Source organism: Cannabis sativa, chromosome 9 (assembly GCF_029168945.1).
Source record: "Cannabis sativa cultivar Pink pepper isolate KNU-18-1 chromosome 9, ASM2916894v1, whole genome shotgun sequence".
NCBI classification, from domain to species: Eukaryota; Viridiplantae; Streptophyta; class Magnoliopsida; order Rosales; family Cannabaceae; genus Cannabis; species Cannabis sativa.
The window spans coordinates 36,215,858-36,287,946 of NC_083609.1; the positions used below are offsets into that span (position 1 = coordinate 36,215,858).

The following is a 72,089-nucleotide window of genomic DNA, read 5'->3' on the forward strand; positions in this document are numbered from 1 at the left end:
GAGTTGAAGGTGGAGTATTAGTAGATATGAATTTCTGAGTTTGATTAAACATGATTTCCTGATCGGAGGGCTGAGAAACAGCCTTACTAGGATTTTCACGAACTTCATGGATAGTGTATTCCAATATTCTCGTAGAGGGATTAACAGCTCGGCGAACGATCTGATTTCCCACAATGACATTGTTAAGAGATTTTAGTACGTAGTCAAGTAAACCAGTGTCGCCTATATGTAACCTAGCAGCATCGCGCACGTCTTGCCTGGTCATCCCGCCACTACCAAAATTGCTCTCTTTCTTCTCCTTGAGGGCTTTCACAATCACATCGGCTGCGAATTCTAGTCGTCTAGGAGGCCACCGGCTGTCCATGTTAGCCACTACAGTGCTGAACTTTTTGTACTTTACAGGCTTAATATTGTCTCTCCCATGCGACTTGTTATTATTGCTCTGTAAGGATGTTCTGGTGAAAGGTTTTGAGATCGAAAAGGACGAGACAACAGGAGTACTAGAAGATGCTATGATCACTTTTCCATGTGCCGAGGCTCTGGACTTTACTGTGAGCATGAATTTCAACAGATCTTTGAGCGTTATCAATTGAGTTTCGCTCAAATCTCTGTAAAGACGAATAATTTGCCTGATGTCTTGGAATCTTTCCGTGTCGCTGAAATCGTTTATTATCGTTTCTAGCTCCAATGTACAGAGAATCTCAATAGCTCGGTCGTAGTTGTAATCCTTCACCCCAAAACTCCCATGGCAGAAGCGGTAACCCCATCTTCCAAACCAGGGATGTCCATAAGCGACCCCGTGGAGAAGGCGAAGATCCATTGATCGTTTCTTCGACGTATCTGCCACCGTAATCTTCCTGTAAATTAACTAACAAAATTAACCCTAAAAACTTGAATTTGATAGAAAACTTAATTACGCAATTATCTTATTTTTCTTACCTTGCTTGAAGACTAGTGCATAATCGATCCCAGAGGTCCATTATTTCCCTTCCAAACAGGTACTTTGAACCTCCCTCAAGTCCATTTATACTAAGCAAGTGGCCGAAGCCATTAGAGTGTATCAATCCGTACAAAAGATGCGACTCATGGGTATCAAGAACACCATCGTCCAAGGGCTTGTTCCACGAATCGTCTATTGGGATCAAAAAGTGGTATTTCCTCTTAGCAACGAAGTGCTTGCTCCAGCCTTAATTGAAACACAAGACGCCATGAAAGTTGATAAAAAAGCTATGAAAGAATCAAAAAAAACAAACGATACCGCGTAGGAAACTAAAATGATGAGCAGACGAATTACCGGTTGATCTGCAGTGATCGCAATATGGTAGTGGAGAGGTTTTAACGTCTTCTTCAATGGTGTAGAGAGGGAGTACGAGGCTTCTGTTTTCAAGGACGAGAAGCGTACACCACACGGGCATACCTTCAAGATTATAGTCTTCGATTTCTGCACATTCTTGAAGAAACAATCGAATGCTCTCTCTGAAAGGACCTCTTGCTTGAATGGAATCTCCGAACGTATGGAACCCAAACAGCTTTGGTCTTCTTTTTCTCTTCTTGCAAGCTTCGAGTATTGGAACCGACATTGTCAGATCACCTCTCTTCTTTCATCAAGATCGGACCTTATATGATAGACGGAGAGAAAGAGAGTTTTGAAGCTCACTTGTTACTACTTTTTTGGTTTTAACTGTTTTTCAATTCTGTTGGAGGGTGGAGGTTGTTCGTTAGAACCAAGTGGGCTCTGTTTCAGTGTTCCTAAGCTCTTTCCCGCCTACTAGCCCCAGCAGAAGTGGATTTACCTGAATACCCTTCTTTCTCCTAAACTATATCTATTTTCCCTATGGTCATTACTGGGACTAAGATTTTGAAAAAGAAAAAAAAAATTACCAAACCGGCAAATCCATAGCCGTTATATGCTGAATATTCATCTATGAAGCAGAAAAGAGTTTTTTTTTTTTCAATTTTTGTGGCGACCGAGATAAATTTGGCAACATTTTCTTTAAAAATGGTGAAATGCTAAAAGTTACTACATTATTCTAAAAGTTACTCGCAGGGTTTCTCGTCAATACATGAGTTAGTAGTTTGTACGTTCCAGTCTCGCGGAAGACTGTTCAGACAGCTGAGTTATAAACATACTCTGCTAATCATGTTTCTAACGAGTTGTTCCATGCCAAGTGTACTTACGATTGCGTGTTTGAGTTCTTCCCAGCTCAACGCGTGTCTTCCTTTGATGTGCTAACCAAATTTTAGGTATAACAATTGCCCCTTAAAAAAAAACTTTTTAATAAAACGAGCTTTTTAATGATTACAAAGGGTATTTCCGTCATGTTCCTCTTTTTCGAAAAGACGCATATCCTCTAATTTTGGCAGTTGTGCGGTTTTGAGGCACATCAGAATTAAATATCCATCTTTTCCACTTCCGCTTTGAATCATGTCCGTAGGATCAAATCTTTCTCTGATCTAACGAAGACACTATCATGAGTATAAAGTAAGAAAAAAGGAACCACATTTGCATCATTTTCTCTATTTTAGAAAATCTGAAAAAACCCTTAAACTTCTTTGACAAGGATCACCATTAAGTTTATCCGAGGATTTGCATGCCATCTCTGTCCTTGACCTTTTTTCTGCGAGTTTCTTCTGACCTCATCCTCTCAAAGCGATTCTTCCTTCGTTCGAAGAGTTGCAGACGGAGTAACCAGGCATTGCCCCAAGCCCCAACTTCAAATAGTAAGTTGCTTTCTTCCTTCTCATGTTTGTTACACTGTGTGGGTGTGTTACTTAGTTTGCTTGTATCTTTGTCATCTCATCAGGTTTGGGTAGTTTTTAGGGTTTAAACTGTTTCTAGGTTCATACTAGGGTTCAGGCAATATGTAGGTTGCTTTAAGATCTCCAACTCATTATAAAATTCTTTCCAGGGATTGGGACTGCTTTTTGCTTGCAGCAATGTCCCACTCTGGTTCAGGAATTTATCGTCCAGAAGTTTTAGAGTTGGAGTTCCCTACAGAATCAGCCATCCTGTATAAACCCAACCCTTCAAAACCCACCTCCAAATTAGAGTTGAACGATGCTAGGGTTAGGGAACACGTAGTGAGAACCCAACAGTAAGATATTGGTAGTCGCTATAGGTGCTTCTTGCAAGAAATCTCCAAAGGAAAATGCCAATTCTTGCGAGAAGCAGCCTGGCTAGAATCATCCAGTGTGTCCTTTATTCCTGTGGCAAAGCCTTTATTTTTATCCGTCACAATTGCTTTTGAACCAGGTGACTTGGATTTTGAAATTATGCCTCCCAAGCCACGTACATCTAAAACTCCTCAGGACCCCAACGTCACCTTCGAGGCTGAGCTGATAGAATTGAAGGTGCGATCTATCTCAGGCTACACAGGCGAGATGTTGAAGACCTGTGGAATTGAGCTTGGACAATCATGCCAAGTAAGATCAGTACGAGAGGGTGAGTTTAGTTGCTACCCCTGCACGTTTTGCAAGCAGCAACTTGAGGACCAGTGGTGAGACTAGTACTAGTGGTTCAACTAGTATGGGCGCTTGGAGCCTTGAGCATATCAGTGCAGGGGCCACCCTTCCTCTTTAGGACTACTTCAAAGACTGTATAAACCACATTGGAGCTGCCTCATTCCAGCTGACTCCCATCTCCTACAGGATTCTCGCTAGTTTGAAAGTCTTGTACAAAATTCTAAACTGGGGTGTCCCACACTGGTAGAGATTGAGTATCTTTACTCAATTAAGGTCGTTCCATCGAGGAAGAACGCTACAGGGGGCTTTTTCTATCTCGGTACTCAGCCCAGCGAACCTAAAATTATTGTAGACTTGCCAAATAAAGTGTCTTTTAAGAACAACTTCTTCTGGATGTCTGGTCTTTCCCCCATCGGCACAACCGCATTTCGCAAACTTTGTAAGTGATTGTTCCCTTCTTGCTTATTTACATCAGTCTTCCTTTTTCAAGTTTTTGACTAATGTTTTGTTTGTTCTGAGAACTCTTTTGACGAGACCTACTCCTACACCCGAGATGGTTAGTAGGCACAGGCGCCTGTTAACTCTTCCCTACGGTCTTCGGTCATGCAATTTCCTTTTGAGGGAGGTTAACCTACGATCGGTGGGCCTTCTCGCTGATAAGGAATATACTTGTGATTATAAAATTCCTAAGTATTCCTCTTGGTAACAAATTACTATTCTGCCCGAGGATCAGGCCTGGGATCGCTTGGCTCAAGCACAATACCTTCAAAGTACTACCCCTCAGGAATTCGATGAAGGAGCATCCTGAGGTAATCAATGTGGTTGGTCTCCTACTGTACTTAGAGTTGAGCGTAGTCCATTAGTCACCTTTGAAGACTCCCGCCTTAATTTTTATATTTGGAATTCTCTTCTCGTGGACCGCATTTCTCATAAGTTTAACAGCTGGTATCCTAGATTCCACGTCCAGGTTAATTGTCACGAGTCATTTTATGATATAGCCGAGCAATACGGTACTATAGAAGATAGGGCAAGTCACATAGATGCGAGTTGGGATTTAGAACTAATCGAGCCTTTTGATATATTCAAAATTACAGGCTGTAGGGATTTTAGAAAATATTATGGTCCTTCTACCCCTTCATCTAGTGATAGCTCGCCTTCTAGTGATTTTGGTAAATCCCTTAGGTGGAAAACTATATTCCTCCCCTTTTTAATCTGCCTTTTTTATAATTGTAACGCCTCGTCTTGTTTTGCAACATGGGTTATGAAGATATCATGGACCGAAAAGGGAAGAAAAGGGCAACCAACCCTGGGGCCCCTATAACTGCCAAAGTGGTTCCCCCCAAGAGACAAAGGAAAACTACTGCCCATAAGAAGAAATCACAGGCCGAGCCCATCGATCTCGAGGTTTCAGACAATGAGATCCAAGAACAAGTTCCTCCTCCAGTCATTTTTTACGCTAATGCTCCTCGTATCGAGGCAACCCCCGCTACTGCCTCTTTGAGCTAGGCCATTGAGACCTTGTCGGTTGCAGCAGGAGAGGCCGAGTCTGAATTTGCCCAAGCATATGGAGTCGCCTGTTGGCGCAAACTTCAAACTCTTCTTCCCCCTGATTGGGATTTTCTCAATCTTAGGAGTCCAAACGAGATGCTTTCAAGGAGCTTGGACTGTCACTTCATGGTACGTTGGCTTTGTTATTATAATTATATTATTCTTTTTACACCTCTTTCACATTCATCTGTTTGCAATTCTCCAAGCTTCTTTTGCTTTTTTTGCTTCCAATTGATTACTCTCTGAGCAGCTTGAATACTTGGAGGGCGAGGTCCACTAGTTATTATCACAATGCAAGGTTGTGAGTAAGCACCGGGATGACTCCCAACACGAAAATACACGCCTCAAGCAAGAAGCCAAGAAAGCGAAGGAGGAAGCCGAGAAGGCAAAGAACAAAGTCGATAGGGCAAAAGAGGAAGCCGAGAAGGCGAAAGAGGAGGCCGAGAAGGAAAAAGAAGAGGCCAAGAAGGCCATCAAAGCCAAGGCCGATGAGTTTGAGAAGAAGCTTGCTACAAAAAAATCGAGACCGTAGAACGATGCGACAAAGTTGGTTTTCGCACTATATATCAGACTTGGATTTGGAACCCTAATATGGACACCAGCTTCTTGGAGGAGAAGGAAGAGGAGACTTTAGCTCTTTGTGAGAAGACTAGGATGGACGAAGAAGATGGTGAGGTCGAGGAAGAAGAAGAAGAAGATTTGTCCAAGTCTCCCAGCATGTAGACTTGGTTTTTATTTATCTCCCTTTTTTCTTTTAGAAAATGGCCCTTTGGCCGAAACAATGGTTTGGCCCTGGTGGCACTCTTTCTTTTTTTTTTTTTGTAAAGACAGATTTGCGAGGTTGGACAGCCAACTTTGCTTTTTAATGCCTCGTACTTTTAAGTTTAAACTTATATGCGGATGTTTGCTTGCGTTTTATTCACAATATAAACAATCATATGCATAAAGTTTATTAGGGGTTTCCATTGCTTGTATTTTCCTCCAACGTTAAGTAGTTATTTTTCTACTTTACGTGCGAGCAGCTTATTTGCCTGTCCCTCAATCTGCAAGCCATCATTGATTCGACCTCGCGATCATCAAAAATGATCTTATTTTAAGAAAATTCAAATATATTTTCAATGAACTTGTAATTTTGTATATATTTTCATGGCTTGCATGAGTAGTTTAATTTTCTACCCATGTGTTTGGTTTAAGTATGTTTTCAAGACACTTTGATGTCTCGTTAAATATTTTCCCTTAGCGCGAACCGTTAGTATTCAGCTTTATACGCTAGTTATAACCTTTGATTTTCCTTTCTCGTCAGATAGGTTATAAATCAAAAATTACAGTTGTTTGTGTTGGGTTTTGTGCCCTAAATAAAACTCATTTCATATAATCAGATTTACTTATTAATAAAGATCAAAAATAATATTTTATGTTGCATGGTTCACATGATTTATTTTATGATTATATGTATATAATGTATGAATTCTTTTTAAGTCCAGAACATATGAGTTTGTTAAAGATTATAGTGTTGTCAGCACAGTGGAATATAATCTTAAGTATATGTTCAAAAGTTTATTCCCTGATTTGTCAGAACACTGGATTTAGACTGACATGGTATAATCAGCGATATGTATTCTTACACCTTGGAAAAGTGTTATGTCCTTTCCAGGACATTGGCAAAGTTTACCAGTATCGGATGTATGGAGTATACATCGGAAGGGACCGATATTGAACTTTGATTAGATATATTAAAACTTACCGTAATATCTATTCAATTCAATATCACATGTTGATCCTAGATCAAATGATCTTAATCCTGATATGGTTAGGTTCAATCTCAAGAGTGTTATCCGTGTTCTTTGATTTGTTAGTTAAGCCTACTTTTGGGTCAGGGTGATACGTACATTTTGGGAACACGGTAATGCAATTGAGTGGGAGCGCGAACATAAATATGGAATCTATAGCTTCTATTTAGCAAATAGAAAGTAAAGGATGATTTCCTTCGAGCTTAACCAAACGAAGATAAATGGTGGAGATCTCATTTCACTTAGCTGAAATATCATTTATACAGGGTTAAGTGTTTTAAGGATAAAATACATTGTAGGGTGTTACGGTAATTTAATCCCTTTACAGTGTAAATCATCTATATAGAGGATCATTGATCACATTAGGATTATAACAATGGATAACTAATGACGTGTCTATATCGTGGAACATATAGAGCGTTCTATATGACTGAGAGTGCAATTCCAAGTTCCAAGTGTGGATTTAATGAGGAATTAATAAGTTAGGGAATTTACTTGATAAATTCGGTTCGACTTATTGGAAGCTCGGTTATATAGACCCATGGTCCCCATACTAGTTGAGACCATACTGCTTGTAAGACTCAGTTAATTGATTTTAATTAATGAATTATAATTCTAAAAGTTAGACTATGTCTACTTTATGAATTCTCACTTAGTAAGGATGAAATCGTAAATAAAAGGGTTTCTAGGTTTAATTATTAATTAAGAGACTTTGTATGTCTAATTAATAATTATTTTAAATGACAATATTATTTAATAATCTATTTTAGTTATTAAATAATTAGTTTTGGTATTTAAATGATTAGAATTGGAAAACTGGCATTTTTGGAGAAATAGAAATAAAATTGAGGAAACTGCAAAATCCAAGTGAGACCCATTTCACCCTATGGCCGGCCACCTCTTTGTGTGTTTCCCAATTATTATTTTCAATTTTAATTGCCATGTAATTGCTAATCAAAGCCTAGCAATAATAGTAAAGTGGTGGATCACACTAAATAAGGCAGTTAATCAATTACACAGTAAAAGAGGAAACTCCTTATTTGGAAAGTTGTGCTCTCTCTTTTCCCTATATATAGCAGCCCTTGTTCTCTTCTCTTCATGCTTCAAACCCACGAAATTAAGAGAGAAAAAGAGAGAAAAATTTTGAAATCCTTGTGAGATGAGTAGTGCCCACACACATCAAGTGGTACCTCAATCATAGTATGTAAGACTATGGAAATTCTGCATCAAAGAAGGAGAAAAGAAGATCCAGGTTTAGATCTTGGTGATGCTCTGCTACAGAAAGGAATCAAGGGCTAGAGATCTGAATGGAAGGAGTCATAATATTCCGCTGCACCCACTGTAAGGTTTTCTAACTTTATATGTGTTTATTTTCATTGTTTTAGAATTCATATTAGGTTGTTAATCCAACATACTTGTTAGTAAATCTAGATCTTGGTAAAATAATTTCCAACAATTTGATCCCTTTCTCGTCAGAAAGGTTTGATCAAAATGTTATAACGATTCGACCCCTTTTCCGTCAAAAAGGTTTGGTCAGGGAGTTATAACACTTCGACCCTTTTTCCGTCAAATAGGTTTGGTTGAGGCCCTTAAAAAGTTTTCAAAAAAGAAATTATTTTTTGAAACGATGGGCTTGCATTGTACTATGTATTTCTAGATTAATTCCAGTTAATCATACATATATGCCCCTCAAATAATTTTAAAGGGTTTACGCTTTATAATTACTTGTTTGGAAGAAATGATTATTTTATTCACAACTGAAGTTCAAAATATTTCATCAACAATGTTATTTACAACCATTAATCTCATAAGGACTTCCCCAGCTCAATCGTTTATTTTATCAATCTTCCAGAAGCATCTGGTTTCGATAAAACGGGTTTTGATGTTTAGGGTCAATCCCTCACATACTCCCTCAATTGTTTCAATATCCAGGGTCAATCCCTGACATATCCCGGGGTTCCAGGTGCAGTAATCCTGGTTTTGTCTTTGGCTGCTACTGGTCTTATCTCATCTTTCAGCTGACGACATTCTTCCGTGGTATGACCAATATCCCCATGATATTCACACCGCTTGATTGGATCCCTCTTACGCCTCGCATGTTTGATAGGTCTTGGCTCACTAAAAATGGCTTCTTGTACATGTGCGAGGTAGATATTTCTCCGAGTTTCATTGAGGTTGGTATATTTAGCATAAAGAGGGATATACTTGTTAGGTTTCTTATCCTTGGGTAGCCTTTTGGAATTATCTTTTCTCTTTGATCCTGAGGCTTTCGAATCAAGTTCTCCAACAATATCATGCCCCAGTTGTCTTCTGGGTTTTGTGACTTGATGCCTTCTGAACTTATTCTCCAACTCGTTCATTCACAAATGGAGTGAATCCTTTTGCTTTGAACTGAGTCCTTGACGAAGGTCAGGCTTCTTCAAGTTTAGATGCTCTCGTAGGTCACCCTTGTCGTGACTGCGGTCGGACCTTGCCCTTCCTCTTAAGGTTTGATTCACCTTATTCTCCCTATAAGGGTTTGAGCGAATTTCTTTCTGATGAGCCTAAAAAGAGGGTTGGCGACTTTCGTTCGATGTTCCACGTATCTCAGGTTATATATCCAAATTTTCCTCACTTTCCTCAGGTTGCATCTCCTAAGAGTTCTGAGTATATCTCAGAGTTGTCCCCTGCCCCTTGGTTTATGAGCCGCGAGGTTTGCCTCGTGAATCTCTTCTCCCAATGTCAGGTTGATTTTGGGTACCATTCTCCTGCGCTACCTTTACTGCGGCTATTTCATGCTCTAACTTGGCATTACGCTGGTTTGCTTCCTCCAATCGATGCCTAAGATGGCGATTTTCTAATTCCACAATTGGTATGTATCTAGTTGGGTCGTAGGTGCCATCCTCATCAACCTAGTTAGGAAGTGGCCAATTGTTGTTTATCCAAGGTTTGTCAAGCCAGGGGCCCCAATTCTGGGTTTTCCTGGGGCTTGCAGTCTGTTCATGCGATGACTCAATAGATCCCAGAGGACTCAATGGTTCTTTTTCAGGACGATGATTGATTCCTTCTTGAGGATTATTATCTTCGGTGTCATCCATCACTTTTATGTCAGGAGGATTTATTTTAGCTTTTTCACAGAGGCTCTCAATGAAAGCACCAAACTGTTAATGCAGATTTTCGCTAAATTTGAGCCTCACAGTAATGATCTCACACAGAAAAAATAAAAGCTATCAAAATAAAGAATATGAACACAGGGCTTTTTACGAGGTTTTGCAGTTAAAATTCTACATAGTCCACGAGTCAATCTTATTCAGATTTCTGAGTATTTTTCAGGGCCTCTTTCATATGAGTTTTTTCATCCCCCTTCTTGATCTTTTTAGGCACTATTTATAATTACAGAGTGGGCAGTAAATTACAAAAGTTGACCGTAATCTTTACAGCCATTATTCCCTCAAATCATGGAGTTGGATTACAAATTACACTAAGTAAATACGGTTTTCATTTAGAATTCACACAGCTGTGAGTATCCCGCTTTTATTGGGCCGAGATGAACACATAATTAAGGATATACGGTAAGCCTTATCTCATGCCTCGTTGGGAATGGAGTTGAGTTAACTTTGATGGCTAGCAGTTGCTTATCATCTTCCAGGGAGATAGACGCCTCGCTGTCTGTTATCTTTATTCACCAAATTGTTTTTACTTAGTTTGTATATCATGTGATATACGCTAAGTGTTTTTATTGTTTCTCTTTCACGCAGCGAGGTTGAAGCCTCGTCGTGCACACTTGTACTCAGTTTCTCGTCGATACATGAGTTAGTAGTTTGTACGTTCCTGTCTCGCAGAAGACTGTTCAGCCAGCCGAGTTATAAACATACTCTGCTAATCATGTTTCTAACTAGTTGTTCCATGCCAAGTGTACTTATGATTGCGTGTTTGAGTTCTTTCCAGTTCGACACGTGTCTTCCTCTGATGTGCTCACTGAATTTTGGGTATAACAATTATTATTATTATTATTATTATTATTATTATTATTATTATTATTATTATTATTATTATTATTATTTTATTAAAATATATAATAATTTTAATTATAATAATAAAACAGTAATAATTTAATTCAAATTTTGGTTTAGAATTTATTAAAGATATCAATATTTAGTTAAATTAATTGAAACAAAATATCACCAAAGTGATTTCTTTTGTGTAGATTAATTTAGCTAAAAATATTAAGATAATTGTGTGTATGTAATTCATAAATCTATTAACTAACCCAAAGGTGAGTTAATATTTGGATGAACTTCATGCATGTTTGTGGTGATAAATGTGTGACAATTATAAGGTATTTTGTGTGAACAATGTGTTAGTTTAAAGATTGCATATTGTTTTACATAATTTATTGTCAAAGTTTGATCACTACAACAAGAGTACCGCTTACAATTAATATTATTGTCCAAAGACTTAATATTAATGTTGTGCTTGGTATCTTGAGATGGGATTAACCATTATTTGAATTTATTGTTTTATTTGGATTCTTATATGAGCATGTTATTTATGTAATTGTATTATTCTTTTAAGTTGTTGCTAGTGTATCTGCTAACCTTAATTCGATACCGATCCTTAATGGTAATAACTTTAAGGACTGGCAGGAGAACATTTTTATTGTTCTTGGCTGCATGGATCTTGACCTTGCATTAAGGATGGATCGTCCGGCTCCTCTTACGGATACCAGTACCTCCGAGCAAAGGAGGATTTATGAGAAGTGGGACCATTTAAACCGCATGAGTCTTATGATCATTAACCGCGGCATACCTGAGGCTTTTAGGGGTGTGGTGTCCGAGGAGGTCACCGATGCCACAACTTTCCTTACTGAAATTGAGAAACGCTTTGCAAAAAACGATAAGGCGGAAACAAGTACTCTTTTCAAGAAACTTATTTCCATGAAGTTTAAGGGAAAGGAAAACATAAGGGAGTACATTATGGAAATGTCTCACCTTGCTTCAAAGTTGACGGCACTAAAGCTTGAGCTTTCTGATGGTTTGCTTGTGCATTTAGTGCTTATCTCTCTTCCTCCACAATTCAGTCAATTCAAGGTCAGTTACAACTGCCAAAGGGAGAAGTGGACACTTAATGAGCTCATTTCATTTTGTGTTCAAGAAGAAGAAAGATTAAAGCAAGAGAAGACTGAAAGTGCTCATTTGGCAAGCACCTCTAAAGATAAGGGCAAGAAAAGAAAGAATGAGGCTGCTAAGGATAAAGGTCCTGCACATAAGAAACAAACTCAAGCCAACAATGATGATGGTTGTTTCTTTTGCAACATGAAAGGACACATGAAGAAAGAATGTGCTAAGTACATTGCATGGCGAGCAAAGAAAGGTACATTTCTTACTTTGGTCTGTTTTGAGGTAAATTTAGCTTCAGTACCAAGAAACACTTGATGGTTAGATTCTGGTGCTACTACTAACATTTCTGTTTCAATGAAGGGTTGCTTGAGTTACCAAAAGCCAAATGATGCTGAAAGAAGCATTTATGTGGGAGACGGCAAGTCGGTGAATGTGGAAGCAATAGGACATTTTAGGTTGTTATTAAGTACTGGTTACTATTTGGACTTAATAGATACTTTTGTTGTATTGTCATTTAGACGGGATTTGGTTTCTGTTTCTTGTTTGGACAAATTGGGTTATTGTTGTTCATTTGGAAACAATTGTTTTAGTTTATCTATTAATTCAAATACTGTTAGAACTGGTTCTCTTATGGTTTATGACAACTTATATTTGCTCGACACTGTTGCTTCTTATAATGAAACCTTGAATGTAGAATCACGTGGTACTAAGCGTAGAATGGATAATGAAAAATCAAGTTCCTTATGGCACAAACGGTGAGGTCACATCTCTAGAAATAGAGTTGAGCGACTTGTGTCTGATGGAATTTTAGATTCAATTGATTTTTCAGACTTTGATGTTTGCATTGAATGCATCAAAGGCAAACAGACCAAAATAAAGAAATTGGGTGCGAAAAGAGCTATAGATGTCTTAGAGTTGATACATACGGATATTTGTGGGCCATTTCCTACACCTTCTTGGAATGGTCAACAATATTTTGTATCATTCATAGATGATTACTCAAGATATGCGTACCTATTTCTACTTCATGAAAAGTCCCAAGTATTGGACGTGTTCAAATCTTTTAAGGCTGAAGTTGAGAATCAACTTAGCAAAAGAATAAAGAAAGTCAGGTCTGACCGTGGTGGTGAGTACTATGGCAGATATGACAGATCAGGTGAACAACGTCCAGGACCTTTTGCCAGATATTTAGAGGAGTGTGGAGTTGTCCCACAGTACACTATGCTAGGGTCTCCTAGCATGAATGGTGTTGCTGAAAGACGAAACCATACTCTTAGAGATATGGTAAGGAGTATGATCAGTCATTCAACCTTACCAGAATCACTCTGGGGAGAGGCACTTAAGATAGCATCCTACATTTTGAATAGGGTACCAACTAAAGCAGCTACAAAAACACCCTATGAGCTTTGGACGAGGCGAAAGGCTAATCTTAAGCACTTTCATATTTGGGGATGTCCAGGTGAGGCTAGGCCTTATAGGCCAAATGAAAAGAAGTTGGAACCCAAAACTGTGAGCAGCTACTTTATGGATATTCTGAACGATCTAGGGGTTTCAAGTTTTATGATCCCAAAGTAAGGAATATATTTGAAACGGGAACTGCAAAGTTGTCTGAGGATATTGAGTTTGGGGGGAGAAATAGGGTTAAGCACTTTGTTTTTGAGGAGGATTTAGAATCAACCACTCCTCTTGAAGAGGAGTTGATTCCTATTCCAATATTTGCTTTTGACAATGTTCAGGATTCTATTCCTAATATTGATCAAGTTTTAGATCAAGAGCAACCAAACATAGTCAATCAAACCCCAGAGGTACAAACTCAACAACCTCAAGAACAAGTGCCTTTGCGACGATCCACTAGAGAAAGAAGAAATGTTATTAATCCAGATGAATACATAGTGTATCTTCAAGAACATGAGGATGACATTGGGATGATGGAAGATAATCCAATCAACTTTCATCAGACCATGAAAAGTTCTAACTCTCAAAAGTAGAATGATGCCATGAATGAAGAGAATAAGTCTATGCAAGACAATAAAGTTTGGGAAGTTGTCCCATTACCAGAAGGTGTAAAACCAATTGGTTGTAAATGGATATTTAAAACTAAGAGGGATGAAAATGGTAATGTGGTGAGGTTTAAGGCACGTCTTGTAGCAAAAGGCTATACTCAGAAACAAGGTATTGATTATAAAGAGACTTTCTCTCCAGTTTCATCGAAATCTTTTAGAATAATAATGGCACTTGTTGCTCACTTTGATCTTGAGTTACATCAGATGGATGTTAAAATAGTATTTCTCAATGGTGACATTGATGAGACAATTTATATGGAGCAACCAGAAAACTTTGTGTGTGGTGACCCAAAGAAAATTGTTTGCAAATTAAAAAAATCCATCTATGGACTCAAGCAAGCTTCCCGTCAATGGTACCACAAATTTCATCAAGTGGTTCTCTTATTTAGTTTTGAGATGAATGTTGTTGATGATTGTGTGTATCATAAGTTTAGTGGGAGTAAGTGCATATTTCTGGTTCTATATGTCGATGACATATTACTTGTCACTAATGATATTGGCTTATTGCACGAAACCAAGAGATTTCTATCTAAGCATTTTGAGATGAAAGATCTTGGTGACGCCTCTTTTGTGTTGGGAATTCAAATACATTGAGACCGTTCTTGAAGTATTCTTAGATTATCACAAAAGAGCTATATCGATAAAGTACTCAAACGGTTTGGCATGCAAGACTGTAGACCAGGTGATACCCCTGTCGTTAAAGGAGACAAATTTTGTCTTAAACAATGCCCTAAAGGAAGCCTTGAAATTCAAGAAATGCAAAAGATTCCCTAAGCTTCGGCTGTTGGGAGTCTAATGTATGCTCAAGTTTGTACACGTCCGGATATAGCGTACATTGTTGGAGTGTTAGGCAGATAATAAGCAATCCAAGAATTGATCACTGGAAAACAGCCAAAAAGGTTGTGAGATATTTGAAGAGAACAAGAGATTACATGCTCACATATAGGAGGTCAGATCACTTTGAGATCATTGGATATTTTGACTCCGACTTTGCGGGATGCCAAGATAGTAGGAGATCCACTTTGGGCTACATATATTTGTTAGGTGGTGGAGCTATATCATGGAGGAGTGCAAGACAAACACTCATAGCTTCATCCACCATGGCAGCAGAATTTGTTGTGTGTTATGAGGCATCCAACCATGGTATATGGCTGAGAAACTTTGTCACCGGGCTACGTATTGTGGATGGAATTGAAAGACCACTTAAGTTGTATTGTGACAATAAGTCAGGTGTATTATATTCCAACAACAACAAGAGCTCGACGAAGTCAAAACACATTGACATCAAGTTCCTTGTTGTAAAAGAAAAGGTACAAAGTGGACAGATTTGTATAGAGCACTTATGTACAAACTCCATGATTGCAGACCCCCTTACTAAGGGTTTGCCACCCAATGTCTTTCATGAGCACACTACTCATATGGGTGTTTTAGATTATGAGGATATCTAGATTCAGTGAGAGTTTGTCTTTATTATCTTTAGTGTGTTTTATTTATTTCATGAAACATGTGTATTTGGATATTTTTCTCATAAGAAATTATGTTATTCAGTTTATTTCACTTTGTACATTTAAGCTAAAGTTTTGATCTCCATAAAGTAAAGTAGGACCAATTGAAAATTGACATGAATAGATCACCATGCATGTAATTTTCATACCACATTATCTTGATTGATCTATGTCATTTGGCTATGTTGATATATGTGACCATTGATGGGTTTAGTTGTGATTGATACAACAAAAATCGCTTTGATCCTATGTTGATATAGTTTATGGACGAGATTGCACATGCCTACAGTTATGATGACAAAGTTATGAGCTCAATAAGTTTAAACACATTTATATGTATACATATGTGACCCAATGGGAGATTGTTAGAAATTTATTGGGGTCACAATTGTATATATAAAATGTGTGTTGGGTCATTAAATAAATAAGTCAAATTTATGTGGTCTATTTTGGAATAAAGTTTATGACTTAAGAGCATGATTGTCATAATTTTAATATGTGGATACCATAAGGACAATTTCTATTTTGATGAGGGGTCAAATAGAAATAGTCAATAAATATTACCCACAGTTTTGTCTGTTGGTAATATAAAAAGTTTCAGAGAAAGATTTTGATGCAAATTGGAAGATCGAACCATTTAAAGGTCGATTCTATGAACACCGGTACGCTTCCGCTAATCTATATTCTATTGTTTGATTCTCATGAAGGGCTAAATTAAGATTTATAGTGTTCTTAACATCTTACTCATTCACATTAGATTTGGTAACATTTTCTATGGTATTATTCCTTAAATCCCCAACTAACATTTAGTTAAGTTAGTTAGCCATTAATTAACACAACTTTGAGAACACTTTCTGTTTGAAACACTTGAGCACCCAGCGCTTAGGTTAACTTGGTGGTGCACCCAGCACCAAAATTGACATATTGTCAACCTAGGGCACTTGCAATCACTTTCCTAGATTTTTTCCTGAGAATTTTCTCCGTCTTTGCCGAAAATGAAGCTACAAGTGCTTTCAAAAAACAAACAAATCAACCTGGAGGCCAGAAAGACCACTCAGTGCCTAGGTTGACACTAGGCTAGGCCACTAGTGCCCAAGTTGACATATTGTTAACTAGGGCCACTTCCAACAGCAATTCAAGCAAAGTCTTCTAATAATATTCTTCATTTTCATCAACAATTAAGATATGGGTTCTTTTTAGGAAAAGAATGAAGTCTTCTAGTGGCCAAGAAGCTAACTCAGCATCAAGGCTGACGTAGGGCTAGGCTACAGTGCCCGGTTTGACACTTTGTCAACCTAGGACATTTCCAAGGACTTTTCCCAAGAATTATCCCAAGAATTTTCTTTGTTTTCTTCAATAACAAAGTGACAAGTGTTTTGGGGGAGAAAATGAGAGCATTTAGGGGCCAAAAAAACATATCTAGCGCCCAGATTGACATTGGGGCTGGTCCTCGCACCTAGGTTGACATTTAAATGATAAATTTTGCTTTAGGTTGACAAATTTTGTTTTAGTGCCTAGTTTGACACTAGGGATGATCCTAGCTCCAACAACAAATTAAAATGAATAAAACAAAAAATAATAAATTAAAAAGAAGAAGAAAAAAAAATTGTATGTATAAATAAATGTTTAATTTTATTTTAGGTGATAATTTCCTTATATTAGAATGGAATATACATTTGATCTATTAAATTTTAAAATACATTTGTATCATATGTGTTAAATTTTAAATTCTTATTGTTTACATTAAAATATTAATTGTATATATATTTTAAATATGTGAGAATTAGATTAGATCGATTACTTTTACATATCAATCAACATCCAATCCGCACAAGAGAGGATTTTAGATTTTCTAATCCAATCAAATCCGGATAAGTGCAGATTAGATCAGATTGCATCATGAAGATTAGAATGGATTGGGTATTTTATGAACACTCGTAACTGTAAATTCCTAATTCATATCACAATGATCATCAATTAGTAGATCAGCCTAAATTCTAAGTATGTTCATGTTATTAGTTTCTTTGATTCACTTGTTAAAGTTTCTTAAAAAAGATTATTCTTACAACTTCTATTTTGGGAAGCTAATAATGTGGATGGTTGGGAACTTGATTTACAATATGGAATTTTGACTTTCCTAACAGATCGAATGTTGGCTCCCTTTAATTCTAGAACTAAAGAGTTGTGCGCAAATTTAGATTAGATAAAAATTATACTTTCACTAATGAATTAAATGGTACTAAAGGGTAAAGAGATAATTAGAAGGGTAAAATACTAATTTGACCAAAATTAATTATGAACCAATACATAGAGGACTAATCCCTTGTATTGATTATATTCATGGACACTATAGTAAAACTCAGTAAATATAATTATATAATTACTAAGAGTTGAATTCTATATTGTTATCCTATTTTTTGCATCGTGACTGGCAATGAGTTGGATGACACGTGTCTTGCACTTTCCTATCTGGGCAGAAGGAAGTACTCCTAGCAGCCCTCGAAGGTTGATGTAAATGTCTGTCATAACAGGATGTCTGAGCTTAGTAATCAAAAGACATCCGACCAAAGTACAATCTTGTGATCAACCCACATGCACCGAGCAGGATATGTGAGTTGGCAATTTCAGAGATAAATCTCGTCGCTTCCAAGACAAGAAGATAATCCCTGTATTCGTGGGATTAAATCAGAGAATAAAAGCAATATGCCTTGGTTTCCCATTCCTTGCATTGTAATTATAGAATTAATATAGTTTCTTATTTTATTTATTATAGATTAAGAGAAACCATTCTTCATGTAACAAGCTCCTATAAATAGTAGCATAAACTCATTATTGGGGGGGATAAAAAATTAATCCAGAAGAACACTCAAGAGAGAAAAGTGATCTAAGAGAGAGAATTACTCAGAGATCAATTGTAAGAGCTTTAAAGAAGACGAACACTCATTCTTTTTCTCAAGTCAATACAACAAAAAGGGGAGTAGGCTATTACCATTCTCACAGGGTTGAACCTCTAGAAAATCTAGCGTTCTTTTTACCTTATTATTTTTTTGTTTTCTATTATTTATTTTATCTAATCGCTTTATCTTGACTTACTATCGTTGGCTAGAAGCAAGGTCAACATATATTTACATTGGAGTAATCATGGAATTAATAAATAGGATTATTTAGTTGATGAAATCTAATAAATAATCTAATTTATTAGAAAGTGGTATTGTAGGTCTATGGTCCTCGGATCGCTACCTTGTAACACCGTCAAGGATATGGATGACACAAGATAATGATATTAAGAAAATCCATTTTGAATTAGTAAAATAGTAATTATCTATTTTGTAATGAATAATTTAATTTTAAATTTATTATTTAAATAAAATGGGAAGACAAATATGTTGTGAGGACAAACACCATCTTATAATAATTATTACATGGTGAGCGCCTAAGCATAGTGATAGGCTCTTTTATTATTATTATTATTATTATTATTATTATTATTATTATTATTATTATTATTATTATTATTTCAATTCTGTTCTTATTTATTTAAAAAAAAAACAATTATTAATAAGTTTCATTATTCTAGCAGTCACTTTTTTATTATTATTATTATTATTATTATTATTATTATTATTATTATTATTATTATTATTATTAATAACGTAAATTTTTGTTAACTAAATATAGGAATTTTTTATGTAATAAATATACTACAAAGTTAATAATAATAAATGAACACTAGATATTTTTACGTAGTTTTATAGTTAAAAACTACATATTTCACGAATCCTTCTTATTAGGGATGATGATTTGGATACACAATACAATTTTCTAAGTAAATGTAAATTTTAGTTTTTCTCTCTAATTGTTGTCCCTTTCTTCTTGAATTTCTTCCCTATTTATAAGTGTATAGGGTGGCAGTTATTTTCATTGGGATCTGATCATCTACAACTGCTCATGAAATGTGAACATTCCCCACATTTCATTTTTATGCACATGGGATAATATTTAATAACCACCCAACCGATCTTTTGTATTTACCCTTAAATAGTTATGCTGACTATCAGGGACGGACCCACTAGTAATCATGTTGGGGCTAGAACTCCCACTAACAAAAATATTAGCTTTTAATTTTTTTTTAATTTGATAATTATAAATCAAAAATAGTAGAAAAACCCCCCCACAAAATTAAATAAATTTATTAAGAGTGATTATAATATAAGTATAAATATTTCTTTAATGATAAATAAGCCTCCACAAAGTAAAATTTCTGGGTTTGTCACTGCTGACTATGAAGGTTGTCTCTCACTAAGAGTGAGTTGTCCTTATTTACTGTTTTTGTATAAAAAAATGCTAAGTATTGGTATAATGCTCCTAGCAGTCTTCATTTACTATGATGGTATTAGCGAGGTAATTATTTCTGTCGTATAAAAGGTATTAGCTCTGTTATTCTTTATTTCCTTTCACTTTTGTAGTGGTTGCATTCAATTTGTTAGAGTTTGACTCAAATTATTTACTTATCAATTTATGTAAAGTTGTAACTTTTTTTTGGGTAATTATTAATTGTGAAAAAAAGGAAAGTCTTGGTGACCAAATTTTAATGAGTCTTCTTAAGGAAGATTTGGAATGTCTTGGTCCCCAAGTTGTTTTGATGCCCAAGTTTTGTAATTTTATAAATATGTGTTTTGTGTGAGAAGTGTGTGTGTGGAAAAAATAGTGAGTTGTGAAAAGAGAAGTGTGTGAGTTTTGTTAAGTGGTGAGAGTGAGGAAGAAGCAAAGGGTGTATTGAGATTTGGTTTGAGAGATTGAGATAGAGAGTATATGTAATTTTGAAGTGATAGGTGAAATATATCTCTCTTTGTGGGTTTGGTAGTTTTACCAAACTGAGTAAATTACTTTGCTTCGTTTCTTTGTTATTTCAATGCGCTTGAAGTTTATCATTTTCCCCATCAAGTGGTATCAGAGCCAAGGTTCAGATCAACATAGAAAATGTGAAAGATGGTGTCTTCCATAAAATTTGAGATCGAGCTTTTTGATGGGAAGAATAATTTCAATTTATGGCAGAGTACGGTGAAAGATGTGTTGGTAGAATAAGGGCTCCTAAAGGCACTGCAGGAAAAGAAACCTGAGAGTATGACTGATGAAGATGGGGAAGAGTTGCACGCAAAAGCGGTAAGCACTATTCATTTAAGTTTGGCTCCTGAATTAAAGTATAGTGTATTGAATGAAACATGTCCGTTTGAGTTATGGAAAAAATTAGAAAAGCTTTATATGTCAAAATCCCTAACAAATAGATTATATTTGATGAAGCGGATATATGAATTAAAAATGGTTGAAGGAGAAGATGTTAGGGATCATATAAATAGATTTAATAAGTGCATAACTCAATTGTTAAGTGTAGATGTCAAAATTGATGAAGAGGATCAAGCTATTATTTTGTTGGCATCTTTACCAAAATCATACGAGACATTAGTGACTACACTTTTGGTTGGAAAAACTACTTTAACTGTAGATGAGGTATCAACTGCTCTTTTGGAGACAGGTAGTATCAAGCAACCAAGTGGTGTGTCTCATACTGATCAAGCTCTTGTGACAAGGTCAGAATCAAGTCGTGGTAGGAGTACATCGAGAGGAAGATATGATGACAGAAGAGACAATCGCACTCATTTACGCTTTTCGAGGGAAGTGGAGTGCTACTATTGTCAATAAAAGGGACATGTTAAGCGGAATTTTGAAGAGTTGACCAAGCATCTTGAAGCAATGAGGAATCAAGAATGCAAAAACACATCAGATTCCACAAATGTTACTGGTGAAGGCTTTGAAAGTGACTCTGATGTTCTCTCTGCCATAGCTGACAAAAACTTTTCTCACGCTTGGATTTTGAATTCTGGTTGTTCGTTCCACTTGTGCCCGTATAAGGAGTGCTTTGACACTTATAAGGCATATGATGGATGTACTGTTTTGATGGGTAATGATTCTAACTCTAAAGTTGTTGGAATATGAAATGTTAAGGTAAAGATGTTTGATGGTGTTGTGAGAACACTCACTAATGTGAGACATGTTCCAACATTAAGGAGGAGCTTAATCTCTTTGGGAGCTTTGGATACTTGAGGTTGTGTCTATTTTGCAAAAGATGGTGAAATAATTATCAAGAAAGGTGGCTTGGTAGTTTTGAAGGGTAAGAAAGAGCGAAATTTGTATAAATTAATGGGGAAGACTATTTTAGGTGGAGCTGTGAAGGTGGAGTCAAATCACAAAAGGAATTTAGTTAGTGCGAAAAAATGTGACAAGGTGAAGAAGACTCCAATTTCAGTTAAAAGTTGTTTGAAGAAAGAAGACATTAGTGAAAGATTGAAGAATGTGAAGACAAGTGCTCAAGTGAAGTTCAATGAAAGTATGAATTCGGTGCATATATACTCTTATTGATGGTTTGAGTTGTGAGTTTAGAGAATTTGAGTCAAGGTGGAGATTGTTAGAGTTTGACTTAAATTATTTATTTGTTTATTTATTTATCAATATATGTAAAGTTGCAATTTCTTTTTGGGTAATTATTAATTGTGGGAAAAAGAAAAATCTTGGTGACCAAGTTTTAATGAGTATTCTTAAGGAAGATTTGGAATGTCTTGGTCCCTAAGTTGTCTTGATGCCCAAGTTTTGTAACTTTATAAATATGTGTTTTCTGTGAGAGGTGTGTGTGAAAAAAATAGTGAGTTGTGAAAAGAGAAGTGTGTGAATTTTATTATGGGGTGAGAGTGAGGAAGAAGGAAAGGTTGTATTGAGATTTGGGTGTAGAGATTGAAATAGAGAGTATATGTAATTTTGAAGTGATATGTGAAATATATCTCTCTTTGTGGGTTTGGTAATTTTACCAAACTGAATAAATTATTTTGCTTCGTTTCTTTGTTATTTCGCTGCACTTGAAATTTATCGTTTTTCCCAACAAAATTTACAAATGTTGTTCATCATATTTCTTGGAGCCTATTTTTTTAAACTTCCTTGCAAAGATAATGGGTGGTTACTTTTCATCGAAAAAACATGGCTGGCTTCTACACTCAGATAAGTTTCTTAATTGTCATTTTGTTTTTCAATTTTCAAGTATAAAGGGATGTTGAAGTTGCGAACAAACAAAAAGATGTGATGCACTTAAGGATACGAACTCCGTTATAGGGATGCTCAATCAGTTGTCAAGCAATTTCAGATTTACTATTGTTTACCTTATTTATCACTTGTATATAAAGCAGTGTCCCAGATCAACTAAGTTTACACTTTGGTAGAAAACAAGTGTTTAAAGCGGGTCTCTTTAATAATTATTGTACTATTTCATCTATTTAATATAAAATTAGTTTTGCCATAATACTAATATGATGATGATGGTGGAGAATTGACACGAAAAAGTACAATAATTATAATATAATGCTTACGAAGATGATTGTTCAAATTAACTTGTGCTTATAACAACTCACATCTATGCAGAATATGTATCACCAACTAAGTACAGCTTTTGACCATCATTGATCATGTCCTCTTCAAGTATTTTACCTCCATCTTCTGATAAAATACAAGCAGCACTCGAAATTTCCAGTTGATCTGCTGCTGTGTTAATAAGCTGTTCAATAGAGTTTGGGACCCATAACACAATTCCTGGTCTTCTAAGTTCTTTGGGATCCCACGGGTGGAAAGGGAACACAGTGCACTTTCTTCGGTGAATCTTTTCTGCAAGTGATCAAAATATTTGATTAGAAATAGCTATGAATATACCCTAGGCTACAAGGAACCATTTGTTCAAAGAGTTGTTTTTTGAAGGGGAAAGAAAGAATAATGTGATAAAATGTTGCATTAAATATAAACAGCAAACCCTACAGGAATGAAAAACTTCAAAGGAACGTTCAGTAGGGAGGTATGAAAGATTCAAAAATAAGAATGGAAATGAGAATAAAAATAAAAATGCATAAAAAAATATAATAATAATCTTTCTTTACTTTTCAAAATAAATAGTCGAACTATCAAAATAGTAAAAAAGTCATTCCAATTGTTTTAAATGTAGTAAAACAAGAATGAAATAAAAATTAATTCATTTCCATTCCATTTCACTTTATTACCTCTAACCAAATGTAGCCTAAGTGACTAGACATACTATTCCAAAGATATTTTTCCATCATAATCCATATTGCTAAAAGTTACCAAAAAAAATGTAATCATTCTTGAAACCGAAAATTTTGCTCAGTCCAAACTCTCTTTCAATTGTATGACAAGAAAAAGGAAGTCTACAAGTTTTGCTCAGTCCAAATTTTGCTCGGAGCACATACTCATACCAGAACAAATATTGTACTTTCATTTCGTTGTTTAATTTGTAGAAAGATAAACTATTAGCTGGCCTGTATGACAAGTTTTCTAATCAACATGATGATTTAATCATTTTCTATACCTGTAATTTCTCGACCACTATTGGGGAAATCCAACAATTGAGCAGTCTTTGCATCTTCTAATAGTTTGATCAGGTTCTTATTTCCACACATCCGACCTTCATCGAGTGGGGTATTTCCCCACCTGTGGGATCACCAAACATGAGAAGTGAGGATAAGAGAACATTATTAATTAACTTAGTATGTAGCTCCTACATTTTGTTACAGAACCTAAAGAAACAAATACACAGAAACAAGGATAGGAAAACAGTAGAATCAACATATAACAATATAGATATGATCATATGCTTCGTTTTGGTAGCTATCTAAGCTAATGAATGAATCAAACAGACAAGTAATTGGAAACCTAATTTATTGATAATAGCCATGGAAAATTAGTCCCAAGTAAAAATCTGTGAAATTTCAGCCAGATTATTTAAAATTTAGAGTTTCTAGCCTTCATTAGACTTAACTTTCTGAACTCCACAAATAACACAGCCAGTTGTGATCTAAAATAAATGAGTAAAATTATCTGTAAAATTTTTGACAATATCAAACATATAAATTTGTATGATGCAATACCTGTCCTTGGAAAAAACATTAGCCCCAGCTTCTATCAGCAACTTTGCCATCAGGTATAATCCTTCAGAGGCTGCTACATGAAGTGGGCTTCGGTGATCATAATCTTTAGAGTTTGGATCAACTCCATTTGACAATACCCTTTTAAGAAAGTCTGAATCCCCCCTTGAGACAGCTGTACACAGAAAACTACCGGCATTGTCTATCATCAAAGAGGCCCCTTCTTGTACAAGCAAAGAAGACACTCGATCATGTCCATTCTTGAGGGCTTCCAGCAAAGGGGTATTTCCAAAATTATCTATTGGAAGAGACAAAGTATTATTACAGCTGTTAATATATAAGTTTTAAGTGAACACTGCCAATATGACAAATTTTGATAATCATGAAATTACCTATAGCATTTACATTGACTCCTTGCTGAATGAGAAAACGTGTAATATCTTCATATCCTCTTGATGCAGCTAGATGCTGGAGAAAACGAAAGGTTTCTTTTGTAAAAAAATGAGTTATTTCTCAAACTCACCTCTCTTTTTTAAAGAATTTAGAGAGTGTGATATTAAGTAATAATAAAAATTAGAGAAAGAGAAAGTGAAATGAGAATTATCTAAAAACTTTAGTAGTAAAAGGGCCTTTCCCTATTAAGAAAAGGAACAAATAAATGTGTGACGGGTCCAATTTCCATTAGATTCTGAATTTCCTGTTCAGAAACTGTACAACACATTTCAGCTAAGATGCTTTGCAGAAAGAGATAGGCAACTGTTTGTCAGATTGGCCTCCACATATAAATCCATACAAATCAGATCACCACACATTAATGAATATAAGAAGTTCACACTTACCAAGGGTGACCTTCCATCATAATCTGTTTTATTAAGATCAGCCCCAGCCCGGATAAGACTTTTTAGCTGATGCAGATCCCCATGGAATGCAGAGCTATTGACCTTCAAGGCAAGTTCAGCTTCTTGTTTTCCAATATGAAATGTAATGTCCGATTCCAATTGCTTAACTCGGAGGTTAGATTCTTTCACCTGTAATGTGTTAAATAAATACAAAAGCTATGAGCACCAATAAAATAACTTCATCATTTTCTTATCATGACCACAGAATAAATTAAAAGAGTTGCCATTACCATGGTTACATTACCTCCAAAAGGTTGTTCAAAATTTTTCTTCCATCATAAAAGAATATGTCAAGAATATTGGTGAATGATTGTTTGTCCAGACGGAGAAGCCTACACAGTTCGCAAACACGAACAGTGTATGGTTGAGGAATGTTACAGAGAATGGAAATTTCCCCAAACGAGCTGCTAGGTTGCAATAGCGAGACAGTTTCTTCAGAGCCATCCTCCCCTATGCCAACCTCCTCCTGTACAATATAGTGTTCTTTAAATCAAATAACTTCAGTGCAACTTTCAAGTATTCACAGATAACTAAATATATGAGCAAATGTGAACTATTAAGGTTTCCAAAAACTATGAACAAATTAATAGTGTCACATAATATATATGAGTAAGTTGTATTTGTCAATAACTGAATGATGAAAATTTTAAACAGGGCACAAAACAGTGAACACTCCAAAATAAACAGAGAAAGGACAAAAAGTGATAAAAGATGAAATTTTAAACGGGACAGGAAAAGGGCATGCCACAGAAAACTGACCAAAAAAAAAAGAAAAATATTATTTCAATGATTGTTAAGCTATCAGTTAGGAACATTGAAGGTACAATCTTACCAGTGAGCCATGACAGACAAAATATAGTTGATCTACAACATTTCCTTGCTCCATTATAACTTCCCCTGGGAGAAAAAATTCCTCATGGACCTTAACAACCTACCACATAAAAATAAGAGCAAATTATTAAACTCCATTGAACAAATATATTTGTGAAATACAGGAAGCTGAAAATTGAGTGCGTAAAATCTTCATTGTTCCCAAGTTCACTCCAACACAAATATATATGATGCATAAGTCACAAGTCATGAAGGGTTAAATTTAGTTATTTAACAAGCCATCAAAAAAAAAAATAGTTATTTAACAACTCATGAAACTCATATTAGTCCTACTTCCATTGCATTTTGATAATCTACTACCATTAAAAGTAGTCTCATTTGGATCCAAAGAAAGTGTATTGGCATATCTTGGTCTTACAAGCAGGACAAGGAAACTGAAGTAGAAGTTGTTCTTTTACATATTTGTGGGAGCCAAGACACTGCGTTAAGCTTCAACTACATTCATACAAGCATAAGCTTGAGTAACATTTTAATGGAAGCTTATGTTATCTTTTATTTTCAAGTTTTTGTCCATGGTACAAAGTACAAGATACTAATGATCCAAAATTATGCAAATTCTGAGGATATGAAATCGTTTTTGTCAATTATAAATAAATAAAATTTGTTTATATTGTAACTCAGCACATTGAATCATAGAGGAATTGAATATTTACAATAAGCCAAAATTGAGATTAAAGTCACTTCTTTAACTCAAACAATTATAACTTACAATCTGATTGATGAATTCGGAAGAACATCCCCTAAATAAAGAAACTTTTTCCATGAATGGCAAATACAAACTCTGGGAGATCTGCCAAAAGAAGGGAAAGAACCGTTTAGGGAGAAATGAAAGCATATACATCATAAATAAAAATAACCTTTAACTTGCATTACAGTCTGTGGTCCAATTATTAGCTGCTCATAAAGTTTCTTTTCAATATTGAAGAAAATGACCAAGCAACAAAAGACAAAGGTATGCATATACTCTTGAAGAAGATATTGTGAGTCATTAGATGTGATAGACATAAGGCATCAAGAAATATATTAAAGAACAATAATTGACAGAAAATAGGACAAAATAGGAAATTAGAGAAAGAAATAGATACACATAGGGAGAGAAAGAAAGCTAATTTCTTTTAATAAAAGCTGGTATCAATCATCAAGCCCCCATTATCTGGTAACATTAAATGTGAAATTCTCATCTATTATCTACTTTACCTTGGCCCGAATTGAAATGGGAATGTCTTGAAGAGCAGAAGCTTCTGTGTAGCTACTCTCATATTGCAAACGCACATGGCCTTTAATCTGATTACGGATGTCTTTCCCCAGTCTGTTTCTGTTCATATATTTGATGAGATCCGTCATTTTGTCTCTAAATTTTTCAGTCTTTGATCCTTTTACTATCAATGCAGTCATGTTACCGATCAGATATGCACCCAAAATCATGTCAAAAGAGACATATATCATTATAAATATCATTTCTCTCATATTGACTGCATGTATGTCTCCATAACCTGTGGCAAAAAGAGCAACAGTGTGTATTAGTGAAAAATGAAAAGAAAAATAACTAATAATTGCAAATTTCTTCCCTTCATTATAAAATAGTTGTTTAGTGGATTCATATAAGAGAATATAATAACAATAACATACAACTATAAAACATTGTCAAATCCTACAAATAGACATGGGTTCATGAAGTATTTTCAAGTGTGAAGTAGAAAACATTACCCACTGTGGCCATAGTGACAATGGCAAAATATAAAGATGTTATGTAACGCTTCCACAAATCAATATCTCTGAAGCTTGAATAACTATAGTCACCCAACTTTAAACTTCCAATCCAAGTGTAGCCCTCTTTAGAAGGAGGGAGGGTGGTAGCCAAATAGTAGAAGATGCAAGCAGCAGTATGTGTGCAATAGAGCTCCACAGCTATAAGTTTTATAATTCTGGTGACAATGTAATTAATACGTATATCCTTCTCTAACTTGTGAAAGAAGTCAGTCACTTTACGCACCCGACTTAGCCTGATCCATAGAAGATACCTTACAGCCTCATGTCTCCCACTTTTCTACTCAGCACATATTTCAGATAACAAAAAAAAAAGGAATGGCCTCAAAACTCATAATCAGGAAAGTTGATGTTATCAATTGCACATGTCACATTTTCATGAACGTAAAATGCTCAATATGAGTCTAGTTTCCAAGTAATAACAGCTGACACACAGTCCAACTATAAATATATCAAACATTTAAAGCAAGAATTCATTCATATCTGCTGTATGAGAATCTACCATCGCTAAGTTTGGCTAAGTATACATATTTGCTTATAGATAGAAGTATAATATAAGTAAAGTTGTATCTTTTTTTTTTCTGTTTGGATAGGTATGTAAATATTTCATCTTTCTTTTGCGTTTTTCATTTCTTTATTTTCCTTTTGAATCAAAAGTTTTTTTCTAAAGTATTTGGATATTAATTAAAAAAATATATTTTTATGAATAAATTATAAATTATAAAAGTTATTTTAAATTGGTCCCCAAATTTTATTTTTTTGATAAATTAGTCCACAAATTTTTATTTTTTTGGTAAGATTAAATAGTATTATAATTTTAATAATTTTTTTAATGTATATATATTTATTGATTATATAAATTTTGTATCAATAATGGTAAAATTTTATAAATTGTATAAGTTAAAAATAAATTTTAAAATATAATTTAGTTCGTAACTTATAAAATAATAATAATATTATTATTTAAGTGTTTTTAATTGTTTTTTTTTATTTTGACATATTCAAAAAATATATATTTATTTAATTTGATAATATATTAATATAAAATTATTTAAAATTAATAAAAAAATAAAATACTATCATTTAAAATGAAAACTTTATATTTTTAAGAAAATAAAAATATAGGAACAAATTTGTCAAAAATAAAATTTGAGAACCAACTTATTAAAATTTATGTAGTTTGGAGATTAATTGTTAAAAAATAAAATTTAGAGACAAAGATATATAGATTAGAGACGTACAAAAAACTCTTTTATTTTTTTATATAAACACTTCTAAACGGGCTTTTTCTAATTCTAAAATCTAAAACAGAGCAAAAAGAAGCTCAATCAAACCGAGTCTAATAATATCTATAGAAACAATTTAGTATGATGTTGTGAGTACCTTATATATGATATCCCACGGCAAACAACAAAGCAAATCAATAACAAAACTTGACTTCAAGTACCTGAAGAAAACATTAAACAAAAACAAAACAAAACAAAATTAGGGGAGAAGCAAAAAAAATTGAAATTGCTTTAGGGAATGGAAAGAAGAGTAGACAAACCGTAGAGCAATGGGGGTGCGCTTATAGACCATTCTGTAAGTATGACTGTCTCTATAGGAGACGAAGAATAGTACGACAATGTCTACAAGGAATGCTATCTGTCCCACAATGTCGAGGACAAAGAGGTCTTCGTTTAGCCCCCTGAAAAACCCAAACTCCATGGGTGTGAAGAAGGACGAGTACACTGCCCACAACAGTATGAATTTCGTCCATGCTCTGTACCACCTGAAATTTCAAACATTAACGGAAATATACGATTCATTAAGGCTATGTTTAGAGGAAGAAGAGAAGAGTATAAAATAAATATTAAAAAGTATTATTTTATCATTTTTAATATAATTATATATTTTATTTTGAATGGTAAAAAAGTCGGTAGTTTTTTGGTTTTTTTTCTTTACTTCTCTTATATTAGAAATTGTGTATTTAAAGGGAAAGGGTCTCCTTCTCTTCATCCTCTCTCTTCCCTTCCCTCTTGACAAACAAGGAATTTATGGAGAGAAATTTACATACATTATTAACTTTTTGCATTTTTTTTACAATTATATTGTGACACGCGGATATTAACTTTTTTGCTTTTTTTTTTAAGTCGGCAGCATACTGCCTTGGTTCAAATTGTGTATGATGGGTTTGTGGCTTACAGGTATCTTCTGGGGGTTGTGCCTTTTGTGTACACACTTTTTTTGTTTTTGTTTTTTTTGACTGATTGGGACGTGGGTTGTCACAAAAGTGACAAGTTCTTTATTTTTTTTTCTTTTAATTATTATTTTTAATATTTAATAATTATTATATTATCTTTGATTAAAAGGCTGATGGGATGTGGGCTGTCACAAAAGTGATATGGTTTTTACTACTTAGATTACTAACTTTTCTCATTTTCTTACAATTATATTGTGACATGCAGATATTAACTTTTTTACTGTTTTTTTTTTTAATTCGGCAGTATACTGTCTTGGTTCAAATTGTGTATGATGGGTTTGTGGCTTACAGGTGTTTTCTTGGGGTTGTGCCTTTTGTGTACACATTTTTTTGTTATTTTTTTATTTTTTGACTGATTGGGACGTGGGTTGTCACAAAAGTGACAAGTTCTTTATTTTTTTTTTAATGGATTTAAAAATTATTATTTATTATTTTTAATATTTAATAATTATTATATTATTTTTTGATTAAAAGGCTGATGGGATGTGGGCTGTCACAAAAGTGACATGTTTTTTACTTTTTTTTTTATTTAAATAGATTTAAAAATCTCACCCCCCATGTCCCACTCTTCATCTTCATCTTTTAGTTTTTTACATAAATCCAACCCCCCATGTTCTACTATTCATCTTCTTCTTCTAGTAGAGTTTTTTTATTTTTCATCTTAAACTTCCCTATACATTTCCCACTTTTTTTGTTGGAATTCTTCTATAAATATTGTTTTTCCTCATTAACAATGGTTGTTAACCGATCTTCCTCCCCTGTTGCCAAAAAGTGCCCAAAAAAACCTCAGACAAATAAAACACGAGCATCAATGGACAAGAAGAGTTTGAAAGATAATCCTCCTAGCCATACTTCCCCAATTCCTGCTAAAAGAAAACTAGGTTCTAGTACTTCGAAGAACACTAAATCAAAATACCCTCAATCTGTGTTGAAGAACTCCGACTCTGATTTTGAGTTTGAGCCAAAGTTCCAAAGTCTCCCAAATCTGATAAGGTTTTTTTCTATTGATCTTGTGTTGTTTTAGGGTTTTTTTCAAGTTGATTATGTTTCCTATTTCTCTTATTTTTATTTTTTTTTTGCATGTATTTTTTTTGTTAGTCCTATTTTATAGTTTTATGTTTGTTTGACTCTGTGTCTTGTTATTGTTTTCGTTTTATTTTGTTGACTCTTAGGGAAAAGGTAAATACCAAGTGAAGATTGTTCAATCAACTGATCTGTTTGAAGACATAATTGGGAAAAGGCTTGTTGAGGTGTGTTGTTTTAGTTTTGTTTTAGTAGTGTTTTCTTATTTTTTTTTTTATAGGATTGGGAATCCAAGTACACCAGAGCAGAATACTACCACTCTAGAGTTTTTTTATGCTTGTTTTTTATGTTCTTTATTTTATTTATTTTTTTTGTGTTGTTTTCGTAGTGTTTTCTTATGTTTTTTTATAGGATTGAAAATCCAAATACATCCGATCGGAATACTACCATTCCAGAGTTATAAACTCTGGTTATTACTTTGCTATTGAAGATATTAAGAAAATTCTTACTGAAACTCAATTAAATATGTTTTCAAAAACTGTATTGGAAGTTGTTTTTGATTGCGTAGTAGCTGTAAACTTTCTTCAGTGTTTCCTTGTCTTTGTATGCCTAACATTTTTCAACTTCTAGGTGGTGTTTGTCTGTTATTAGCTTCACGTTGTTGATGTCGATTTTTGGATCTAGTTTTTTACTGTTATTTTCATGTTTTTCTACCATTTTTTTAGCAACCAGCTTCGCATAGTCAACTATATCAAATTTGTCGTTTTCAAATTCTTTTATTTTTTGACTCTCCTCCTTCTAATTGGTGTTCCAATGTGTATGATTCTGTTGTTGCTATGTTGTTTTCAAGTATTGTTGTATTGTTTTCGAGCATTGTCACATTCTCTTGAAATAATTATGTTCTTTTTCTCATTGTCCATTGCTCTTTATGAGAACTGGTATAGATTCCATGTCTTGTCATTTTTAACAATATTTCATTTACGTGGCCTTTTTTTCATATTAAAACAACAGTAAAATAATACTACAAAACAGTAATTTGTTGTTGATTTAGTAATTTTGTCTCTGCCATATTTTATGGTTTTTTCCTGGTATTTCTATGATTCCGGTGTTGATTTATCTGTCCCCAACCACGAAGGAGAGGTTTCGTTTGTGTTTTGTTACTGTTTACAGTATAAAAGTAAATATATTGGGCCTGGGCAGTATAAAAAAATAAAAATGGGCTTGGACAGTAAAAATATTTGGTAAAAAAGCAGTATTTTTGTAAGTTTCCCTTTATCAATTCCTCTATCCTTCTCCTACTATCTCTCCTCTTCTCCCCTCTACCAAATATAGTGTTAATCTCTCAACAAATAATAATATATAAATAACCTTATCTCCTTTATGTTAACAACATATTTTTTTAAATCTGTATTAAACAATATCCTCAAAATCTCACTTTTATAAGTTGTATTTAGTTAAGTTTTTAGCATATTTAAAAAAAAAAACTATTAGAGTATCTCCAATGATTAAATTTTAGAGAATATTTGTTTATTTAACAAAATACAAGAATGTTGTACCATTGAAATAAATAGGTGCTACCATAAAATATTATATTGATGGTATTGATGCTATCACTTCTTTAAAAAAAAAAAAAAAACATTAAAGGTAAAGAAAACTAATTCAGTACATCTATAATAGTTAATAAAAAAATGTGTATATATATATATATTAAAGCTTCCATTTTATTTATAAAGATATGCACCCTTTATTTTAATAACAATACTATATATACTCAATTTTCTTTTACTGGTAGAAGCTTAAAGTTTTTTATTATTTTTTCTCCGTAAATACTCAATAATAATTATTTATTTCTCATATTAATTGTTCTTCTATATATTTTCACACATTATTTTTCTACAATTTAGTACAATTTTTTTATTTTTATCAAAAAAATTAAATTTTTTGCATAGTTATAATATTCTTGAAGGTAATAATTTTAAATAATAACTATTTCTTTATATTAATATATGATTTTTTTTTAAAATTTAGTGTGGTAATATTTATAATTAGAAAATGGATTCGAAACCCTAATTAAAATGGACTAATTGTAATTGAGTAATTATATTATTATATAATTAATTATGTAAGATTAATCGAGAATTATTACATTTAAGATCCTATTAGTTAGGGGTATTTTCATAATTTTTACCTAAAAAGGATAAAATTATAACTTTTGTAATATGTTGTGCTAATGGACTATATTATTATATAGTATATTCATATTATCTTATTACAAGTGATTTCTGACTAATATATATGAGAATAGGGGTGTGCATAAATCGATCCAATCCAATGACAACCGACCGATCCAATTACAACCGACCGCCAAACATTGGATATCCAATTGTGATCGGATCAGATTGGATGTTATTTTTAAATATCCAATTGGATCGGATCGGATGTTGGATGAAGTGTCTAAAAATCCAACACATCCAACATCCAATTAAACTAATTAGTATTTTCATTTAGTTTGAATGAGTAATTAGATTTTATAATGTTATACGTAAAATATATATGTATATATAAAAATTAACATTAAAATTTTACTCTTTTTTTCTTGGATTGCATGGATCCAGTCTAATCCAGTACATATTGAACCTAAAATATTGGATGGATCCAAAAATACTAGTCTAAAGTATTGAATAAATTCAAATTGAACCATGTAAATATAAATGAAATATATCCATGGATAGAACCGATCCAATCCAACATCCAATGGATGTTGGATCGATTGGATGACTGAAATCAATTGGATCGGATCGGATGGTAAATTTAACATCAAATATATAATTGGATCGGATCTGGATGGGCCTAAAAACATTGGATGTGATCTAATGAACACCCCTATATGAGAATATCTAAATATATGTGTGAAAATTTGAAAGGACATAAATGCCCTTAGTTGCTATTATGTGATTTCTATGACATAAGGGAAAAATAGTCATTTTGACCAAAAGTGACTGAATTGTGTTATAATCTCATTTTTGAAAATGAGAAGGAAAAACCTTATTTTCTGGCCTCTTGAGTCTTCCTACTGTCACTTACCTTCTCGCTAACCTTCTTATATGAAGTTCTTTAATTTTTAGGGAAATTAAGTGCAATTGGAGGGGAATTCAATTGTGGTGTTGATCTTAAACTTTTTAAAGGATTTGTTGAGGTATTTTGATCTCTTTGCTATAAAGTTAATCTCTAAAAACTTTTATGTGTAAGTTGAATGCATGAGATTGTTAAAGTGTTTTAGTTATGATGATCTTGGTGGATTCCTTGATGTTTTTCTTTCGAATGATTGCCTAGAGTCTTCTTTCTTTAAGTTGAGCCTTATTGCAAGGGTTGTGTGGCTGTGATTGTGTATTTGTCGTTGAAGGTTATGATGTTTTGATTTTGATTTTGGGTTCTCAAGCTTTTAGTTTGAGTTTGAGGTTTTTTAGAAATTAGTTATGTAATGGTGTTTTATGAATTTATGAAGCATGTGTTTAGACATGTAAATCCTAAGGGGTTGATTATACTTGTTTACCTTCATATTTGAGCCTAAGTGTTAATTGCTTGAATTGTATGCATGAAATAGGTAAATTCTCAAAAATTGGCATTTTTTGGGTTATAAGCCCAGTTATCGCGACCAGATTTGGGATCATCACGCTAGGCTCAAACCCAGAATAGGGATAGCCCCTGCCCAGGCTCTAGTTTAATCTGGTTGCAACTACAATCAATTGGGACTAGATGGCAGCGACAATGTAATTTTTGCTATTTTATTTTATGCAGATTTGTTGACTCCCACTCTGATTTGGAGGTTCTTTATATCATTAGAAAGCTTATTTTGAGCTCTATTATTTGGTCCAGTGTTAGAATCTTATATGTGGATATTTATGAATGTGAATTTGGGATTAACCCTATTGTGTAAAAAACACGAAATTGTGACTAGGAATACTAGTGCTTAGTTAGAATCACCTGCAGATCGGGATTTCTCCTCATACATTATAAATCTGGTAAGATAGTAAATTAAGAACACGGAGTATAGTGAGGTGACGCGATTTATATTATGTGATTAATAAGATAAAAGTGTAAATTAAGGTTATTACTCTAAATTTATATGATGTGGATTAGGGTTATTATTATCCTAAGTGTATAATTTGAGAACTAGGGTTATTACCCTAAATAAATGTGTCGTGGATTATAGTTATTACCTGAACTAGATTTATTGTGAACTAGGATTATTATCCTAAGAATACATATATTATGAAATAAGATCATTACCCTAAATATATATTGTTATACACATGCGTTAATGTATTAAGTGAATAAATACTATATATTATGTTATATGGATAGTTAGATTCAATTTCTACTAGGGTTAATATCCTAAATTTTATATATGAGCATAAACTAAATGAATTGAGTGATATGTCAAGAGTTATGTGTACAAGATATAACTGAGTTAGGGGTGATAAATATCATCAGGATGAACCATTATAAGAGCATAATGTATGGATTATGTATATATAATAAGAGTTGTGTGATTAAGGCATAGCTAGGTTAAACTCGGTAACTGAAACTAAAATAAATTCTATTAAGGCCTTATATGTAAAAAAAGACGTATGAGTGTAACATATGTATCTATATTATATAGACATTAGATGCAGTGTCATCATTATATATGAAATAATATGATAAACAGTGTGGTTCTACAGTAATATACACAGAGGCATAATGTGTGAAATATAATTGTTATAATTATTCATACTATATTGTTATTATTCTATCTTGTTGGGCCTTGGCTCACGGATACTCTCATGTGTAGGCAACGGTAAAGCAGTGTTGGTTCAGCCATGAGTTCGAGAGTTTTGAAGAAGAATTGCACATGTTCTAGCTAAGCTAGACCACAAGGGTTGGATCCAATAGGAATTTGTGTAGAAATTCTAATTTTACCACTTAGGTCAGTCTGTATAAAATAGCTTTTAATATTATTAACTAAATTTTATGAGATCCCGAATATGCAACTTTAAATATTTTGGTTTAAAATAAAGTATGTATCATTGCAAGTTATTTAATTAAATTAAGTTTATTATTGATGTTAAATCACTTAGCTTATGGACCCCAATTAACGGAATTATTTTATTGTAATCATGACACGTGGTGTTCCTCAGAGTAGGATGTTACAAAAATATTGATGAAAAAAAATACAAATAGATTATAATTAAAAAAAAAAGTTTGTTTAAAATTTTTTTGAAAGTGACCTTTTTTTTCAAAATTTAAAATTTTGATTCTCATTTTTAAAATTAGAAATTGAAATCAATTTTATAGAATATATTTTCGAAAGTATTTTCACTTTTATAATTAAAAACAATAAAAAAAAACTACTTAAAAAAGTGTTAAAAATCATATCCTTAACTGTTACATTAATTTTTTTTTTCAATGTATTCCCCATATTCATAAAAAAAAAAATACATTAATTATTTTTTATATTATAGTCTTATGCACCCAAAATTAATAAGTTTATTTAATTATACTCACTATTACTTTTTATAAGTCTTGTTCGAAACCTCTAATAAATCCCATAACTCATTTGTACTACAAGTTTTGAAATTATATAACTTTTAATAAGTTGGTCTCTAAACTTTTTTTTTACAAAGTAGTCCCCAAATAAATAAGTTTTGACAAGTTAGTTTTTGAATTTGATTTTTTTGGCAAATTGGTTCCTAAACTCTATACTTTTTTGGCAACATGAACTGCCCACTCTTAAATAATAGTAGTTTTGCTGATTTTTGTTTTTGTGGTTCTTTCAAAAAATAAAAAGTTCGATGTAAAATTATCATTTAAATAACTCTCTCCATACATCTGCGATTTTACAACCGCTTGCTCCATTTGAGCCTCTCAGTGAGGTCTATGAGCCTTGTTTCACCGTCATATGGCTCCTGTTGTAGCTGTCCTCACTCCTAAAAGGGCCACTCTATCTAGTGGTGGGTGTACCAAATCTTTTAGGGTTTGGTTATCCTTTTTTTGTTTCTCCACGGTTTCACAATGGCTTTAGTCATTCCCCTAATCTAGGTTGGCTTTTAGCTTTGGGTGACATTATTCTCCCTCCCTTAAAAGCTCTTTGTGTCTATGATTCCTCTGAAGTCAAAGTTTGATGTCATAATGATGGCGCTCCACTGAATGTCAAAGCTTGATGTGTCGTACGAAAGGGGTTTTCTCCTTATTTTCAACCCTTAAATGGCACTTTTTTAAGGCTCATTCTGATTGCTCTTTCATTGTATGTGTTTCTCTTCTTTTCCCTTATTTTAGGGGTTTGGTTTTCTCTTTGTGCCTTTCAGAGGTGTTTCTTTATTTAGTGATCTTGCTCTTTGTGTGAGCTTCTCCTTAGCGAGACTTGTTAATTTATTGTTGGTATGTGTTCTTGGTAATTTGATGTATGTGTTCTTGGTAATTTAATAGAATTATTGAGGTGAACGAATATCACCTATTTGAATTGCCACTCTCGAGATGTGGTGTTTCATGAGAACATTTTTCCATTAAAATCTAGTTCCCCAATCCATAATCTATTTGTTGAATCACTACTTCCCATAATAGGTCTATCTACACACTGCACAGACACATCTTCTATTCCCACTGATCACTCTACCCCCACACCAGACATTGCATCTACCCCCACAACCCCACAAAATGAGCCATCACCTCCCATACCTGCTGCATCATAGCCATTATTAGATGCATTTCTCGCTCTCAAAGCATTACCGACCATGACCAAAGTGTCCAAATCTGACAGGGTCATCACCCCACCATCCACATCTCGATGACTATGATTACTCCACTGGTCATTTAGTTCAATCATTCTTATCTTATGATAGGTTATCTGCTCAGTTTCGTGCTACTATACTTGCAGCTCACCTCACTGAACCTACCACCTATAAGCAAGCATGCAAATACAAACAATGACTCGATGCCATGGACATTGAGATAACAACACTGGAGCAACAGAAAACTTGGGATGTTGTCCCCTTGCCCCCTTACGAACACACATTAATAAATGGGTGTACAAACATAAATACGGCTCTAATGGTGTTGCTATACAATTTAAAGCTCGGCTAGTAGCCAAAAGGTACTCACAAAAACAAGGCATCGACTACCTAGATACCTTTGCTCCAGTGGCTAAGTTTAATACATTGAAAGTACTCCTAGCTCTAGCTGCAATAAAAAATTGGTCACTCCACCAATTAGACATCAATAATGTGAAACTGCCTACATGACTTTACATCAAGGGTAGAAACCAAAAGGGTCTCCCCCCTAATGTTGTTTGCAAACTTAATAAAAGCTTGTATGGCTTGAAACAAGCCTCTCGCTAATGATTTGTCAAACTTAGCTCAACTCTCTTGTGGATTTCACCTATTGCACGCTGACCACTTCTTATTCATCAAGAACAAAGACAATTTCTTTATGGCTATCCTTGTCTAAGTTGATGGCATAGTCATTGCCACCAACAGGCAACAGTGATCAAGCCATTCCAAACTTTGAAAACACTTGAACTCTGTATTTAAACTAAAAGACCTTGGCCCCCTAAAATTCTTCTTAGGCCTCGAAAGATTTAGGTGTTCCAGTGGCATTTCAGTCTCACAAAGACCATTTGCCTTAAAATTGTTAATGGACACCGAGTTCTAGGGTGCCAAACCAGTTTCCACCCCATGGAATCTAACACAAAACTCAAAAAGGACTCAAGAGATCTCCTCCCTGACCCTACAACATATAGAAGCATCATAGGAAAATTGATCTACCTCACTATCACGAGGCCTGATCTATCCTATGTCGTAAACAAACTTAGTTAGTTCATGACATTTGGAAAAGGGCTTCTTTTACTCCAACACACCATCACAACTCACTTCCTATGCAACTTCCATCCTTCTCGACAATAATATTTCCCTCAGGTGGCGTTTGGTTGGAGGTAATGAAATGGAATAGAATGGAAGTGAAGCAATTTTTATTCCATTCATTTGTTGGTTTTATTTTAAAGTATTAAAATGTCATTCCTATTCTAGATATATTTTCATTCCATCTAAGAAAATGCCACCTAATGGGGTGTTTGTTATGTGATTTTGAGTTGGAGAGAGTAGACTTGAAGAATATGAAATCCCATGTGTTGGAAGGGATTAACAATATCATCATTTTCATTTAAAAAGTGGGAACTACTTGAAAATACAAACTCCTTCGTCCTTAAAATTTAATTTAATTTTTATATTGTCATTCCCATCAAGTTTAAGCCTCATAACAAATGCCCCATCAAAGTTTTCTCTAATGCTGATTGGGTTACATGTGTGGACACTCGCAGATCAGTCACAAGCTATTGCATCTTCCTCGATGACTCCTTCATCTCCTAAAAATCAAAGAAACAACCCATTGTATCCTGTTCATCTGTAGAAGTTGGATATCGGGCCATGGCTAATGCAACTTGTGAAGTTACATGGCTGATTGCCCTCTTGAAGGACTTTCCCATCTCTCACTAGCTCTCTGCTGCACTCTATTGCGACAATGTTGCATCAATTCACTCTCTGAGAACCCTGTGTTCCACGAATGCACAAAAAATGTGGAGATAGACTGCCACATTGTTTGAGAAAAACTTCAAGATGGGCACATCAAGCTTCTTCACGTTTCTTCCAAGCTCAACCTGGCTAACCTACTAACCAAACCACTCTCCCCTTCTCAGTTCAAAGATCTATTGTCCAAAATGAATGTAAAAAAATATTTACATATCACCTTGAGGGGGTGTATTAGTATTGTATTAGTTAATTAGGTTGGTATATAGATTTGTTAAGTTAGTTATATAACTAACTCTAGTAGCTCAAGTGAGGATAGAGTGTGAATATAAAGCTACCCTCTTCCTTTATAATTGTAACAATACAATTTCACCAATGAGTTAATTGCAGCATAACTCCTAATACTTTTACTATGCTAGCAATTAACCCCCAAAATTCAAATTTTGACGGTAAAAACCCCCAAAACTCAAATTTTGACGGTAAAACCTCCCAAAACTCACATTCTGTTAGCATTTAGCCATTTCCATCAATTTTTAGTAATTAACTGCCAAGTTGGCTGTACATGTGTACTTAGGGTATTGTCCACATGGACAGAATGTACACATGGCATTATATTTTTGGCTCACGTTAAAAAATATTTAAAATAAAATAAAAAATAATTTTAAAAAATTAAAAAATAAAAAAATAAAAGAACAATTTTTTTCTTTTATCTTTCTTTTCTGGTTCTTTTTTTCACGATTTCTCTATTTCCTTTCTCTCTCTCTCTCTCTCTCTCTCTCTCTATAGATATATATATATTTATATGTTTCTTCATTTATAGACCAAACCACCACCACAACCCATCGTAACTCACCACCACCGCAACCCAGTACCACCAGTACAACCTAGCACCACCACTGCATGAACCCGACAAAGACCCAAAAACCCTAACCCGCTCTCTCCGCACCCCTCTCCTAAGATCTATCTCCTTTTCCCTCGCTGCTCTCGACTCAACACCGATGAGCCACCTCCAGTGATGCTCAACCGAAATAGAGACCACTACGAGCCTCTCGTGAAGAACTTCCAGATCTAAAACTTGCTATGGGTCGTGGGTATATATAAATCACTAATATTTTTTTCTTTTGGGTTTTGTTTAATTTTGTGGGATTTGGATATGATATTGTGACAGGTGTGGTGTGTATAGAATTAGTTTTTAATTTTTTAGATCTAGTTTGAGATTTTTTTGGGTTTTATTTATTTTACATTTTAACAGTGTTGATTTAGATTTGAAAAATTGTAATGGTGGTAGTGGTTGTTGCAGTAGCTGCAGCGGTGGTGGTGTGGTTGCGGTGGGGGGGGGGGGGGTATATTGGTGGTTGAGCAATGGTGAGGTAGTTTTAGTGATAGTGCTGTAATGGTGGTTATTAAGTTAAGGGTGTTAAGAAGAAAGAAGAAATAAGAAGAAAAAAAGAAAAAAAATGTGTTTTTAAATTATTTTTAATTTTTAAAATAATTTATTTTTATTTTTAAGTATTTATTTATGTGCAAATGATATTATGCCAACGATATTGTGTCATGTGTATATTGTATTCACGTGGACTATATTCTATGTACACATGGATAGCTAATGTGATAATTAATTGCTAAAAATAAATGAAATGGGTAAATATTAACATAATGTGAGTTTTGCCTTCAAAATTTGAGTTTTAAAAGTTAATTGCTAAGAAAGTAAAAATATTAAAAATTATACTGGAATTAACTCTTTCACCAATTAATGAAGTTGTTTTCTTTCTATCAAAAAGGAGCAATTTATTTTGTTCTGAAACAATATATTTTTTTTTCAATGAAAGAAATAGAGCTTGAAAGATTTGATATTGAACCTAATTAATTTTTAGTAATATTTGTTTCTTCTGTTTTTGTTAGTGCTTTTTATATTTCCAAGACTTATTATTTAGGTTTTTTAAAAAAAAATAAAGAATTTGTTTAGAACGTCGTATTCGTATTCGTATTGTATTGTATTATATTATATTATATTATATTGAATTGGATTATATATCAAATTTTTATATAATACTATGTTAAACTATAATTTATATTGAAATATTATATATTTAGGTATTAATAAAAGTTAATACTATATATAGTTTTACATAAAAATATTACATAAAATACAATTAAATATAATATTATACAATATAATATAATGTAATACACCGTACCAAACGAACCCGAAATATATATTTTTATACATATGTAATGTGTTTCATACTTTTAATGGAAGAAATAGAGCATGTATGATTTGATATTGAGCCTAATGACGTTTTAGTAATGTTTTTTGTTTTGTTTTTATCAGTGCTTTCTATACTTACAAGACTTATTGTTAACGTTTTTTTTTTATTATTACACCTATGTAGTATATTATATTAGAAATATATGATAGTTAATTAGCACTTTCAATAGTCATAAAAAAAAATATCATTATTTTAGACAAAATATATGTATCTACTATAAATTTTCTCTTTTTATTTAAAATAGAGAAACTGGGGATAGCAATGCCAAAAGTCAAACTCAAACACACTAATAATAGGGTAGTGCAACAATGTACGGCTATGTATTATATATTATTATGCAATCTTATCGTTCCCACCTGTCCAAGAGACATATCATAACCAACCTTGCAATTGACATCTACTAGTGCACGGAAAGAAAGAGTGGTGTTTAATGGTTTTCACGGTTATACAAATTGTTAGGGAAATGCTGATATCTTCTTCTTGGATAGTTTGTTTCTATATAATTTAAAATAATAACTTTTAAAGAATATAGGCCACTTTATTTTATATAATAATAGTCACCACTCGTATCAAATAATAATGCTTAAATTGCTAAAACCACTAATTAATATTTTTATGGTGATCCATCCAATCAACATTCAAATTGTATTAAAATTCTTTTTGGAAGCAACTTGAGTGAATTACTTAATATCTTTGTTAAAGATTTGCAAACCCCTGAGCTTATTCAATATATAAACCGCCCACTATACTACTAATTAAAACCAATGGGCATGTGAGTGGAAATAATTTATAAAACTAATGCAAATTATTGAAAAACGAAAAAAAATGTTTTGAGTGGCGGTATAAAGAGTAATTAATTAATTAATATGGATACACTTTTAATTTGCACATTTAAAAACACTATGTTGTATAATTAATCTTAGTTATAATATAATCTCTACTTTAAAATTATGAATATATAATATAAATTATAAGTTTAGTGTGCGTCCTTTTATAAATGAACCGCCCGCAACCAATAGTGTAGCTAAAGTCCATATATGTTCAATCTTGTTAAAGCTATTATACGTGTAAAAATAGATAAAGCCATCAAAAAGAGAAAGTAATAAGGCCCTGACCAAAAAATGTATGTTTGGTAATAATTTTTTAATCAATTTTTACTTTTAAAATTAAAAAATTTAAAATATTTTTTAAAATTATGTTCTATAAAAATCTTTTTACTTTTTAATTTTTTAATTAAAAATCTAAATTTTAAAAATAAAAAATAAAACACTTTCAAAAAAATTTTAAACAGTTTTTTTTTTTATTATTTTTAAAATTAAAAAACAAAAATGGTTTTTTTTGAAAGAAAAAACAAAAATGGTTCAAAAATAAAAATTTTACTTTTAATTTTGTGATTAAAAAATTTAAAAACAAAAGTGTTACCAAACGCTACTAAAATATAACTTTTTTTTTTTCTTGCTTTTTTCTTTCCATTATCATACATGTAGGGAGCAAGTACTATAGATTTTGATATTGGGGGAGAAATTATAATCTATTCTTTTTATATATATTTATGAATTTATGTATATTTTGTATGGAGTGAAGTATTTTTTATTTAATTTTGGGAAAATAAAATTATTTTCACTTTATAGAATTATGATATAATATTTCAGCAACGTAAAAATAATATATTTTTTTTTAGAACAATTAAAAATTAACTGTAGGTGTTTTTGTAAAGTATAACTTTTTTAATATACTAATGTATTATTAAATCGAATTTGGATTTGCTTCGAAACCGTGAGCACATCACTCAAACATAGATTTTTACATAAATATGAGGTCCTGAAATGTGGCTGTTCAATTACAAGGTGGTGTTTGATTGAAACAAGTAAATCTTAATGAGATGAGATGAGTGTGAGGTAATATTTTAATTTCATTTTTATTTTTATATCATCAAAGATTATCACTAGTTAAACCATAATCGGCTGTTTCAAACAAAAAAAAAGACCTAATATAGTTGGAGCGATTACAATTTTAAAACACGGACGAGTCCGTCTCCTATTACCAAGTACCACATAACCACATATATGATGATACATATTATAATAATAAAAAAATAGCTGGCAAAAAAAATATTATATATTTGACTGCGGAATGCCCATTCAGAAATAGTCACGTGTATAGACTATGCGGGAACTACGGTCACCTCCGCTTCACATTATTATAATTTTTTTTCACTTTTTTTTTTCTTTTGGATTTTTTTTTTATAATCTAAAAAAAACTATGTACTTTTGTGTGCATATTTTCTTTTATGGGATGATAGTAGAGTTGCGTTATAAAATTTCAGTTTTCTATGTTTCAAAAATAGTAGTATAGGTATATTGGTGACATGGATTATAAAGTTGGTAAACATGCAAAGAAATATATAGAGGATCTATGATTAGTACGGAGTACCTGTTATCTGGATGGATAACGACGCCATTGGAAAGGTCTCTAATGCCATTCATGACATTTTCACGGCTGAATTTCTTAATTGCAGAAGCCAGTCCGAACTCGTTTGCAATCAGATTGAATCGACTCCCTCGTGATGATTTAATCCGATCCCTAATATCCTGCAACTCAAACTCCTCCTCATCACCATCGGAGGAGGAAGACACCATGTCATGATCTCTCTCGTCGTTCTGATCCACTCTCCCAATCCCATTCGCCGCCGCAAAAGACATCGTCCTCACCGATTAATTAAACAATGAATTTCTGTCTCCGACTCATATATATATATATTATAGATGTATATGTACCTGTGTTAACATGTCCCCTTTCAAAATTTTAATAATTATAAAAAGGACTTGCTAAATAAAGTAGTTAAAATTTTCTTCTCATCTTTAATTTCGGGATTTATAGCAGAGTGTTGTAGACAAAAGATATGAAATAAAATAAAGTATTCAAATAATCCAGGAAGGCTAACCCTGCAATTGTACTTTTTGAGTGATTATTTGGTCACGAGGAGGAGAAGGAAAAGAATCACGAGTGATAATTGTTAGTAATTATCGTACGTGGACGTCGGAGAATTTTACGGACAATTTAAGGCATCATTTGGCTGGCACAGAAAAAGAAAGGCAACCATATTACTGGGATTTTGAAAGAGAGGGATTTAAGTTTGAGCAAGACAAAGTGGAAAAAGAGAGCGGATGCGTAGAAACATTGACACCAATCTCGTTCCAATTTATACGACTTACCATATATCTTAGGCTGACGTGTCCGCAGTTTTTTACTTTTTTTTCTCCCCAAATAGAAAATTGTCAAATATAAATTATTTAATTGATATTTTCTGCTACATTTCTGCAGCCAACGTGCTCACCCATTTAAAGCCAAGCTGCAATACCAAACAAACAAGTACGATTTATTAAGGGAAACAGTACGATTTATTTTATTATTTTTATTATTATTAAGGGTATGTTTGAAAGTGACTGTCTAATTATTAGGTAGGATAATTATTAGGGTAGTAATTACACAATTTAGTAATCATACTATATTTTAAAATGCAAGGGGTGTTTGGATATGAGTTGTTAATTACAAATGAATTCCTAATATCTTGTTTGGCAAAATAGTTAGTAATTACATAGAAAAATAATATTTTTTAATACCTAATGTTTAATATGGAAAGTTTTTAGTAATTACATAGAGTAATTACATTCAATTCTCATGGGGGGCCATGAGAATTGGACAGTGTAATTGGAACCCCTCAATTACTTCTAATTACACAGTTACAGTGTAATTACATGGTCAGACAAACATGTCAAATTGTGTAATTACTTCCAATTACACACAAATCCAATTACATTATGGCTTTCTAAACGCACCCTAAAGGGTTTTGAATTTGTAAATAAACCTACTGACTTTTTAGGGGTATAAGTATAAATTGTAGTAAAATTGTAATTTAGGGGTATATAAGTATTATTAAAGGGTTTTGAATTTGTAAATTGTAATTTTTGTTTGGCTCCCTCCTACTTAGTTTTAAATTTATTAAAAAGAAGAAAGAAATCAAGAGAAGAACAAGTACAAGGTTACAATTACAATAAGAGCTTAGAGAGTTAAGCTCTCCAAACTAACTCTTAATGCATCTCTTGCATTGTTATAAGCATATACATTATCATTTCTAGAAACATGATAAAAAGATACATTAAAAAACTTAGATAAAGAGTCAAGAATCTTTGAGATAAGACCAGAGAGTACAGGAAAATCCTTCTATTTATGCTTGATCTTCATTGCTAATTGAAGACAATCTGTCTTAATATGAGTAATAGGCAGCTTGATGGCTGTGCACCACAAGAGACCATATAATAGAGCTTTGGCTTTAGCAAAAAGTGGTAAAGAAGCTCCTGTTTTTGGTGCTAAAAAACCTGCTACAATGTTGCCCTCCCAATCTCTTACCACTGCTTCCAAACATGTGTAGAAGTTTTGAACATCAAGAGTAGCATCCACATTCAATTTGTATTCATTTAGATTCATTGAGTAGCAACTTGAGGATTCCTTGGTAGAATAATTTTTCATGATAGTCTCAGTCCTCAACCTCTCTGCAGTTTTTTTCCTGGCTGAAGTGATTGAGCTTCCTTGTAATCCCATAGAAAACTTTTTGCCAAATCTTCTACATCTGAAGAACATCTAATTAACTTTTTTTTTTATAGAAAAGTGAATCATTCCTCCTTGACCAAATCAGAAAAAGTCTAAAATCCTCCTTATTAAAAGTATCAAAGCCCCTAAGAAAAAATTCTTTAACATCACAATATTTATTATTGTTATAAAAATGATTGAAAGAAGTATTCTTTCACACAGTTTTAGCTCTAAAACAGTTTATAAGGGCATGAGTAACAATCTCCTCTTTGCTCCTGCAAAAGCACACGTTAAAGCATGATTAAAAGCCTTCCAAACAAAGTGTTTCATCTTAGGAGGAATTTTGATGGTCCACACCATCTTCCACCAAGATTTAAAATAAGCAGGCAAAGAGGAGGATGGAGAACCTAAAACAGAGCAAGAGTTAGCCAAGTGATAAGCTGAATTGACTTTAAAGTTACCTGAAGGATGATGCCCCCAAATGAGCCAATCATCACTGGAGGGATCAATCAAGATTTGGAGGATAACTTCTACTTAATAAGTGGGAAGATGGTGCTAACGTTTCCTTAAGTTCCAATTCCCCATCAGTATCAATAAAAAAAAATAAATAGTATTATTAAGAGAGGAAGCATCATTCAAGAAGGTAAGAGAATTCAAACCTAGAATCCAGCGGGAGTCAGCCAAAGAGATGGAATTACTATTTTCCAATCTCCAAACAAGCCCCTTTAAAAGAAGATCCCTTTCCTAAGTCTCCCACTCTTGGGATATACTATTAAACCTAAATTGGGATTATCTGCTAAGAATTACGGTAGAGAAGTTTATGAATGTCTTCGTGGTGGACTTGATTTTACCAATGATGATGAGAACATAAATTTCCAACCATTTGTGCGTTGGATAGATTGTTTCTTATTTTGTGCAGAAGTAATTTATAAATCACAAGCTGAAACAGGGGAAATCAAAAGACATTACTTGAATGCTACTACAGGTACATGTGAAGAAATAATCCAAGTGAGAAAAGAACAATGACCCTTAGAAGCGGTAAGAAAGTTGTTTTGTTTAAAATACCTAGCTTTTAACAAACAATAAAGAAGGAAGTTTTGATTTGACCCAACTCTCCAAGCCTGCTAGCAAGCATTGGTTATGATTGGTGATAGATCGAAATCCAAGCCTCCCAAAAAATTTTAAGACACATAGACTAGACCAATTTTTCCAAAAGACTTTGTGTTTGTTATTAGAGGATCCCCACCAAAAATTTGCAATAAGCCTTTGGAGATTCTCACAATTATGCTTGGGCAGCTTGAAACATGACATGGCATAGGAAGGAATAGATTGGAATATCGCTTTGATGAGAGTCTCTTTCCTAGCTTTAGAAAAAAACTTAGCATTCCATACATTCATTTTAGAAGAAACATTTTGGACCAGGTAATGGAAAAGAGAGTTGTCAACCCTACCAACACACTGAGGAACTCCCAGATATTTGCTACAAACCCTCATTTCTAAGCCCCGGGTGGTTACAAAAGCTATCTTTAGCCACAAGATTAGTATTAAGGGAAAACAGAATAGAAGATTTAGCAAAATTAACCGACTGCCCCGTAGCACGATTATAAGTAGCTAAAATACTTTTGATTGCTAAGCTAGATGTCTCATTAATCGGGGAAACAAAATACTGTCATTAGCAAAAGGTAAATGAGAGATAACTGAGGCATTTCTACAGATAGCAATACCAGAAAACTATTTAATCAATGCCTTAACACGGATGGCAGCAGAAAGTCCCTATCAGCCACCATAAAAAACAAATAAGGGGATAAGGGATCCCCTTGCCTAATCCCTCTGGTAGAGTTAAAACTTTTAGATAGACAACCATTAACCAAAAGCTTAAAAGAGACTGAGGAAATACATCTAAGCACAAGAGTGATAAACCTAGGAGGAAAGCCAACATACTTGAGAATGGCCTCAACAAAGCTCCACTCAACTCTGTTAAAAGCCTTCTCCATGTCAAGTTTCAGAAAAGCCCAGCCCAGCTTACCTTTCTTCCTATAATTAATGGTACTAACAATGAAAATATTATAAAAAATCAACCCATTGGATAGGAAAGCACTTTGGTTTCTAGAAATGACAGAATTAAGAAAAGCTTATTCTATTAGCCAAAACCTTAGCAACCACCTTGTAAAGGTAGAACAAAGGCTAATAGGTCTGAAATCCCTAATCCTGAAAGCATTTTTCTTCTTCTTTGGAATAAAAACAATAACCGAATAAGAGAGATGTTCGAGTTATTGTTGAGGACAACCAAAATAGCCTTACAAAAATCTGACCCGAGAGTAGTCCAGTTTTTCCTGAGAAAAGAAAGCATTAAGACCATCCAAACCTGGTGCCTTGTCCCTAAAAAGATGAAATAAAGCCTCCCTAATTTTATCCTCAGTGAAAGGGGCATCAAGTAAAGAGACCTAAGAAGTGAAAATGCAGTTAGTAACACCATTAAGAACATAAAAAATGACTGCATCATCACAACCTTGAGTGGAAAATAAAAAAGTGTAAAAATTAACAAAATGTGAAACAATAGTAGAAGTACCCCTAGCAACTGAACCATCCTCCAAAGTAATAGACCTAATTAAAGTGTTCTTCCTTTTAGCAGAAGCCTTGTGATGAAAAGACTTGGTGTTTTTATCCCCAACACTAAGCCAGTCAACTCTCGACCTTTGCTTCCAATAGATTTCATCTTTATAAAGCAAAGTATCAAGAGAAGCCTGAAGATCTTTGGCTTTCACACCATCATTTTGATTTCATCTTTATAAAGCAAAGTATCAAGAGAAGCCTGAAGATCTTTGGCTTTCACACCATCATTTTCACTTAAACTGTAGGAATTGTAAATCCAACCCAACTTTTTATGAGTAGTAGTGATCTGATTTCTAATAGCACCATTATTACTATTCCAAGAACTAATATCATTTGTAATATCCCGATAAGCATAATGGTGAATTATTAAGAGTTTATTATATACTATGTGTTAATTAGGTAATTAGTGAGATTATGATCCTACTAATCTATTGTAGTAAAAAAAATTAATTTTGTTATAAGTGGATAAATAAGCGTAATTTATTAATTATAAAAATTTATATAGCATGTGTGAATATAATATGAGCTATTTATAGAATAAAAATATTTTCAAGTTTGCCAATCTTAAGGACTCAATCGGGGACTAAAAATACTATAACAAGTTTAATTAATAAATTTGATAGGAATATTATGATAAGTTGATAATGTAAGTATTGGGATAATTAGGAGTATTTGAGATTTGACCTAGTGCCCTAGAAGTAGAGATTTTTTAGTGGCTAAGAAATGATAAGATACTAAGAAATGATAAGATAACTATTACTAATAAATTTTTTTATTAATATTATATTAATATTATTATTATAAATTAAAACTTATCAGTTTATTAATATATATATTTGTTATATTATTTTATAATATAATAAGTGTAGATTAAAATGTAGTAATATATATTATTATGTGAATATTATGTATTAGATGTTTGGTAAATAAATTGTGTAACATATAATTTATTTAACCTAAAATTGTAACCTACACTTTATAACATGGAGAAGAGTTACAAAGTTAATTGCTTTTGTAACTTCTTTTGGTTGATCATAATATTATGTAATAAAAGAGATGTTACACAATTTGATGATAGGATTCAAATGGTTTGAAATATAGTTGTTACAAACTATATTAATGCTCATTATATGAGAGAAATGAGATGGTGAGTTTGAATTCTAAGTGTGATCACCTAAACACTATATAAAGGAGTCTAATGTGCTCATTTGTGAGAGATGAAGTTTTCTATCAAGAAAGCACATTGCTAGAAAACCCTAAAAGGCTTGATAATTCCAAAGCTATTTCCTAGAGAGTTCCCTTAGTGCTTAGAGATAGGGGAAATAAGCTTTTGGACAAAGGTGTAATACCTTGTTAAAGTCCTGGTGATCCCCACTAATCTACACTCAAGGTTGTGAGTGAGTGTTTATATATATATTATTCTCTTGTTATATATATACATATATTATATTACATGTGTTGTAATCTTCTCTTCTACCTTTCATATATATATAATATATAGTGTATATATATGTATTGTAACATATATTTAATCAATCTCTTATTTTAGTCCTTGTATTATTTTACAATAGAGTTGTAATAAATCTTGATTTTCTTCCATTGTTATAAAATCTCTAACAATCAAAAGCTTATCCCTTTTCAATGGAAGAGGAGATAAATCAAGATTGTGAGAATACAAGGATAAGAGATTTTATGTGAAAGCCATTCATGGGTGAGCATGATGGTGAATATTATGTGATTTACTATTTTATATAATAGTAATATATATTATATATATATGAGTTATATATATGTGATCATGTGTTTATATCATATTATATATATGATATTTGAAATTTATATCATGTTATTTTATGTATATATGTGAGATGTATAATATATAACATGTATATATATGTGTAATATATATTATATATATGTAGAACATGTGATATAATATATATTAGTGAGATTAAATATGTAGAAATAATTATTTTTATGTATTTTTGTGAGACATGCATACATAATATATGTTATATATGTGTATATAATATATATCATTTATATTAATGTGTATATATATGTTATATATGTGTGAGGTATGTAACATATATAGTTGTGTAATAAATATATATATTATGTGTATATGATATGTATATTATAGTATATATGTTATATATATATAAGATGTGTAACATATATATTGTAAATTTAATATTGATATTATGTGTATGTTACATATGAGATGTTGATTAGTAACATACATATTATCTTAATATATGAGTTACATAGAATGATAATAATGTTGATAGTAATAAAATAGTGTTTATTATTATTGTGAGAATTATTATCATCTATTTTGTGAATAAAGAATATTTTAAATTCTTTTTCAATTTGGTGGTGAACATCTCACTTTATGAGTTAATAAAAAATGGCTTTTGAGAAGTTACATCTTTTATTGGATTATAAGAGATAATCATCTCATATTATGAGATAAGAAAAGTGAACTATATGAGAGTTACACTTATGAGAATTGTCTTGTCATAGCAAGAACAATAAATTGAAAGGGGATCCAAACTTGTGAAATGAGCCATAAATTAGAAGAGCAATTTTGGACTCAAAAGTAAATGAATCAATGTGGATTCAAAAAAATAGTGAAGCAATTTGGAATCTTAAATAATCAAAGTTGTGAACAAAATTGATGAGAATTTTGTTAACTTTGGTATAATTTTAGGCTAATCTCAATGAGGAGATAGCTTTAAAATTATGGTAAAAATAATCACATTATTTTATGAGTAGTAATGTGAGTTTGACATTTTAGATTTATTGAGAAAACTAAAAATGTCAAATGATATTTTTTAAGGTGACCTTAAAAAGTCATTTCAAGAGGAAATACACAAAAGTGATATTTTATATACACTATGCTAGAAATGTGGGGGTGAGCCACAATGTGTTGAGACATTGTTGATTAATTTATTTGATTTTGAATTCAAATTCTAAATCAAGTTTGGCTATGTGCATAAGTGAAAATATTGACATATTTGGTGTCAAATTTTTGGTAAAAATAATTTCAAGAAGGAAATTAAATTTAAGAAAAATTATAGAGACAAAGTGGTCTTCTATATTTTAAAATCAAGATATTATCTTGATAGTGAAATGTGAAAGTGTGGGGGTGATACTCCAATATGAAAAGTTTAAGACATGTTTGGTGTCTTAAAATAAAGTATAATTTAGACATGTTTGGTGTCTAAATTAGTGTTTAATTTTGATATGCATGGTATCAAAATTATTGAGAATTTGAGTTGTGTGAAAATTAATCTTTTATGATTAAATTTTCAAAGCTTAAGTACTTAAGGAGAAAAGTGGTCACAAAGTGAACACTATATTTTTGGCATGCATGATTCATATGGAATTAATAGTGAGAGGTTATAACAAATCGCTTAATCTCCGTACAAGATTAAAGCATGAATTTTCGAGGGATGGGACCTAAACTCCCTTAGCGTTTTGCTCATTGATGGTAACCTATCTTAACACTAGTAAAAATCTAGTCTTAAGTTCAATAGGTAATAACAAGTCAATAGAGTGAATGTGGTACTCAATTGTCCTATCTATGGATGAATACATGTTGTAAAATTGAGGGTTAAAACCAAAAGGTTTTTTAATGGAGCTTAAGCTTAAGAAAACTCACTTAAGCTTAAGAAGTGTCTAACGAGTGGTGAGACACTAAAACTCCACCTATATGCACTAGAGGTGGTGCCGCCTCTTATGAGAATTGGGAGTATTCTCTAGAGAGTCTATGAATTGGAATTTTGCACATGGCCATTAACGGTGCAAGAGCGAGACACGCGGTCTCAAGTGAGCATTAGCGAGGGTGTGTGTGTTATCACCGGTTTGCACTAAAGAAATAGTGGTTCAATGCTACGGCAACCAAAATTTCATCAAACTTTGTGGTAACTACACTAAGGTAAAATTCAAGTCGAAAGACATTTTACCTAATGCACCTAAGCAAGACTTCTTTGAAAGTGTGTATTTATTTAATCAAAGTGGGGGAATGTTATATTTTGATATAATATTTTGATTGATTAAATAAATGTTACAAGTGTGTTACACATTTTAATCTAGTGGGGGATTGTTATATTATTTTATAATATAATAAGTGTAGATTAAAATGTAGTAATATATATTATTATGTGAATAATATGTATTAGGTGTTTGGTAAATAAATTGTGTAACATATAATTTATTTAACCTAAAATTGTAACCTACACTTTATAACATGGAGAAGAGTTACAAAGTTAATTGCTTTTGTAACTTCTTTTGGTTGATCATAATATTGTGTAATAAAAGAGATGTTACACAATTTGATGATAGGATTCAAATGGTTTGAAATATAGTTGTTACAAACTATATTAATTCTCATTATATGAGAGAAATGAGATGGTGAGTTTGAATTCTAAGTGTGATCACCTAAACACTATATAAAGGAGTCTAATGTGCTCATTTGGAAGAGATGAAGTTTTCTATCAAGAAAGCACATTGCTAGAAAACCCTAAAAGGCTTGATAATTCCCAAAGCTATTTCCTAGAGAGTTCCCTTAGTGCTTAGAGATAGGGGGAAATAAGCTTTTGGACAAAGGTGTAATACCTTGTTCAAGTCATGGTGATCCCCACTAATCTACACTCAAGGTTGTGAGTGAGTGTTTATATATATATTATTCTCTTGTTATATATATACATATATTATATTACATGTGTTGTAATCTTCTCTTCTACCTTTCATATATATAATATATATAGTGTATATATATGTATTGTAACATATATTTAATCAATCTCTTATTTTAGTCCTTGTATTATTTTACAATAGAGTTGTAATAAATCTTGATTTTCTTCCATTGTTATAAAATCTCTAACAATATTAAGTTTAAAAGAAATAATACAAACAACGAAACCCTCATCTATTCTTTGTTCGACGAAACCCTCATCCCGCTCTATCCATTTTCTTTAATTTTTAACCCAAAACCTAGCGATTCAAGCTTTGGTAGTAGCAGGATAGTAAATCATTGAAGAGGAAAAGCTTAAGGTAAGGATTAGTTTCGTTTTAAGTTGAAAACAATTAATTTTATATAGTGACTTTGTGAATTTAGAGTACTTATGGAGATTTTAACTTCGTGGAATTGTTCTTTGGTTGCTATGGGACTAGTTTTGATGTTTACTTGTTGAATTTGAGGTGACTGTGAGTTAGAAATCAAGTTTGAAACTTTTTAAAGCTTATGTCCGAGCTTTAATAACGTTTTTGTTTAAGGACTCGATTTTAATTTCTGTTACGTAAGGATTGTTGTATATATGATATATATGTATCCTGTGAAGTTTGGAATGATTTGGATAGATTTCGGTAGTATTTTGGAGAGTTCAAAATTTGAGATTTTCGTGCCAGAGAACGGTCATCCGTTTTTACCAAAATGGTGTGCTATTTTTGGAAAGATTAGGGAGATCAGAAATCATATTTTTGTCATAATTTTTCACTCGAGTGTCCATTTTGGACATTCTATATACCGTGTCGAAGCTTACAACGAGATCTATAATATGGTGTATATTTTAAAGCCAAAATATAAGTTTTATTTTAGTGTATTTATACCACAAGATTTGGTAGAAAACCCTAGATTATCTTATGCAAATATTAAGTAGTATTTTGGGATAGACAATTATTGGTTTACCATTGTTATGACATAGGGGCCGAGATCTTCGATCATTCTCTAAGCAGGTCAGCCAACATACCTGAACCGAAACTTGAGGTAAGAAAAGTATAATGTACCACATGGCATGACAGGTTTCGTAATTGTCGATTATCTGATTCAGCAATGACAATGTGAATGTGATATACAAGCTCACCTGATTAGGTGGTGTGATATATGGGTGCCGAGTTATGGCACAGGCTTGCGTCATTAGGCAATGTGATATACAAGCTCACCTAATTAGGTGATGTGAAATATGGATGCTAGGTTTGCCTGAGTAGGCAATGCGATATATGAATGTTAGACTATGGCATGAGCTTGCCTGATTAGGCAATGCGACTTATGGATGCCAGGCTATACCATAAGCTTGCTTGATTAGGTAATGCAATATATGAATGCTAGACTATGACATGAGCTTACCTGATTAGGCAATGCAACATATGGATGCCAGGCTAGATCATAGGCTTTATTAGGGGTAGAATGAGCCTCCTCAAAGATCTCATTCCTAAGTTCCACACTATTTGGAACACAAACCCTAGCTTTATACAAAAGCATCCCGCTGTCTGACACTGAAAAGTCTTTGGCTTGACCAGCCAACACCTCATCTCTGATCTTCACTAACTCTGGATACGTCATCTGAGCGACTTTTATTCTTTCTAACAGATCAGATTGCAGCGTTAAGTTGTGAAGCTGACCTACCACAAACTCAATGCCGGATCTAACCATATCCTCTGCTAGCTGAGGTGAGATCTGAACCATACTAGCTACTAGCCCGGGCCCCTTTCTGCTCAGGGCATCGGCCACTACATTAGCCTTTCCGGGGTGATAGAGGATCTCACAATCGTAATCTTTCACTAATTCCAACCAACGCCTTTGTCTCATATTCAAATCCTTCTGAGTAAAGAAATACTTGAGACTTTTATGGTCGGTATAGATTTCACACTTTTCCCCGTAAAGATAATGCCGCCAAATCTTTAATGCGAAAACCACCGCGGCCAACTCTAGATCACGAGTCGGGTATCGCTGCTCATAATCCTTTAACTGACGGGAGGCATAAGCGATAACCCGATCGGCTTGCATCAATACGCACCCCAAACCCTGTTTGGATGTGTCACAATAAACTACGAACTTCTCCTTGTCTGAAGGCAAAGCTAGCACTGGAGCGGTAATCAGCCTCTGCTTTAGCTCCTGAAAACTAGCTTCGCACTTATCTGACCAGATAAACCGCTGATTTTTCTTTGTAAGTTCGGTTAGGGGCATTGAAATTTTTGAAAACCCTTCCACGAACCTACGGTAGTACCCAGCTAAACCCAAGAAGCTTCTAATCTCTGTCACTGTCTTCGGTCTCGGCCAATCCCTGACGGATTCAATCTTCCCGGGATCCACCTTGATCCCATCTTTGCTCACAATGTGCCCTAGGAAAGACACCTGAGATAGCCAGAACTCACATTTCTTGAACTTGGCATAAAGCTTATGTTCTCGAAGCCGTTGCAGTACCATCTGAAGATGTAACTCATGCTCCTCTTCTGATTGAGAGTACACGAGGATGTCGTCGATAAACACAATCACACAGATATCGAGGAAATCCTTGAATATTCTATTCATCAAGTCCATGAATGCTGCAGGAGCATTGGTTAGTCCGAATGACATAACCAGAAATTCGTAATGTCCATACATAGTGCGGAAAGCCGTCTTCGGAATGTCCTCCTCTCGGATTCTCAACTGATGATAACCCGAACGGAGATCAATCTTAGAAAAGACTGTCTTCCCCTGAAGCTGATCGAACAAATCATCGATTCTAGGTAATGGATATTTATTCTTCACCGTCAGCTTGTTCAATTCCCTGTAGTCGATGCACATCCTCATAGATCCATCCTTCTTCTTGACGAATAAAACCGGGGCTCCCCAGGGTGACACACTGGGCCGAATAAACCCTATGTCAAGCAACCCTTGGAGCTGAATCTTTAATTCCTTAAGTTCAGCTGGAGCCATTCTATACGAGGCTTTGGAAACCGGTTCCACCCCTGGTGCCAAGTCTATCACGAAGTCAATCTCTCGTTGAGGTGGTAACCCTGGAAGTTCTTCGGGAAAAACATCCAAAAATTCCCGAACCACTTTGATGTCCTCTGGCCGAATGGTATCTGGCCGAGTGGTGTCCACCACCACGGCCAGAAACCCTAAACAACCGCCGTGCAACAATTCTCTAGCTGACATGGCCGAAATCACCGGGATCCGAGATCCCTGAACTGAACCAACAAACACAAATGGTTCTTCACTTTCCGGTTGGAAGATAACCATCTTCCTTTTACAATCAATGCTCGCCGAATATTTAGATAGGAAATCCATTCCTAAAATAATATCGAATTCGACTAAACTCATCTCTATCAGATCAGCACTTAACTCTCTACCATCTATCCTGATCGGCATAGACCTAATCCACCTATTGGAGATAACCAACTCTCCGCCAGGTAATAGGGTTCCAAACCCTGATTCATATCTATCGTACGGTCTACCCAATTTACTAAAGACTATGGCCGCCAGATAAGAATGTGTAGCCCCAGAATCAAACAGCACTGAATATAGCGAGTTATTAATAGAAAGCTGACCTGTGACAACTGATGGGCTGGCATCTGCATCAGCCTGAGTGATAGCGAACACCCTGGCTGGAGTGGGTATCGCCGGAGCTCTCGGTGCCTCTGATCGGAGCTGGGGACAGTCCCTCTTGAAATGTCTGGGCATGCCCAGTGAAAGCATCCCTGACCTTTGCACTCACCCCGATGGTGCCTTTCGCAGCTAGGGCACTCGGGATAGGAGAAGCGGGTCTCAGTACCACCAGGATGACTCCCTCTGTTCTGGTTCCCCCGGAACCTCTTGTTCTGACTCGAGCCACAGGAAGCAGTGGGTGCTCTCTTCCTCTGATCAATGGCCGAACCGCTACTCCCCCTGCTAAAGCCTGATGCAGGAGGGGTAGGAGCCCCGCCACTCACCGGAGTACTAGCTGTCTCCGACATACACACAACTGCGCCCTCAGCTCGCAGTGCCTTCTCCACCATCTGAGCATAGGTGGTGCTGTCGTCTGTGGTGATCACCAAATCATGTTTGATCTTGGCATTCAACCCGTCCAGATACTTCTCTTTCTTGCTGAAATCGGTCGGCACAATTCTCGAGGCTAACCTCGCCAACCGGTCAAACTGAGTAGTATACTCGGTGACGCTCATATTCTCACGCTGGGTCAGGTGAGCGAACTCTTTCCTCTTGGCGCTTCTAACCGCCTCATTGTAATACTTTGCGTTGAAGAGTTCTTGGAACCTTTCCCAGGTCATGGTGGTGACGTCGTGAATCTGAGACACCATGTCCCACCAGACCAGAGCGTCCTCCTGGAACTGGAGAGTGGCACACACCACTCTGTCATTACCGGTGACACCCATGAAGTTCAGGATCTTGGTAATCACCGTCAGCCACTGCTCGGCTTTCATCACGTCTGGACCTCCCAGGAAAACCGGAGGTGCTTGCTTCCGGAACCGCTCATACAAAGGTTCCAATCTATTGGCCGCCACCACTATCTCGGCCTGGGCAGCAGGGGCAGGTGCCACTGGAACTACGGGCACTGGAACTGCGGGAGCACCCTACTGTCTCAACCTCTGAATCTCGAGGTCTTGCTCTTCAATCCAGGCTTGCATTTCAGCAAACCTAACTTCCCAATTCTGGGCTTCCTGATTGACTTGGGCAGCCTGCGGCGAGCTAACATCACCCCGACCGCGAGCCCTGCCCTTGGGACCTCTATGTGACAGTCAGTAGTCCCGTGATCCGTAAGGGGAAATACCAGGTAAGCTGTGCAATCTCACACCGCCTGGGAAAGGTCAAGTGGGATGATTCTGAGACTGTGTAGGTATGGGACTACACAGTTGAAGAGGGCTAGCTTAAATAGATTGATTGGTACTACCTATATCAACAAGGTGCATCTTGTTTTTCGGTAGCCCATCTCGAAAGAACTCCATAGTTAAGCGTGCTTGGCCTGGAGCAATTTCAAGGATGGGTGACCTCCTGGGAAGTTTTCCCAGGATGCGTGCGAGTGAGGACAAAGCACGCTGAAAACACTCGTGTTGGTCTGTAGGGTCAGTCATCAGTCCATGAAGCAGCGAGAGTGACGTACTCGTGTATAAGAGCCATTCATTCCGTGGGTGTAAGGACCCAATGGAGGCTTGAAGCGGGGACGTTACACTCTACCTCGGCCCATAACACTTGAGGGAAACTGAGCTCCTCGACCTTGATCTGACCCGACTGAGATGCCCTGACTCCTAATATTTCATCTGGCGTCCATCTAGTCTGAACCGCCTCGAAATCCCAAGTTGGCACTTCAGGTCACGATCATCGAGAGCTTACTAATGCCACTTAATTTGGAAATTAAAAACGAAACATGCGCCTATTCTACTATCAGGCTACTAACATGCTTCCTAACAGGCTTTTCTTTTTCATAACTGAATAAAATAAACTACTAAAGCAATAAAGGCTTACTGAACCGTGAAACGAGCTAACTGCTGATGATGATTGTACATGTCGTGATGATCTTCGGAAGACAACACAGCGGCTACGATACCAAATTGTAACACCCTAACTAACATAGGCGTATTACGTGATTTTTAAACATGCTGTGCAGCTCGTTGCTAATCAACGAGGTTTATGGAAAACGTGATTAATTAAAATTTTTGCTTTTTAATTAAACTTATAAAATAATATTACAAAAGACTCGGGATCCCGATTACAAAATCATTTACAAAAAGATTTAACTGTTTATACAAAATAATGCCGCCTAGCGACTAGTTACAAAATCAGCCTCGCTGTCCCGAGGATCGTACTCTCCAGGCCTAACCGCCCCGACATGTACAACCTTCATAAGCTCGCTCACGGTCCATCAGCTCTAGCCTTGCCTTTACCTACACATAAACGTAGATCTGTGAGTCGACAGACTCAATAAGAAAAGCATAATAATACTCATACATAAATCCCGGTCATGATCAGACGCCCATACCCCTGATCACAACCCTAACTGCCGTGTCCAACACGATACTGAGTCCTGCTACTGCCGTGTCCAACACGGTACTGAGCCACTACTGCCATGTCCAACATGGTACTGAGTTCTGAACGTTCATAGGGACGGTACTATTGACACGTAACAGCCTGATCGGTCGAACCGGTCATACTCATTCTTGGTCATACTCCGGCTGTCTCGACGTGTTACTATATCCACTGATCGGTCGAACCGGTCATACTCATTCTTGGTCATACTCCGGCTGTACCGACGTGTTACTATATCCACGATCGGTCGAACCGGTCATACTCCGGCTGCTGGCCATACTCCAGCCTGTACCGACGGGATACGTCAATAGTACGGAACCACCAACCAAGTGTCAGCCTGATCGGTCTAACCGGTCATACTCCGCTGCTGGTCATACTACAGCCTGTACCGACGTGACAGGGTTGGATGGTTCGAAGCCAACATACATAACCAATGTAATCTAACAGGCTTCCTACATGCTCGCTAAACATGTAATCTACATATGCATACTGTTATACTAATCTTACCTGGATTCCGAATTCAGGTGTGCCGGTCAACCTGACTGGAACTTTAACTGCGCGGCGGATTACAGGCTCCTAAACCATTAAAATCACAACACTATAAGTGACACGCTAAATCACTTCCCGGGGACATAAACTAGGAACTAAAAGTTTCGCTATCGATAAAAAGCATGGCAATACCCCCTAAAACATAAAAACGAGGAAAACTAGGGTTTCTGAAAATTCCCCAACCGGTAGACCGGTTGCCCAACCGGAATTCCGGTTCTGGAAAATTCAGGACCCCCATCCGGAATTCCGGATGCACAACCGGAATTCCGGTTCCTCGCAGGCAGCAAACTCAAAAATTCATAACTTGCACAAATCAACCCCAAATCACATGAAACCTTCCAGACCTGTTTTATACAACCCCTAGAACATTTCTAAAGCAACAAAACCACCCAGATTGCACCCAATCAAAAATCACCATGAGAGCTCAAGCTTTGAGTTCTAAACTCAAACTTGAGCAAACCTAGCTAGCATGCAATCAAACTAGCTTGAATCTACTTAAACAAGCATAACTAAGCCTCTGAAAACAATTAAAAACATTAATAACAACACAGCAACAGATTCACAACATTTTCTTCAAAAATCACATTTTTGAGCTAGAAATTCCAAACTTGAACAAGGTAATTTACATGCATTTCTAACAGCTTAATTAACCTCAAATTAACATGCTTACATCTCAGAAATTAACAATAAAACACAGCAGTAACAACAACTAAGAATTCATGCATGCATCATCATCTTTTCATCAAAATTCAACGATTTAAAGAAGGAAACAAGGAAAGCTAACCTAGCTTGAAATGAACCTTAAAAGAGATGAATTCACAAGCAAAACTTCAAGGAAGAAGACCAGCTCCTTGCTGCTCCAAAGTGGCCGAAAGTGAGAGGAAAGAAAGAGAGGGTTTTGTTTTGAAACTTTTCTCTAATTTTTCTAAGTGTAGGAAATGAGGCCTTGAAGAGTAAAATGAAGTAAAAATGATTCTTTTCAGCCAAATAATAAACAATTAAACATTTAATTTTCAATTAACAAATTCACTAAAAGACAAAATACTAATGGGGCAAAAAGACCATTTTGCCCCTCCACACTAAAACCACATAATAAACACTAAAGGGGTATTTTTGGGAAATTCTAAATTATCGGCCATTCCCGACATTCCCAATGTCTAATAAACCGTCCCAAACTACTAACATACTAAGTTGTGATTTCTACTGAGCCAAACGCCGAGTTCCATAATACTGGGCACCGGAATGCAAAATTATGCAAACTACTACATGACATAAAAATGCATCTCTGAATTCAATAAATAACAGTATAATAAATTATTTAAATGGCTATAAATAATTTCATAATTAATCATGATTAACTGCTAATTTCCAAATTAAACTAAGCGGTCTTTACAGAAAGAGTAGGTGTACACATATTTATATGAACCCAAAATAGAAAAAAATACTACTACTAACCGCCTATCCTAACACCCTTTCAACTAACAGTTAATATGTTACATTTAATAGACACTACTTGCTATTTCCTATCTCTTCCAAACTAATTGTAGTATTATCAATTAGTTGAATTATGGATTGATTTTTTTAAATGAGCTTCAAACGTTTGAAGTTCTTCATGGGAAAAATATTGTAGAAGTAAATATTGTTGATCATCACAATCCTTCATATTCTATCAAGAAGATAAAGAAGTCATAAGGAAAGAAAAAAACCCCAAAAAAGAATACCTTGAGGGGGGACACGTAAATTGTCTCGCGTCTCCTAATGGAAGATGCCCAAAGTGTACTTTTTATGGTTCTAGATTTTGTGTCTCCCATTTGGAGAGAGGTAAATGTTTTTCAATGTCTCACCAAATGAGCCATTAAATTCATTATTTGGTGTGTAAGTGAGGCTTAGTGGTTGTTTAGAGAAAATCTGGTGCTATAATAGCACTTCTGTAATGTCCCTGCTTCAAGTCTCCATTGGACCCTTACACCCACGGAATGATAGCTCTTACACATGAGTATGTCACTTTGGTTGCTTCATAGAATGACGATTGACCCTACAAACTAACACGAGTGTTTCTAGCGTGCTTTGTCCTCATTCGCATGCTTCTTGAGAAAACTTTCCAAGAGGTCACCCATCCTAAAATTATCCTAGGTCAAGCATGCTTAACTATGGAGTTCTTTCGTGACGGGCTATCGAAAAACTAGATACACCTTGTTTATATAGGTAGTATCAATCAATCCATTTAAGCCCTCTTCAACTGTGTAGTCCCATACCTACACAGTCTCAAAATCATCCCACTTAACCTTCCCCGGGTAGTGTGGGATTGTACAACTTACTCGGTATTTCCTTTTACGGATCACGGGACTACTGATTGTCACAATTATCCCCCCTTACGGGGTTAGATGTCCTCGTCGACCACAGTTCCAACTGGGTGAAGGCTCTAAAATCATTTGTAACGTCCCCTTTCAAGCCTCCATTGGGCCCTTACACCCATGGAATGATGGCTCTTATACACGAGTATGTCGCTTTGGTTGCTTCATGGAATGACGATTGACCCTACAAACCAACACGAGTGTTTCCAGCATGCTTTGTCCTCACTCGCACGCTTCTTGGGAAAACTTTCCAAGAGGTCACCCATCCTAAAATTACCCCAGGTCAAGCACGCTTAACTGTGGAGTTCTTTCGTGATGGGCTATCGAAAAACTAGATGTACCTTGTTTATATAGGTAGTACTACCAATCAATTCATTTAAGCCCTCTTCAATTGTGTAGTCTCATACCTACACAGTCTCAGAATCATCCCACTTGACCTTCCCCAAGCGGTGTGGGATTGCACAGCTTATCCGGTATTTTTTTTACTGATCACGGGACTACTGACTGTCAACTTCAAACCTCAAGCATTGCATCACGTCAATCTTAGGTATCACTTGCATTTATATAGTATTTTCCTTGTATTATTTTAAAATATGATGTAAGAAATTAGCAATTGAATATTTTCTAAAAGGTATATATAGAAATATATAAGATAATAATATGTGAACACAAATATGCCAAGTACTTTTTGAATAAAGATGGTTTGTTGAAAATTTTTGCCACATCAATTATCAAATTTGTGTATAATTCTACATAATTAGTTTATGACCATAGTTGGTTATTAGTGGAAAGCGATAGAACGTGAACGCAGAAAGCTATATAATTAATGTCCAACATGGCTGCTTAAGTGGCGCATATATGCAGTGTTATTACTTATTAATCACCGTCAGAACTTGTGGTTTCGTTTTATTGAGCTAATTAATTACAAAATGTAGAGACATATAGTTGCAAATAAGGTTTCTAATTCTCACTGTAGTGGCTTTCCCACTATGATTATTTCAGCTGTTTAGTAAGCTTTATTTATACGATGCACCATCCCTGACACAATGAAAATATTTAATAAAGCAAGAAAGGGTTCCTTATTAGGTAGGCAATATTATTATATCCCATATTCTCTCTTACGTGAATAATAATATATAATGATAATAAGCTAGAATATCCTCTATGTTTGCATGCCACTATATAGGTTATCGTAGTGGAACATACACCAATGCTAATAATCAATTCACAACAGATGATAATGATAAGTAAGATATACTACAAAAAGTTTGCACCATTAGTTCCAAACGCCGGCTATATGGAAGTCTACGTATAGTTGCATTAAACCTTTTTCATTTAATTTTCTTGTTTGTTTGTTTTTAAATTACAGTAATTATTTATGAAAATATTTATTTAGACCACCTTAGTTCGTTGTTTTAATATATATTTAATAGGGATTTTTTCAATAATATACATTATTGTTAAACTATTTACAAAAATAACCTTACACAAATAATTACTTAATACTAACGTTCCACATCAGTAAATAAGTACCGTGTATATATATATATATATATATATATATATATATATAATCAAACTTCTCTATTTTGAAAATAAAAAAAAACTGTGCACTCCTTGCACTTTATTTATTTAAATTTACTTTTTTTTAAAACTAAAACACGTGTTTTTTTTTTTTAAAAGAAATATATTTATTTCTTTCATAGTTTTTTTTTTTTAAAAAAATTCCAATTACACCCTAATTATTTTAGCTCAAAAATACAATTGCAACCCACTCCTTAAAATGATCATTTTAATATGTGAGAAACATATATTTTTTTGTCATTAAAAAAAATAAAATAAAAACATCCTTTTAATTTCTAATTTTTATTTAGTTAACGAGTGTATTTTTTTAGGCTTAATATCCAAAGAGTAACTAAATGACTTAAACAAAGTTTATTATACCAACTAATTCCAAAAGTTATTAGAAAATGTTTTATTATTTTAGATCTAAAAGCTACAATGTAATATTTTAAACCAGTCTATTTTATAGAGTAACTTTGATAAATTATTAAAAGATAGCTTATAGGGAACTTACCCCATAGCTCATTAATTTAACAACTAATTTAAAAATTACTTGCTTATGACGTCGATAATATATAACCAATGCATAACCTTTATAAAAAAAAATATATATTCACTTTTCTGCGTAAAAAGGCAACCTTTTAGTTACTGTTAAGATTATGAGATTCATAGGCTAAGCCTAAAAGAAAATATAAAATAAAAAGAGAGTGAGAAAAAGAAGAAAAAAGAAAATTTCAAATACTACATCTGAAAAAAAAAAAACGTTATTAAATATGTATATAAGGCAAAGAAATAGCTTAATAGATTGAGTAAGATATATTTGATAATAAGATAGAAAAAAGGGTATGATATGTAAAATCCCTTTTACTCACAAAAACAATGTTATTTTTGTAAATAATTTCTAAATTTAGGTGCATCATAAAAATTTCCCTATTAAATATGTGTTTCGAATTTCATCAACAGTTTTTTAATCTATTTTTCTACACTAGTTGGGTCGTGAGCGTAGTTCAAATATTTTTTATAAATTTGTAACATGTTGATTTTTTTATCTTGGTCTTTAATGTTTTTTGTAAATTAACAAAGGCTAAAATTATTTATTAATTTTGTGGCTCTTAAAAATATTTAGGATATTTTACACACATTTTATTTTTGTAAAAAAGAATAATTTAGATTTTTTTTAGGAGAAAAATAATTAATACATAAAATATATAATTAATTTCATAAAATAATTAGTACATAATATTTTTATTAAGTTTATTTTTTTAATAATAAGATAAAATTATTTATTAATTTTGTGGCTCTTAAAAATATTTAGGATATTTTACACACATTTTATTTTTGTAAAAAAGAATAATTTAGATTTTTTTACGAGAAAAATAATTAATACATAAAATATATAATTAATTTCATAAAATAATTAGTACATAATATTTTTATTAAGTTTATTTTTTTAATAATAAGATATAATTATCATTTTATGGGGTGTAAATAGAACTCCCTCAAAATTATTAACACTTTTATTACATTATAAATTATAAATAGATATTCTCTAAATTTAATATATATTAATAAATTCATTTATTATATGGTATGATTATTAGTATATATTTATCAAATAATTAATTATCAAATGCAAAATATTCACTTAAAAAAATAAAAAAATCTTATTAATTTAAAATTATGTTTCTCATCGTCACTGTGTGACTTTGATAAAATAATTACCTCTACAAATATTTCACATAAGACGAAATGTCAATTGGAGGACAAACTTATTTAGTATTGTTGACTTTGCTTTTAGCCAACGACAATGAGTCTATTTTATAATCGATAAACGATATATAATAACAGATATATGATAATGCAATAATAAGACACGATGATTTTATAGAGGTTCAACCCCGAGCTGTTCGGTAATAGCCTAATCCTCGTTACTTGTATTGACTTAAGATCAAGGAGAAAGATTTCTTTTCTTATAGCTCTTATAACAGTATCTCTGAATATATAATTCTTAGATAATAGTATAGTCTTAGCTTAACTGTTTTTCGACCGATCCCTTGCCCAGTGAATAGGCATCACTATTTATAGGGCTAGGAAGCTTGGGGAGGAAGAGTTTACTCTCTCGTTACAATGCGTATAAACAGAAAGATCATGGGATCAATGCTGAATGCAAAGATCGTGGGATTGAGGCTAACTACACTGATAGTGAGATCGTGTATATGCCATATCCACGTTAATTGATCCCTGAGTTATAGGAATTGTGCTGATGACTCATGCTGCGAAAGCTAAATTCACTAAGTGTTGGTTGCTCTGCGCGGATCGCTGAATATCTTGCTTCGGATATGCTAGCAAGGCATCCTACTCGGCCTGTCTTCCCGAGCAGATGTTCCAAGTAGACTTCACGTGTCACCATTCTCGTGATGCCACGTCAGAGTGCATAAATTAGGATAACATTTGCCCCCCAAGTCTGTACGGGACTTTCAAAGTTGCGTGTAGACTTTATCCGAGCTGATTCGGCTTTTGGATAGGGACACATGTCGAGCGCGGCCGTCAGAGACTCGATGTGAGGCTGACTGGGAGTCCCTTCGGTTTTTGGCTAATAAATGCTCTGATAATTAATATTTCAAAATCTAATTTTCTCTCTCCACGGCTGACGGTTGCACTCGATTACTTTTGATTTCCCATATTCATTTTTAAGGCGGGAAGTTGAGGCATCTGAGGTTCCTTTCAAACAATTACCTCTTTTCGTGACTTGCCTATAAATACCCACAGGATTGGCACATAAACTCATTTCCTCACCCTTCTTTGCTAAGTAAGCTTTAGAGCGAAAAGAAAATTTCTTGGCTTCTAAGTCGTCGAAGTGCCTTCGTACAAGCTACTTGCTGGATAGACGTTGCTCGAACCCAGACATTTGAATCTTGAGTAAGTTAATGATTTCCTTTATGTTTATCTTTGCATGTTTACACTTTGAATGCTCTTTCTACTGTGCTGTAGACAAATGTCTAGGAAACCCTAGGCTTAGAAACCTCTGTGATTCTTCTTTATCATGTCTTCATGCGGGTTTACAGCCATAATGCTTATTTCTGAACTGCATAACGTCCTTCTTTCATCTTGCTTATTCTAAGCTTCATGAACTTTTTTGCCCTAACTCAAGAAAATTTTCGACTTCTTGAGTTCTGACTTTTCTTTGAACATAGCCGTTCTTTAATCTGTTGAGTACTCCTGGCCGGCATATTTGCTTGTTTATTGTTCGATATTCCGACCAAACACTCATCTTGTGTGTTGTCTTTTGTAGATGAACTCAGGTGAGTCTTGGAAACTCGGACATCGGATCGACCAGGATTTGCTTCAACTTCTGCACAAGGATCATCCTCGTCTTCATTCTAGTCCTCCTTCCTCTAGTGAAGGACATTCTTCTAGCCCTGTACCCAACCATAGAATGATGGCTCGTACAAAGAAAACCACGCGTTTGGCTGACGCAATTGATCCTCAAGTGGCGTGGCTCGCCACTTTGCCCAGCGCCGAACAGGATTCGGCCGTCCAGATGGAGGAGGTGTTGGAAATTTATTTTACCAGGATCTTAGATCTACTCACAAGTATGATGTTTAAACACCCTAAATATGAACTTTCTAAAACGATAAATTAAACACATATAAAGTTAAGAAAACCTTACATTGATGCAGCGGAATTAATGTCTCCTTCCACTCAGATCTCTAACCCTTGTATCCTTTCTGTAGCAGAGTATAATCAAGATCTGAGCCCGAATGTCCTTCTTCTTCAAGTTTGATCCTTCACAGTCTTCCAATCTATGATTGAGTTACTGCTTGCTGTGTGTGGGCACTTACTCTCTCACTAAGGTTCTAAATTGATGAAGAAGAAAAGAGAAAGGGATTTCGGCCAAGTATAGAAAGTGGGGAAGGCTCAGTTTTTCTGAAGAGAGAAATTTCTGTCAGATTACTAATGAAAGCATGTGTTGTGACTGAACCATCACTTTCTATTTATAGGCAACTACTAGGTTTAGGTTAAGAATTATTTGGCATTAAGATAATGAAAATATTAATTTGAAATCCCACATTAAGTGGTCGGCCATGGTGTTGTAGTGGGCCCCACTTGATTTTGAAGTTTTATCAAATTTTATCTCTATTTTCTCAAAAACGCCAATTTTCCAATTCTAACCTTTTAAATGCCAAAACTAATTATTTAATAACTAAAATAGATTATTAAATAATATTGTCATTTAATTTAATTATTAATTAGACATATAAAGTCCATTAATAAATAAATAAACCTAGAAACTCTTTTCTTTACAATTTCACCCTTGCTTAGTGAAAATTCATAAAATTAGACATAGTCTAACTTTAGAATTATAATGAATCAATCACGAATCAATTAATGAGTCTTACAAGCAGAATGTTCTCAACTAGAATGGGGACCATGGATCTATATGCTGAGCTTCCAATAAGTGAACCAAATTTACCAAGTAAATTCCTACTTATTAATTCTTCGTTGAATCCACTCTTAGAACTTAGAATTGCACTCTCAGACTTATATAGAGCATATTGTATGTTCCACGATATCAATATGCTATCTCATTTAACCATTGTTATAATCTTATTGTGATTTAAAGATCCTCTATATAGATGATCTACATCGAGATGGGATTTCTTTACCATTCTCACCCCTCAATGTATTTTGCCCCTTAAAACAATTAGCTACCTGTAAATGGTCTTTAGTTATCTAATAATGAGTCAGTTAAACAAGAGCTCATCCATTTAATTCTATTTGCTAAGCTCGAAGGGAATCATCACTTGACTTCTATACACCAGTAGAAGCTATAGATTCCATATTTATGTTCAGCACTCCCACTCAATCATACTATCATGTTCCCAAAATATATGTGTAACACCCTAACTATCTTAGGCGTATTACGTGAATTTTTAAACGTACTGTGCAGCTCGTTGCTAATCAACGAGGTCTATGGAAAAACGTGATTAATTAAAATTTTGCTTTTTCATTAAACTTATAAACCATTTTACAAAAGTCTCGGGATCCCGATTTATAAAATCATTTACAAACGTTTTTTTTTTACTGTTTAACTATTACATCAAAATAAAAGTCGTCTAACGACAGTTACAAAAAATCTCAGCCTTGCTGTCCCGAGGATCGTACGCTCCAGGCCTAACCGCCCCGACATGTACAATCTCATAAGCTCGCTCACGGTCCATCAGCTACAGCCTTGCCTGTACCTACACATGAACATAAACTGTGAGTCGACGGACTCGATAAGAAAAGCATAATAATATCATACATAAAACTGATCGCCGTGTCCAACACGATGCCGAGTCCCGCCACCGCCATGTCCAACATGGTACCGAGCACTACCGCCATGTCCAACATGGTGCCGAGTTTTGAACGTTCGGGGGACGGTACTATTGACAAGTATCCTCCGATCGGTCGAACCGGTCATACTCCGCTGCCGGTCATACTCCAGCCTGTACCGACGGGATAGGTCAATAGCACCGAACCACCAACCAAGTGTCGGCTGATCGGTCGAGCCGGTCATACTCGGCCTTGGTCATACTCCGGCTGTACCGACGTGACAGGGTTGGATGGTTCGAAGCCTAAATACATCTCTCATGTAATCTAGCAGGCTTCCTACATGCACGCTAAACATGTAATCTACATATGCATACTGTTATACTAATCTTACGGATTCCGATTTCGGGTGTGCCAGGTCAATCTGACCGGAACCGAAGCCGAACGGCGGATTACGGCTCCTAAACCATAAAAATCACAACGCTATAAGTGACACGCTAAATCACTTCCCGGGGACTAAAACTTGAAACTAAAAGTTTCCTATCGATAAAAAGCATGGCAATACCCCTAAAAACCCAAAAACGAGGAAAACTAGTGGTTACGAAAAAATCCCCCAACCGTGATCGGTTGCCCAACCGGAATTCGGTTACGGGAAAGTACGAACCCCCATCCGAATTCGGATGCTCAACCGAATTCCGGTTCCTCGCGAAGACAACCAAAAATTCCATAACTTGACCAATTCGACCCCAATTGGTCCCAAACTTTCCAGACCTGTTCTAAACTATCCCTAGAACAAATCCAAAGCCTCAAAATCACCCAGAAAGCACATATACAAAATTCACCATTAAAGACCAAGCTTTGAGTTCAAAAACTCAAACTTGGTTAAATCCACTAACATGCATCCTAGCCTAGTTAATTCTACTTAACTAAGCATAAAAACACCTCTGCAAACTAACAAGAACATCCAGCAACATCACAGAACATAATCACAACATTTTCCTTCAAAAATCATACTTTTGCAAAGAAAACTCAAGGCTTTAACAATCTAACCTACATGCTTTCAACATAGCTTAATTCCTATCAATTTAACATGCTTTGAACCTTAGAAAATAACAATCAAACACAGCAACAAGAACAGCCACAAAATCTAACATCCAACCTACCATTTTCACATTAAAAACATCAAGAACACAAAGAAAGGTTGAGAACCACTTACAAGCAACTAAGGATCACAAAATCTACACAAGAAGGACTTGAATCACCAAGAAAAATCCTTCCTCCTTGCTGCTCAAAGGTGGCCGAAAAGAGAGAGGCTTGAGAGAGTTTCTTTTTGAAATTTTCTTTCTTTTTTACACTTAGCATAAATTGTAAAAATTGGAAATAAACTAAAGCCACTTATTCATTTACTTCAGCCAAAAATATAAACAATTAACACTTATTTTTCAAATAAACAAGCCACTAAAAGACAAAAAGTCATTGGGGCAAAAAGACCATTTTGCCCCTCCATTCAAAAATCACATAAAAATCATTAAAGGGGTATTTTTGGGACATTCTAAATTCCCGGCCATTCCCGACATTCCCAATGTCTAAAACCCGTCCCCAACTACTAACATACTAAGTTGTGATTTCTACTGAGCCAAACGCCGCGTTCCAAAATACCGGACACCGGAAATGCGAAATATAAAAGCTACTGATAACATACTCATGCATATCTGAATTCCATAAATATCCATAATAAATTATTTAAATGGCTATAAATAATTTCATGATTAAACATAAACAACTGCTAATTTCCAAATTAACTAAGCGGGCTTTACAACTATCCCCCCCTTAAAAGGATTTCGTCCCCGAAATCTAACCTGAATAACTCTGGATATTGAGCTCGCATATCTGACTCAAGCTCCCAGGTGGCTTCTTCCACCTTACTGTTTCTCCAGAGAACCTTGACCAACGCTATGGTCTTATTCCGAAGGACTTTATCCTTTCTATCCAGGATCTGCACTGGCTGCTCCTCATAAGACATATCTGACTGAAGCTGTAGGCTCTCATAACTGAGTATATGAGAGGGGTCTGAAACGTATTTTCTCAACATTGAGACATGAAATACGTTGTGCACTGCTGATAAAGCTGGAGGCAATGCTAACCGATATGCCACTTGACCTATCTTCTCGAGAATCTCAAAAGGTCCTGTAAACCTAGGGCATAATTTGCCTCTTTTCCCGAAACGTT

The 72,089-nt window shown here is 34.3% G+C and overlaps 2 protein-coding genes across 2 annotated transcripts in view; both read right to left on the reverse strand.

Annotated features, from left to right (window-relative positions):
• The window catches only part of LOC115721367 (PHD finger protein MALE MEIOCYTE DEATH 1), a 2,791-nt gene extending 911 nt beyond the window's left edge, over nucleotides 1-1,880 (reverse strand). Inside the window, exons 1-3 of the mRNA XM_061103798.1 lie at nucleotides 1,295-1,880; nucleotides 940-1,186; nucleotides 1-857 (exon numbers count right to left, since the gene is read on the reverse strand). The exon at nucleotides 1-857 is cut by the window's left edge and continues 911 nt beyond it. Of these exons, the coding sequence (XP_060959781.1) occupies nucleotides 1-857; nucleotides 940-1,186; nucleotides 1,295-1,580 (1,390 nt within the window). The 5' untranslated portion in view covers nucleotides 1,581-1,880. The remainder of the gene's footprint in view (nucleotides 858-939; nucleotides 1,187-1,294) is intronic.
• Nucleotides 1,881-22,757: 20,877 nt separating this feature from the next.
• Nucleotides 22,758-45,262, reverse strand: LOC115720695 (potassium channel SKOR). The gene is made up of 14 exons (XM_030649861.2): nucleotides 45,034-45,262; nucleotides 44,523-44,866; nucleotides 29,543-29,767; nucleotides 29,380-29,443; nucleotides 27,937-28,276; nucleotides 27,427-27,722; nucleotides 26,939-27,019; nucleotides 26,171-26,269; nucleotides 25,583-25,804; nucleotides 25,279-25,467; nucleotides 24,832-24,907; nucleotides 24,443-24,737; nucleotides 23,884-24,005; nucleotides 22,758-23,171 (listed from the first exon to the last, which is right to left on the reverse strand). The coding sequence occupies exons 2-14, from the start codon at nucleotides 44,789-44,791 to the stop codon at nucleotides 22,924-22,926; spliced, it is 2,526 nt and encodes an 841-aa protein (XP_030505721.2). The 5' UTR covers nucleotides 44,792-44,866; nucleotides 45,034-45,262; the 3' UTR covers nucleotides 22,758-22,923.
• Nucleotides 45,263-72,089: the final 26,827 nt, after the last annotated feature.

Excerpts from the sequence above, each read along its gene's own strand:
- LOC115720695 (XM_030649861.2), bottom strand. The coding sequence starts at position 44,791 with ATGTCTTTTGCGGCGGCGAATGGGATTGGGAGAGTGGATCAGAACGAC. Across the intron at positions 25,805-26,170 it reads TTGTCTGTCATGGCTCACTG|GAGGAGGTTGGCATAGGGGA; the intron begins GTAAGATTGTAC and ends TATATTGTACAG. Across the intron at positions 23,172-23,883 it reads TAGTGGTCGAGAAATTACAG|AAAAGATTCACCGAAGAAAG; the intron begins GTATAGAAAATG and ends GATCACTTGCAG.